Source organism: Nannobrachium achirus (assembly GCF_963921795.1).
Source record: "Nannobrachium achirus genome assembly, chromosome: 8".
NCBI lineage: Eukaryota > Metazoa > Chordata > Actinopteri > Myctophiformes > Myctophidae > Nannobrachium > Nannobrachium achirus.
In genome coordinates this window covers 53913849-53970816 of record NC_137817.1, presented here as the reverse complement: position 1 = coordinate 53970816, position 56968 = coordinate 53913849, and the positions used below count along the sequence as shown (strand labels likewise).

General features: G+C 42.2%; 3 protein-coding genes across 3 annotated transcripts; all 3 read left to right on the top strand.

Annotated features, from left to right (window-relative positions):
• Positions 1–8445: 8445 nt before the first annotated feature.
• c15h3orf52 (chromosome 15 C3orf52 homolog) lies at positions 8446–19034 on the top strand (the record flags this gene model as incomplete). The annotated part of the gene is made up of 7 exons (XM_080731988.1): positions 8446–8528; positions 9268–9342; positions 13082–13150; positions 14593–14725; positions 17365–17525; positions 17876–17946; positions 18857–19034. The coding sequence occupies exons 1-7, from the start codon at positions 8478–8480 to the stop codon at positions 19032–19034; spliced, it is 738 nt and encodes a 245-aa protein (XP_080588114.1). The 5' UTR covers positions 8446–8477.
• Positions 19035–29520: 10486 nt separating this feature from the next.
• On the top strand, positions 29521–30435 carry LOC308290212 (uncharacterized protein C3orf38 homolog; the record flags this gene model as incomplete). The annotated part of the gene is made up of 1 exon (XM_080731987.1): positions 29521–30435. One exon carries the CDS (start codon positions 29521–29523, stop codon positions 30433–30435), a length of 915 nt encoding a protein of 304 aa, XP_080588113.1.
• A 9618-nt stretch (positions 30436–40053) lies between these two features.
• Positions 40054–51448, top strand: guca1c (guanylate cyclase activator 1C; the record flags this gene model as incomplete). The annotated part of the gene is made up of 4 exons (XM_080731986.1): positions 40054–40248; positions 45206–45355; positions 49769–49856; positions 51303–51448. 4 exons carry the CDS (start codon positions 40054–40056, stop codon positions 51446–51448), a joined length of 579 nt encoding a protein of 192 aa, XP_080588112.1.
• Between the last annotated feature and the right edge of the window lie 5520 nt (positions 51449–56968).

Below are 56968 nucleotides of genomic sequence, written 5' to 3'. Positions count from 1 at the left end.
AATCAGCAGTTTCTACAAATTATTGATAATTTGCCAAATACCAGTGAATAGTTTTTTGAAATAAACAGCTTTTAAAGGCCATGTCTGATATACACACTACACAGTGAGGACGAATGCACCAGTAAGACTCCCTAATCAGGAGATTAGGAGATAAGCGACCGTCATGTCGCATACACAAACTTTAGAAGGCAGTCGTAGCCAATCAGGAGGGAATATGGGAAATGGGACAGAATTTTACAGGAGAGCAAAAAACAAAGTTTTGAGCTTGAGATTGAGCTGTAACTATTTTATTAAAAACAACACATGTAAGCAGTCTGTACTTTTATACAGATTAAGCTAAAAGGAATTGACATTTTAACAGTTATATACATAAGAAAGTACAAAACTATCAAAAAAAAAAGCTAATATAAGCTAAATAGCTAAAAATGTCACTTAGGCCCTTTGCGCTCCAACATTTTATAGTTTTTTGCTTATGTGACATTCAGAAAATAATAATACTGGACCAGAGACAGCAACTTGCTTCGATCTTGCTTCAAACTTGTTTCTATCCGCACCAAACTTGGCACAAACACTGGTCATGGGTCTTCCATCAGAGTAGCCACACAAACACTGTTCAGGGGTCAACGGTGACAATAGTCACACCAGGGGCCATCTCACAGGTGCCCCCTGGGGCCCCAAGGTGCCAAAGGTGCACCGTTGCTACAATCTGCTCCACACTTGGCATTAACACAGTTCAGGGGTCTGCCATGACAATAGTCACACCAAGGGCTACATCAGGGGCCCCCGGGGTGCCAAAGGCGCACCGTTGCTCTGATCTGCACCACATATGGAACAAACACTGTTCAGGGGTCTGCTATAACACTAGTCACACCAGGGGCCACATCACGGGCCCCATGGTGTCACTTGGGCCCTTTGCGCTCCAAGCCCTTGTATTGTCCTCTAATTTTTTACGTCTGTGGCAAAAACAAAATATATATATATTTTGACAAAATTGTCCACCACAAGCCAGCATGGCTTAGATCTCCATATTTCAACTTTTGCCAAATTAATGCACTAGGCCTACTTCATTATACAAGAGTGGCACGCAAAAGTAGTGAAAATAGCAGATCTACAAGCTCACACCGCCTCGCGATACGAGGAGCTGTGTGCTTGAAGATAGACTATTTTGACTATTTTAAATCGTTTTAAAATAATAATAAAAAAGGGAAGGTTCAAGGTTCAAGGTTTGAACTGCAGCTGCAAATTGGGTTGCAGCGGCATAGACATCCATACATCAATATAATACATATAAAACACAACAAGATACAGTATAAATGTAGCAGATACCGAAAAGCAGACCTACAATAAAGTGCGCATTGACCATAAAGTGCAAGCATTAAAGTGCTATGCAATAAAGTGCACATTGACCGTGAAAGTGCATGCGCAATTGCGCATGCACGAAAAGAGGGGTTTTAGACCACCCCCCCAGCGATGCAATTCAATGTGCTTTACACAAAACATCAAGCAAATGAAACACATTATAACATGACATCAGGATACAATATAAACCTCTTAAAAGAGTATTCCGGACAATAGCCTTTTTTATTAATCTGATGTTATCCCAGAACAATCGGTAGAGTTTTTTTTATTTTTTTATCTCAAGTTCTCGGCATGCAGCTCCGACCGCGAGCGGTGGGATTTTACGATAAATCGCTTATTTTCATCGCTCGACAATTCCTTTTTCTGGTTTACCTCTCTCCTTCATAATGGCGGAGATGTGTCACCAGTCTTGTCAACAATAGACCTTATTCACACCACTGGCCATCTTGGATGGAGTTTGGTTGCAACCTTACTGTGCACAAAGACTAGCTATCTGTGCAGTTCTTGCTCCACCATCATATTAACTATTTGTTGTTAGATTGTTCCTGATTAATATGCAAAAATCACGATACAGTAAGTATCGTGTAACATTGCAACCTAACTACCATGACTATTGTGGATGTACCCTTCTTTTTTATCCTTTTGGGGATGTTGATGTCATCTGCCCATTTGTCAATTTGGTCAAAAGAAAATGGTTGAACATCGCTCCATTGTTTACAACTAGAGGTTCGCGGCCCTTCAGGCCGCTCACATCTAGAGTCCACGCCCGCTTTTTTTTTTTTTTTTTTATTAAAAAAAAAAGTTAATTTTTTTTTTTTTTTTTTTTTTTTTAAATTTGAAAAAAACAAAGAAAATTGAAAAATAAAAGTTTTGGCCTAATTGTGTTATTATTGTTACTGTAATAGGCCTGCCAATGTTTTATTTTCATTATTTCAATGTTTTCATTTTAGCAACATTCAGACATGCTGCCATTCAGGCATTGACTTCTAATTGTCTGAGTGGCAACACTTCCATAGAGGTTAGGGTTAGGGTTATATAAAGCCTGTATCATAGTCGGGTCCGCGGTGGAAGGCTTTACACCGCGGTGTAGTCTTTTCGAGTCTTTTTGAGTCATGAAACTACAACGTTACATCATTCCTCACGGTGTAGAGCTTTCCACCGTGAGTTCCAACACATCTCTCTGTTTTTACTATCAGACAGACAGGCTCTACACCCCGTTCACTGATTGGTCGACCTGAACCGGTCTAGACGGGGTGAAGGACTTCACCGTGGGCCGTGACTATGATGTCCTGCACTTATTTTCTGACTTGAGGTGGAAAGCTTTCCACCTCAAATTTGCAGTGGATAGCTCTCCACCGTACACTCTGATACGGGCTTTAGTGTCTGAATGTAACCATCTGCACATTAGAACACTCTTTTTACAGTGAGATTTACTAATGTCTCATTTCATATCCAAATACTGTAGGCCTACTATGTGAGAAATAAGGCCAGTTGATTCATTTGAATTCATTAATAGTTGTTGTTGTTTTTCTGTGCTGAAAGAAACTATAAGAAGAATGTATCCCCACATTATTCTGGTCTTTCTAAAATTGCGTAATGGTTTTAAAGCTACAATCTGTAAGTCATAAGTCTATGTCCGAACCCCCACTGCCGCTATTATTATAATAATGGTGATAATAATAGCTATTATGTGAGTTACACGTGTCCACTCAGTCTCTCACACGCCGTGCTCACCTCACTGGCAGCATAATGTCTAATCTCTGCACCGCTAACCTGGCGAGAGCAGAGAGAGCGCAACTCTTTCTTAAACACTTTGTTGCGACAGATCACCGTGGCTGCGTTAGCCGATGGCGGGACCATCATCAGGATTAAAAACAGGAGTTGGCTTTGAGGGGCCAGCTCTGGGTGCGCTTTGTCCACTACATACATGATGACATAGTAGGGCAGCGGCAACATCTGCACCAGAAGCATGCCGAGGTAGCAGCCCACATTGCGCGCGGCTCTGTGGTTGCTCTGGCGCGGAGTCACAGCACACACCTTGCGCGCCTCCCGAAGGATCAGCAAATTGCAGGCGAAGATGCCAACGACGGACAGGAGAATGACGCAACCGGGCGGAACACGAAGAAGCCACATGTCCGCAGAGGTCAGCTCTGTGATTTTGGCCATCGTCAGCGGGTCACACACCAGCGTGTCCAGGGTCCTGTCAACAATGTCAAACTTGTAGTAGATGAGCGCTTGATGATAAGTGTTCAGGAACACAACCATGGTCCAGATCATGCCCAGAGCACAGCGAATGTAACGAGTCCTGGCAATCCTGAGGGAGTGGATTGCTTGGTAGATCAAAGTGTAACGCTCAGCTGCCAGCAAGGTCCAAGTCATGAGGGACGCTATCAAAAGGTTGCCGAATGTAGGTACAAAACCTAGGCACCATTTGCTTAATATTACAGTTTTTTCCTGCAGCACACGAGGCAGGAGATGTACGCACGGAGTAACAGCTATTAAAATATCACACACCGCTAGATTTGCCAGAATGATGTACTGAGGTTGCTTGGTATTCCTGTGTCTTAACGCCAAATACAGGAGGAGGCAATTTATTGCAATAGAGAACATGAACAAAGCCAAGAAGAGGACGATGAACCCTGTTAGGCGTCCAAAGCTTGGACGCCTAACATCGCCCGGCATGTTGGAGCACGAAAATCAAAAGGACTCAAAGTTCACGCTGTTGAACAGAGAATATTCCCACAGGAACGAGAGGCAAAGTCTTCTGTAAATCTGCTGGGTTGTGGCTTTTTGTTCATTCTTTTTTCAGAGGAGGAGTAATGTGGCTTACCCGCCAATGGTAAAGCAGCCTTCGCCCCCACCATTCTTGTCTCTACAATGATATCAGAATGTCAATTTGTCATTGCCGCAGCAACGACACTAAGAGCAGCTTCAGAAAGAAAGGGAGAGATGGAGACTGGATTTTCAAGGACAATATGTGTTCCGGAGTTGAATGAGCAAGACCAAGGACCACCAATTACTGTACATATTTTTATTTTTGATTTTATAATTTTTTGAAAATAATCATATCTGAACTGGGGAACCCCCCACCCTGACAAGCACTAAGAGTTGAGGCATTACATTTTGTATAACACGGTTCTAGATAGATAGATAGATAGCTTTATTGTCATTCAACATATACATGAAATGCATAAATGAACGAAATTTCGTTTCACTGGCTCCTAGTTAAAAGAAAGTTAAAAATACTAAAAACTAAAACACTAGAAAACACCACTTAATCAATAAAAACACAAGTCAAATTCATGGCGATATGGCCCACAGGATTCTTAACACATATGGTGCCAACCCTGAGTTTCCCGAGTTTGAAAAGGTACCTCCCCTGTGCCAACCCCGAGTTTCCCGAGTTTGGGCCGTTTTTGAAGAAAAACATTTTTTTTTTCAAATTTTATTTTTTGGACCTCCAGAAATGTATTAGGCAAGATCGCGATCGCGAAATTGCATGTTTAACCCCCATACCAACCCATTCTTTCAAACATGGCAGCCATGTTTGTTTACATCTGAAGAAAACATAATGGCTGGTTAATCATGAATGCCTGAACGGATTTCCAAGCGGATTTTTTTGTTTGAAAGCTGTGAACAGTGTGCACACACGTGGTGCATCATCTAGGCATGGGCGTGCACGATCCGTGCACTATAAATTACATGGAAGTCTATGGAGACCATGGCATCGCCGGACATTGAAGAGAAAAAATCATTGCAACTTAAGCATCATATGAAAGGTCAGGGGATATGCACTTTTTAACGTGACTACCAGAGGGCAGGAGGTTGAACAGTCCCTGATTTGGGTGGGTAGGGTCAGACATTATATGATGTTTTGCATAGTATTGTTATTGTATATCTGTCTGTCATTAAATGTTTTGATGAATTGAGTACAAAGGACCCCAATGGAAACATGCTATAGTCTTTCTTGGGTTTAAAATCCTCTTAGCAGACCTTGAATTGAACTGTATACTTTCCTGTGCTTTCTCATGGCAAAGTATCTCGACTACGCTGTACTGCATGTATTGACTTTGTTTTGAAGAATTGATTAGCATTTTGTCGATCAGATTCACACCTATGGCCAGAGACGTGTTTTCAAACGGAGACCTTCATGTATCCCGTGCTCAGGAGGCTTCCATCGGCTGGTCCGAAGGCATTGCGGTCACATTTCATTGCTAGTACAGTCAGTAACAGAACTCCTTGTTTCTGCTCTGCCCTCTCTCACTGCCGACCTCGACCAGCCTTTTGTTTATGTAAATAGCCTACATGACAGTGATGGACAGTAACGAAACTACTTAAAGCATATGAGTAGGCCTATACTTTACTTGAGTTTTTGTATACTTATGACGTTCACTCCACTATACATTTCAAAGACAACAAATATTGTACTTTTGACTTCACAGCATTCGTACGAATTAACGCTTTAAGCTCTATTTCAAATAGCAATCTGGGAACCCATGGGGAAGGAAAAAAAGTTTGAGCTGCTGAATCTGTCTTGAGACACTATGCATGAAAAAAGGGTCCTATAGGTGAAATTGTTCACACTCATTTAGAAACCTGCATGTGAACATTCCCAGCTCATCTCAGAAGATCCCATGACTCCTGAGGTTGCCTGGCTCCAGCCCATAGACCCGCCCACTCTCTGAGTGGACTGGCGCTGAGTCTGAAATCAGGCTACTCCTGAGGAGCTACTCCAGTTCACAATAAGCTGCAATTGTAATGGAGATTGCAGCTGCAAGAAGAAGCGATGCAGCTGCAAGAAGAATAGTGTCCTTTCAGAGTTCTGAGTTTGTAAAGGCATTACTGAACATGCAAGAATGGGACTCATCAGGCCCGGATCTAGGCATAGGTAAGGGGGGGCAATGACCCCTTAAATGCCCTGTTTGCCCCACCAAACATGATGGCATGCAACAATCTAAAATATTAAACTATTTGAAATGTTATGGTACGACTAGGTAGATGGATAGATAAACTGATAAGATATTAGAGAGAGAGAGAGAGAGAGAGAGAGAGAGAGAGAGAGAGAGAGAGAGAGAGAGAGAGAGAGAGAGAGAGAGAGAGAGAGAGAGATATGCATCTGGGCCATTGGGCCCCCAAAAAAGAGAAGAACAAGGATGGGGGTTGATGCTGTAGCCTGATGCAGGTGTAAGACCTGTTGTTTGTATTGTGTGTTATAGGTATAAGTGTGCCAAAATGCTTGCATTTCGGGTGTTTTAGGAGATTTGTCCCCCCATTTTTTTCCTGCCCCACCTAGTGCTGAAGGCTAGATTTGGCCCTGGGACTCATGATGGTGTTGAAGAGGACTCAGAGATTGACTCCTGAAGCATTTGACATGGTGGATCATTATTTGGATTCCCGTTTTTTTTCAGAGTCAAAAAAAAAAAAAATTCAAAACTTTTTTTTTTCAAAACTTTTTTTTTTTTTTTTTTTTTAAATGCAATGCAGAGTCAAAAAAAAATGTCAAAAAAGATTTTTTTTTCAAAAAAATTTTTTCAAAAAACTTTTTTTTCAAAAACTTTAAAACTTTTTTTTCAAAAAACTTTTTTTTTTAAAAACTTTTTTTTTTTCAAAAACTTTTTTTTTCAAAAACTTTTTCTTTTTCAAAAAACTTCTTTTTTTTCTGGAAAAACCCCACTAGATGCGCCCCTGAGCAAACAGAGGCCGTTTTGGTATTGCAGCTGGAGAGCCTCATTATAGTAGAGCTAGAACAAACAAAAAGAATGGTCAGAGTGTTTTTTGAGGGTTAAAACCTGTCTAAGACTCAATTTTGAGCATATATTTATACAAAAAATATAGTTTTAAAAGCATGGTGTAGGCCCTTTAAGGCCAAATTAAACATTTTAGATTTTTTTTTAAAATATCGGTTATCGGTACCCCGACTTGAGCAGTTCTTTATGAGGTTTCCCCCGGGAGTTGATTTCAAACTTTTAGTACATGTTATTACACACAATGGTGAAGAAATTCCTTGGTAACGATTTAGTTCACAGATTGGTCAAATATCTGATCAAATGCCCTTACTAAGAGGCAAACACTGTGAAAATAGCTGATGTGAGCTTGGAGATCTGTTATTTTCACAATATTTATCTGTGAAACCGAGTCCTACAAAATGTAATGCCTCAACTCCTACACTCCAAGTGCTTGTCAGAGTGTGTGTGTGTGTCTGTGTGTGTGTGTGTGTGTGTGTGTGTGTGTGTGTGTGTGTGTGGGGGGGTCCGTGGTCGCTCAAATGCAGAATAAATAATGGACCTTGATATGAAAAAGGTTGAAAATAACTTAATTTATAAAGCAATAACCTGTCATCTCCTTACACTCTCCATTTCCAGCCATAGGTCTCCTCTTTTTAGGAGTTGAAGTCCTACAGTTAACGCTTTTTGTTCATAATTTACTGCACTCTTTGTCTTGTTCTTTTAGCTTAAACTGTCTGTACCGTTTAATTGTAATTTTTTTTATCTTCTAACTTTCTCCTGTTTTTAACTTTCATTTAGACAAATTATTTTTGCTTAATTTTATGAAGTGCTTTGGGCAAGATTGTATTATCCATAGTTTTGTGTTTTTGGTTTCTGTCCTGTCCTTAAAAAAGTCATGGAGTTTCATTCCAATTCCAAACAGATGAAACTAAAGACATTAAAATGTCAGACATAAAACACACACACACACACACACACACACACACACACACACACACACACACACACACACACACACACACACACACACACACACACACACACACACACACACACACACACACACAAAGGTTAACGCCTTCTGACGTCACCGCCGAAACTCGCAGCAGTCGGATAATATTATGGAAGACAATCACCTGCAGCCAGCCAGGACAGGACCTTTGTCGCTTCACACACACGCGCAAAAAAGAAGAACCGATCTACAAGCTGACGGTCCGGTTTCTCTTCACACATTCACGGTCCAACCTGGGGCATGTCGGCTTGTAGATCTGTGCGTGCTGTCACTGTGCAAGTTCCGGGTTGAGATAACTTTCTACTATCATTCCCTATGAACTTTCCTCTCTAGGCAACATAGTAACCACTTGTAGCGAGTTGTAGCGAGCTGGTGGAATTATGATCAACGCGGACGACATGGACATAGTGCCGTTAAAAACCTTTGATCAGGTCAGTTCAATACATTGGTTACTCAATGATGAAATGATCCATGCGGGTTATATTATAGCGGTCTGTCTGTTGACTGTGTACATTTGCTGCTGCTGACATTGTAGACTAAATGTAATGCAAATAAACGTATTTCCTAGGCTGCGCCATATTACCTGCCCATGGCATGTATGTTATCAGCGACCGTCATGTTTCATGAAGGTTGGGCTGGGCATCGGGATTGATACTATTTGTGGCGTGAAAGCCCTTGCGCAACCAATAATAATAGGCTAATTAAACAGCAGGGCTTTAGCGCAAGATTAAGCGACATTTTACACATGTATTGATTGAATAGGCTACTGTATTTGCAGTTCTCATATAAAAAGCACAGTATACAGTTACAAACAGAGTAAAAAGAAATAGTAAACAAATCATAAACATAACAGTAAAAAACATTTTCAGTAAACACATTCATTAATTTTACTCAACTTTTTAGATCGAATTGACGCTTAATAGATGTTATAAATTACAGTATTCTAAAAGAAAAAGGAACTAAACATTGAATGGGTCAATATAGGCTATATTATCCATTTATGACTTGAACAACCTGTAGTATTTTCTTCCTTGTACTACAGTATGTGATGATGAGACCCAGGGAAATTATATAATATATGTTAATTAGACCAAAGGGGAATATAATGGATGTATGGATGAAACTGTCATTCTTATTGTTTATTGCTTATGATTTCATGTTTGATTTAAGGCTGGAGATAACGATCAGGAGCGTGGGAATGGGAATGGGAACTGCAGCAATGGTGATGAGACAGAAAGGGTGCCGGTGAGTTTTCCTCTCACTGCTCCTTTGGAATTTACATTGTTTAATTGAACGGAGTTGGACACAATAGTAGGCCTATATCTGATCATTATGAGGATGTCTAATAGCCTACTTTACGCCAGATTTAGCTTGAGGTTTGGTTCTTTATTTGAGCTCTGATGTGTTGTGATCAGGCACGTGCACACATAGACATCAAAGGGGGCTTGAGCCCCTTCACTTTTATGTCTGTAAAAAGTGCCCTCGCCAGACCATGAATGCAGTTTTTTGCTATGGTGCAAGAAATGCAAATGCCCCCTCTTTCCATGCCATACCTGAAGGTGGCATTCAAGAGAATTGCCTTGTCCAAACTCTCCTGAACTTGAATGCAGCATCTTTTGTTGAAAGAATTCTCTCTCTGTGTAGAAATCCATACTTTACGCCACATCTCCAGTATTGACTCAATTATGCTTAGTTCAGTGTGGTATCACGCACAGAAAATAGTTGACCTCCAAACTCACAACATGTCGCAGCGCGACGCGTTGTGAGCTTGGAGGTCTGCTATTTTCGATGTTTCCACCAAAAGTTTAGACATTTCAGCCCCTTCCTCTAACATTCTCTGCACATCCCTGGTTGTGATGATGAGCTGTGTGTACTTGCCACTGCTGCGTGTGTGGACCTGTTAATTTGTCTCCCCTCAGGGCTGCTCACTGTTCCCACAGATGGTGTTAGAAGGCTGGGTTCCTTGGCTGTGATTGTTACTCGCATACCATAGGATCAGAATAGATTATATCGTGATCCCTGTCATGCTTTACAGTAGTCAATACTTTATGCTTTTTGGAGGGAGAACACAGGTAGAGATGTTTCCTGTTGTTTTATTTCATTTGATAAATGAAGCAAAACTCTATTACTTTCTATTGAAACGGCATTGCTCTAGTAGTCCATCATTTCTGGAGCTGACGCTAGGGCTGTCACAATTATTACATAATCGTCTAATCGTGATTATTTGACATTATCGCAATTATTTTTGTCATAATCGTCATAATTGTGAATGTTGAAAAATGTCAGAAATAGTGGAAATAGCAGATCTACAAGCTCACAACGCGTCACATCGCGACGCGTTGTGAGCTTGTAGATCGGCTATTTCCACTATCAATGTTATTTTTTAAGTAGTAAGTTGTCAAATATGTCAGTAATTTCTTTGTATATTTAGGTTTTGTGTCATATCTGCCATGTGCAACTTCAAAGCCTAAAAGCCAAACAGAAATGTAATTGTCAATGACAAAAACAATTAAATCGTTAATCGCCAATTATTTGAGTGACAATTAATCGTCATGTAAAATGTCATATTGTGACAGCCCCTAGCTGACGCACAAGTAGGCAAGTTCTTACCGTTAGCCAAATAAACCAATATGTCAAAGTAGATTTAACATTTTACTTCAACAAATGGAATACAGTTAAACTTGGTGTTTAAAGGCTCCGCTTTCAGAGATGTTCCCTGAATTTTGTTCAAGCAGCTTGCTTGGCAAAATCAGCGAATGTTAAGCAAAACCTAAGCTAATAGTCAGGGAAAGTTAGCAAAAATCCTGTCAAATCTGGGAATAAATTCCTTACCAAACAATTTCTTCACCAATGTGTTCGTAAAAGGTGTCTAGTAACATATCTAACAAAGATTGAAATTCAACATCCCTAGCAAAATGTTTTACAGCTAGGGTAATTCTGGGTCTCATTCACTTACTATACACTGTACTATAAGGGGGGAAAGAAATCACTCCTAAAAATATGCTTTAAGTGGGATGTGAGGGGTCTAACTAGGTGTTTTTAATTATTCTGAATCCATTGCAAGCATTTGTTTTGCACGAAAAACATTCCTTGGGCCAAAAATGGACCCCATACACCTTGTGAAAAGTGATGACTCATCACTAAACCATCGTTTTTTTGCGTCTGATTTTGGCCCAATGAATGTTTTTCGTGCAAAACAAATGCTTGCAATGGATTCAGAATAATTAAAAACACCTAGTTAGACCCCTAACAACTTAAAGCATATTTTTGGGAGTGATTTTTTTCCCTTATAGTATAGTGTATAGTAAGTGAATGAGACCCAGAATTACCCTAACTGTCAAACATTTTGCTAGGGATGTTGAATTTCAATCTTTGTTAGATATGTTACTAGACACCTTTACGAACACATTGGTGAAGAAATTGTTTGGTATGGAATTTATTCCCAGGGTTTTATTAAAATTCCCTGACTATAAGCAGCAGCGGATGCGAAGCAGGTAGCAAGACAAGCAGAGCTATAGCGAATGCAAGCCGTATTTAAAGAAGCCTCCCTTACAGAGCGTGAGAGCTCTGATTGGAGTATGACAGTGTGCAGGGGCGTCACAAGGGGTAGGAAAGTGGGACTGAGTTACTAGGGCCCAAGTTGGAGGGGCCCTAGTAACTTTAGCTATTGAAAAATAGCAGATATACAAGCTCACAGCGCGGCACCGAGTGCCGCGCTGCGAGCTTGTAGATCTGCTATTTTTGAAAAGTCGTGAAAATGTGTGCAAATCTTTGAATATATGTATTTTTTTAAGCGAACATTTGTAACTCAAATTTTGCTTCAGGGGTAGTCCCTGGAACTAAATATTTTGAGATGGGGGTCCGTGGCCAAATTCATATCATTTTGGGGGTCCTTCACGTGAAAAAGTTTGAGCATCACTGACATGGAAACATTGGTTTCTTGCACACATTTTCACAATTTTTCAAAAATAGCAGATCTACAAGCTTGCAGCGCGGCACTCGGTGCCGCGCTGTGAGCTTGTATATCTGCTATTTTTCAATAGTTAACATTCATGGGGGGCCCGCAGTGAATCCTTGTACCCAGGGCCCAGAATTTGGTGTGACGCCCCTGACTGTGTGACGTAATGACCAGTTGAGTTGTGAATGAAAAATAGGAAAGGAGCTGACTGACAGCTGATCACAGCTGAGGTAGGCGAGACTCGCATGTCCTGGAAGAACTAATGCTTTGCTTCATTTATGTTAGGTTATGTTTTTGTTCATACTGAGAAAAACTGTGGCGTAATTAGAGATGCTCTGATTGCGTCAAATCCATAAATTCTTCTTTTTATTGTGTTACTGTAGCAACATTTATATATTTCATGATTCTTCTTACAAAACATTTACATTGTATATTAAACATTAGGAGATTGCAGGCTGAGGTCCTTTAGTATCCAATTCAACTTGTAGGAGTTGAAGCTGAGGTTACATTCAGTCCCACAGATAAGTATTGTAAAAATAGCTGATCTAGCTTGTAGATAGGCAAAACCGATACCGATCAAAACGATAGAGGCATTATCGGCCGATCGCGATCACTCACCGATCAATCGGCACATCTCTAGGCGTAATGCAACCCTATACCAACGGGGATACTTTTGATAATTCCACTGTGATACCTAACCGTCTCAAAACATGTTAAGTTACAAGTTTGTGGAATAATTGTCTGTACTCTCTCAAGACAGATTCTCTGGACAAAACAGAGAGGGCGCTGTTTTTCATTTGACGATGGGTTCCCAGATTGGTTTGGCTGTAATGTAATATACAGTATGTCAATATTGAGGAAGTATCTCTTGAATGACGACGTCACAGTTTAGTGTCATGCTGCTCTCTCTATTGGAATGAGGAATTCATGTGAAATGTGTCATAAGGATGGACTGTCCCTCTTAAAATGTGTAGGAGTAGATGTTGTAATCCTGTGGAAAGTGACGTGTGTCTGTGATTTGCTCAGCTCAATGGAGAGACGAGCGCCTCTGTGCACACAGCGGAGGAGGGTCAGATTCACGAGTCCCACAAGCAGGTTTGAAGCATTTAATACAGTATTTATGTTCACATGTTGTTATTATTCTATTAAACATCACACACAAGTATCTATCTATCTATCTATCTATCTATCTATCTATCTATCTATCTATCTACAGTATCTATCTATCTACATCAGGGGTTTTCAAAGTGGGTGACGGGGCACCCTGGGGTAGCCTAGTAAACTGACTCCTCCCATCTTCAGTTCGAATCTGCAGAATCGAATCGCATTCGAATGAAGGCAGGAAGGGAGACTGGTTTACGAGGCTAACCCTGGGGTGCCGTGACAGCAGTCCAGGGGTGCCGCGAGATAATTTGATAATATTTGGAATTTATTTGGACACTTGAAAAAATATTTAGTATCATTTTAAACTTGAAGTACAAAGTTATTTTCAGTCAATGTTTTCCTCGCAACATAATCACTAAAGTCAGTCGGGCAGAAACCTTGTATCTCCAAGTTTCAAATGTGTGCAAAGCCCTGCTTCATCATACAAGACCGTCGCACAAAACTAGTGAAAATAGCCGATCTACTAGCACACAACGCCTCGCATCGCGAGGCGTTGTGTGCTTGTAGATCTGCTGTTTTCACTAGTTTAGTACATTTTATAAATGATAAATACAAAACGAACGGTTTTGGGCATACAAGGTTTCCACCCGACAACGACGATATGCTGTGAGTGAAAATTATAATGTAGGGGTGCCTCGGATTAAAAAAAATATTTATGGGGTGCCCTGAGACAAAAAAGTTTGGGAACCCCTAATCTACATTATTTATCTATCTATCTGTCTGTCTGTCTGTCTGGGGTGTCGCGATTTATCATCCCACAATTATACTCATAACAAGAGGTGACCGTGCTTTCGCCATGGTTGCCCCTAGGCTTTGGAACGACCTTCCCCTCCACATCAGATTTGCCCAATCCATTGAGGTTTTTAAGTCCCTTCTTAAGACTCACTTTTTTTTTATTTGGCTTTTAATCACAGTTGAGCTTATGTTTTATTTTGCTTTAAAATGTCTTTTTGTCTGTTCACATTGTATTGGGTTGTATTGTTGTATTGTTTTCCTGAGGCATTGTTTATCTCTTGTTGTACAGCACTTTGGTCGACACTGACGTTTTTAAATGTGCTATATAAATAAAGTTTGATACGTGTCTTCCTCCGTAAGGGATTTTGGAAACCGTCTCCGGTCACGTTCAGTTAAGAGCACTGATGAGGGTACGCTCGTTGATGCTCGTTAATGTTACACGTGTCACGATTTTCACAACTTAAGTGACCCTCACTGGTATTATAGATATTTTTTGGTTCGAGCTGTTGTTCATAACTAGTCTACACTTGTTTGGTAAAGTCCAGATGACAACAACATGACTATGTTACTGGAATTTATATTCCTACAGTATTTATATTGTACAAATAATTTTGCTCCGGATGTTGTGTTGTTCCTAGAAGAGCGCAGTGTACAGGATGAAGAAAGAGATGAACAAGAAAGTGTGGAAAGTCCGGGTGTGGATGGTGTTCATCGTCCTGCTGGTTGTCCTCATCCCCATCGTTGTTGTCATCTCCATGGCAATTTGCGCAGGTGAGCTCACGCAAGGAGGGAGTTGGTCAAGCCTAGGTTTGGGATCCTTTAGGATTTTAACGATTCCTATTGGGGGTTCCAAATGGACCGCTACAGGTCTGTACCTCTGAGAGTGTACAAATGGAACTGAATGGACCCGTAAGGTACACTCTCAGAGTTATGGTGGTCCTTGAAATGAAAAGGTTTGAAAACTACAGGTATTGTAATTGCATAGCAGTCCATGTAACCAGCTCTGACAGTGTGATAAAACTGGTTCCAAATGTGATGGAACCCATTCCATTCCTGTTCCTTAATGTTGGATCCGGTTCCCCTGGTTCCTCCGGTTCTGGGTCCCAAACCCTAGTCAAGCCTTGGAGATTATAACTGAGGGCTAGAGCTAAAATAAGGATCTGGGCAGAGACTCCTTGATGGGGAAGGGTCTGATTGATCGGATGTTGTAATTGCCCTCTATAACAACAATTTAAAATGTAAAAACACCTTAAATCAGCGGTCTTCAATGTTTTCAGGCCAGGGAGCCCTTATAGTCCGGGAAAAATGGGGGTGAACGTGGATTTGCCTGTTAAAGTTTTTTTCTCAACTGATTCTTGTAGCTTGGGGTCACCTCTTAAGGATTCAAGAGGATGACCAGTGATATCCATTGAGCATTTTGTATTATTAACCCCTTAATGCCTGAAACATGGGCTCCCATTGACTTTCTATACAGGAGGAAAATACCCAGAAAAAGATTATTTTTCGGGGTATTTAAGGAGGATCTGAGGGGTCTAACTAGGGGTTTGTCTAGTGGGCTAGAAATAGCCTCAGAAAACAATACACGTATGGGTGAGTATTCATGTTAGTCGGAGGCCTTAGGGTTTTTTTCTCGTGCTAATCAGTTTAAAAGTGCAAAATTTTGCACAGATGTAGCTCAGGGCATGCTCTAATGATTTAGCTAGGTCGGCGACCTTCGGGGTCACCACAACACCCACAAAACTCTGAAAAGTGATGACTCATCACTTTTCATCACTAAAGTCGATGGGAGCCCAACTTGATTTGGCCGCTGTGGCGACCCCGAATGTCGCAGACTCGGGCACCCTAGCTAAATCATTAGAGCAAGCCCTGAGCTACATCTGTGCAAAATGTTGCACTTTTAGACTGATTAGCACGAGAAAAAAAAACCTAAGGCCTCCGACTAACATGAATACTCACCCATACGTGTATTGTTTTCTGAGGCTATTTCTAGCCCACGGAATGTTTTTTTGTGCAAAACAAATGCCTGCAATGGATTCAGCATCATGACAAACCCCTAGTTAGACCGCTCAGATCCTCCTTAAATACCCCGAAAAATTATCTTTTTCTGGGTATTTTCCTCCTGTATAGAAAGTCAATGGGAGCCCATGTTTCAGGCATTAAGGGGTTAATAATAAAAAATGCTCAATGGATATCACTGGTCATCCTCTTGAATCCTTAAGAGGTGACCCCAAGCTACAAGAATCAGTTGAGAAAAAAACTTTTACCGACGAAACCACGTTCAGCCAAAAATCACCGTTTTTTTCCCGGACTGAGAGATTAAGCAGGGACCCCCACTACATATTGGATAAATGTGTGATGCAGATTTTCATTGATTTCATAGATAGATTCATAGACTTATTTGACAGCATCAGTCTATGTTGGATTCGTGTTTTTAGTTAACTTGACCTTTCACTCTGTACTTGGTCTGCTCTTTTTTACCTCTACACCAAACCTATTTGCTGCGAAGCGTTGAGAGCCTGTAGATCTGCTATTTTTGGCTAAAGTTCTCCTCAGAATAGGGATGCAAGTTGTTAATTTAAAAGAATGATCCTATCACAAAGATTTGGTGGCCCCCCTATAGTAACTTTGAGGACCCCCTAGGGATCCCGGACCCCCTGTTGAATACCCCTGCCTTAAATATTTTAGAAAATAGTTCATCTTTCACTCAATAGGGGCCACTCCAGTCGCAAGTTGATGATGTCATTTGTCCATGGGTGGTCCAGCACTATGACATGTATGGAATGCATGTGCTAATAAATAGTATTTGAAATATTGCTTTGATGCTCATATTAACCGTAGGAAGTATTAAGCGCCTTCCCGACGGAGTGTGGTCGCCGCGTCCTAGTAATTAATTTTCAAATAGAGGCGGGCGGTTGTTTTGGCCGTGCAGAGAAGTTTAGGGGCGGCGAGGCGAGCGGGCGCGTGCTCGTTCGTGCATGCGCACGCGGGCGGTGAGAGCTGGATTGTGGTTATCTTTGTGAAATACCGCGTGGCGTTTACTCACTGAGCGAGTGTGTTTGTGTCTCACTGCGCCGCGTTCCCCGCTGATCCTAGCGGGAGCCCCCGCGGCAACCATGCTCCGTCTGGGCCCGTTAGTTTTTTTTATTTTATTAGAACATGAATTCCATACATTCCATAGGACTGGACCACGCATGGACACATTATAACATCATCAACTTGCGACAGGAGCAGTCCCATGGGTTGCATTTGTAGTCCTAAACGGCCATGTTGAGGACCAACATAGTGTAGGTGTTTCAATTTGTCAGTCTGATTGGCATAGAACTATGTTTTACGCCAAAAGATGAACTATTTCTAAAATAAGGAGGTGTTAATTAAGGCATAATTGACTGAACAGTGTTTTCCCTGGTCAGCGCTCCATGAGGACGTGGATGACAAGTATGATCCGACATCGTTTAACATCTCTCGCCACTTCAACGGAAGCTTCCAGGTGACAAATGAGATCTTCACAGAAGAGCTTCTCTCACCGTCATCCAACCGGAGCCAGACCCTGGCTGCTGCACTTCGACAAAAGGTTTGGTCCTCCAAGCCAATTATGTTGTTTATGCATATGAATGTATATGAATGGACACACACACACACACACACACACACACACACACACACACACACACACACACACACACACACACGATTACTTCTGGAAATGTTACCAGATACACTGGGACATACTGTATGCATTTAAATTATTTAGAACAATGGATTTCTTTTTCTTTCTTTCTTTTTCAGTCATAGCTAAAAAGTATTTCATAGAGATGTCTTTGATCTCCTCTCACTGGCCTGCATGTATTGACTGTCGTTGTTTGTTTAATTTCATAGAGATAGCTTTGATCTTCTCTCACATTGTTTCTTTGCTCCACCCAGCTGGCTGGTGTCTACAGTGCTTCACCCGCCCTGGGGCGATACTTCTCCAAGGCTAACATCTCTTCTTTCAGGTAAACACATCCTCCCTAGAGTGTCAATGCATACAGTATTGAATACATACAGCTTTGTCTAAAAAAAAGTTGAATATATTCTAGATATATTGTGTTTTAATTCAGATTTATATGGCATACAGCACATGAAAGTCAAAAATCCATATCTCAAAATATTACAATATTACACAAGACCACTCAAAACAATTAGAGAAATGTCAACCTTCTGAAGTCAGAGTTTCTTGAAGTAGTGTGAAATCTCTGCAGTGATGATTTGGGATGCTATGGCATCTGCTGTTTGCCCATGCTTTTTTGCACAATATTCTAATCTTTTGAGACAAAGCTATATTTATTGTGGTGGTTCTCAAAGTGAGGTCCAAGACTCCAGGGGACCTCTGGGGTTACTTGGGGGAGTTCCAAATGGACCCTTACAGGTCTGTAACTCTCAAGAGTGTACAAATGGAACCAAGGGACCATTTGTTATGGTGGTCCTTGAAATGAAATGTTTGAGAACCAATGGTATTGCAGTTGTATAGCAATTGAAGCCGAAGTTGGCATACTAGCTGCTCTAACAATGTGATAAAACCGGTCCCGGAAAAGGTATCAAATGTGATGGAACAGATTCCAGTTCCTCAATCTTGGATCCGGTTTCTCCGGTACCGGATCACAAACCAAATATTTGCTTCCATCATCAAGTGTGATACAACTTTCACGCTCTTCGTGTGTTTCATTTTGACTTAATTCACCAGACATCTACTGGTTGTTGTGCAGACTGTGTTTGTTTATGTCCAGCCAACGGAAGTGATCCTGTTTCGTGCCGTCATGCCCATCGTGCCATGAGCTATGATGCTGTTCTAAAATCAGCTTGGGTGGTTTTGACATTTAAAATAAACGAACCTTGCGCTTTGCTTTGCTTTCTCTCTCTCCATAGGAATGGTTCAGTCATTGCCGAGTATGGTCTGAAGTTTCTCTTGCCCAAAGACCACGGAGAGCTGCGGAATTTCACATTGAGTCGGGAGATGGTGTACAACGTATTCAGACAGTATCTCTACGACCAGGAGACTGAGGACCCGCTGTACATCGACCCGGCTTCCCTCGACATGTCATGAGAGGTGAGAAGTGACTGTGTTGTGGAAAACCTCTGGTCTTATAAAGCATTGTAGGTCGACGTTTCTCTGACTCAGAGTGGTGGTAGGCAACAAAGACGTCACAGACAGGGAGGCAGTCACTTATTTGGAGTGCATATTAGACAACAAATTATCAGGAGAGAATATGGCATTGAAAGTAGAGTCTCGACTCAGGTGGATCAAAGAGACCTGAAAATACTAGCATCAGCCCTAGTTCAATCAATGTCATTTCGACTAGGGCCAGGCCTGCACTTCCTGGTATTCCAGCACCCCTTATGTCCTCAAAACAAAGTTACGGACCTCCCAAAACAAAATGATTAGATCCTTAAAGGACAACTTTGTTTTTTTACAACAAGGGTTCATATTTTAGATTGTAATTAGAAAAATGAAAAAGTGAGTGTTAAAATGTTTTCATTTGCTTCGTTCTATTGTTTTATCGCGTTTACCGTGCTAAAATGTGGGGCATGCGTACGCATGGGGGCATGCATACAAGTGGCTAAATATGTCCTTTTAGACACAATAAGCCAGCAGTGTCTTTATTGCTATTTACTGTAACACTTCTAGCCCCCATAAGTCACATCCAACCATGAAAGGCTTCGTTGTATCTTGGGAATGGGCATATTCTGTGTAAAATGACATATTTAGCCACTTATACGCATGCCCCCAACCACTGAAATAAGAATCTCTAAAACAATAGAAAGAAGTAAATGAAATAATTTTAACACTCATCTTTTATATTCTTTAATTAGAATCTAAAATATGAACCCTTGTTGTAAAAAACTAAAGTTGTCCTTTAAACATCTTCTCTCTGCACATTTCAGTAGCCTAAAGTGGCTTCGAGTCGAGGAGAGAGTATCAGAGCGCTCATGGAAATGTGTATGGTTCACAGAATTGCGAACAGTGAGGTACCAGGTCAAGTACTTTGTAAATAACGGAAACACCCATCGGTATAACACCAGAGGTAGCACTAGTACTACAGACTTTGTACCATACAAATTTAACAGCTGTAAGGGTAAGAGTACGTTCCTATACTCAGCAGCTGTCATGTGGAATGGGCTTACTAAAAGTCTTAAATCCATAGTCTCTGAATGATCCATAGGCTGAATGAAAACAGTGTTTTTTCATAACTATGCCCTATTTGTAATATCACAGAGATAAATCACTTTTATGTATTATTGTTGTGTATCGAACAAAAAACATCTTTGAAAGGACCAAACTGGAAATAAGCCTACAAGCGTTCTTGTGTTCATCCTTTTGGCTATTTGTATGCAACAACAACAAGAAAATCCCCAGTAATTCAGGGCCCAGAATGTAGTTGCACATCCTTAATGATGTATTTTCAACTGATGTGTTGATCAACACTTAAAGGTCAATACATGTGCTTTGCGTGATGTGTCAAACGTGTCTAACAACATTGTAGGTTTTGAGCAGTCATGCTGTCTGCAGCATGCCAACAGCGCTGCCACAAACTGTAAACAAGGACGTTTATGTGGTCTTGTGCATCACTGTGATGTCTACCTTTACACTACCAGTGATGTACGTGACTACCTTTTCCCCCTTTATGCTCTTGGGAAGACATTTTATATTGAAAAAATACAGTTTGCTGAGGTTGAATGACTTGCATTGCGGACCACTGTTTTATCTAAACAGTGTGTCGTGGCTCGTGGACCAATTTTCATGGGTTGTGAGTAAACATCCCTTTATTTTTTGTGTCCTACATTTTTTTTAAATTATATATACTAGAAGCTCGGCCGCCCGAGCGTCTAGTCGGCGCCCTGGCCAACTCGGGAACAATGTAAATAGGGGATGAATGCCCCGCCCTTTAATGCAAACCCCATTATACCTGTTGTCATAGGATCTGTTTTGACCATCTGTTTGCCTGTGTCCATTTATGCCCATATATGGAGTTATCTGTCTGTCTGCGTCCATTTTATGCCCATATATGGAGATCTCTGTAGGACCTGTATTGACCATCTGTTTGCCTGTGTCCATTTATGCTCATATATGGAGCCCCACCCTTTAATGCAAACCCCATTATACCTGTTGTCATAAGAGCCGTTTTGACCATATGTTTGCCTGTGTCCTTTTATGCCCATATAGAAACATCAGAATACGTAACCATGGCATTTTTTGTTGACTCATGTGGCGTACGTGATCTCAGAGCCTTTTATGATGTGATGTCACAATGAGTCAGCGCTTGCGCCGATTTCCTCCGGAACAGCCTGATGTCAACAATCAGCCCCGCATAAGGAGATTCCGAACGTTTCGCGCCGGTTCGGGAAAACCGCGCGTCGGGTCGTGTCGAGGCCCGGCACTGCACTCCGCGCCGCGGCGGGGAACGCGCGTGCCGAATCTGAAGCCGGTGGGACGAACGGTTCTCGAGATACGCGGATTACAGACAGACACACACGCAGACACGCAGAGACTTCTCGCATATATATATATATATATACACGCAGAGACTTCTCGCATATATATATATATATATATATATTATATATATATAATTTTTTTTTTTTTTTTTTTTTCAAATATTCAAGATTCACAATTTTAAAATAAAATCCATTAATTAGAGTGGAAAAATAAACTTTTACTAAGCAGTGAAAGTTGGCTATCTACAAGCTCACAACACATCGCATCCTAATGTTTTGTAGATCATCTATTGTTACTAGTTTGGGTCCTGGGGAGACATCAAATTTCTCTCGAGCTAAAACGTTACAGCAGGCAGGAAGTTGACTTTTGAACATACCCACAACGTCTGTGTTGTCATGTGCTACATCTTTGCCACAGGATGTCACCGTGAAGACTATAAGATGAACATGTGATCCAAACACCACAAGACAAGATTGCACAGCTTCCTGGATGTTCCATCAAAGAAGACGGTGCGAAAAGTGCACTTCTTGTTCCAAGAATATGAAGGAAATGAGGTTTGTGATCGCTTAAGGTAGACATTGGAATGAAGCTTTCCTTTCTTTGAATCTGAATCACCCCAATTAACCCAGGACTACTGAACTGACAATGCACCTGGACATACTGTATTGACATACAGTATAAAACAACGAGACGTTTCAGAACACATACAGACAGTAGACCATTGATACTCAAACATCTTTAGCCTACTTACATTACTACATTACACAAATACCGTAATCATCCAGGAAGGGAAAACTGCATGCACTCATCCAGAGCAGCAGAAAGGATGAGCCTCGGGAAGCGCAGAAAAGTTGATGCAGAGAACCGGCAATTTCACCCAAAATGGACGGATGCTTCCGCTTTAATTTTACCATTCAATGCCACTTTGTTTAATTTGACAGAAAACAGTGTCAGTTGTTCAGATCGACAACATAAGGCACCAATGAAAGACAGAAGTTATCAAGTATCATTAATATTGTAATTTTATCAACTGGCCCCTGGCCTCATGACATTTTTGAACAATACTCCAACTGGTTCAATACCATGAAGGCACACTCTCTTGCAGGAGTCTTGTGGAGAGGTCTCATGCCATTTTTTTGTAATGTAACCCGCAGGTTCAGCTATTTGAGTATCCCTGCAGTAGACTATACTGTAGCTACAGTGTGCATTGGGCAGACCAACAGCAGACTGAGAAAGCCTAGACATTTCTTTTTACATATTACTGTTTCCATGTTTTGGCTTACATTGTCTGATGAGAACTGTTGAGGAGCTGACTCTCCAAGGTGTCTTGAACTGAACTGGAGTTCATTCTTATGTCTTTCTTTATTGTTTTTTCCAATCCTTTTAAGGAGAAACAGCACCACCTTTGAGACATAAACGGTCCTTCATTGTAGTCAGTTGTAAATGTAAGCCTACATAAATGCAACCATGTAACTCAGGTCTTTTTAAGCCTATGAATGTAATGTTTTAGACAACAATGGCAATGTTGTAATGTACGTGTCAAAAACTGGCCAAGTGAGCTTTGGCTCAAACTTTTCAGGTGAAAAGGGGTAAATACAGAGGTTTTATTACTGTATATTTTATTTTTGTCTTGTAAAGTGTATATAATTGATGTGAAGAAATCTTGTGAAATGAGCGGATCTTTTCCACTGCCAAGTGTAATCAATGTAATCTAACTTGAATCTGGCACATAACTGCATATACTGTATAGTACTCAGGATACACAGTATAAGCAGATACAATACCGTGTATGTATATATCAATAAGCTATATATATTAGTTTTGGGTACAGGGAATATTTATATCTCTTTCAATCGTGATGTTCTAAAGAATTACAACTTGCACTATTAAAATGGATGTATTATTTGTTTTATTTAAGTTATATTTTGGAAGTTTGGTCTGATAACCTCCTTGAACTGTCGGTCTTGAGCAGTACCCATGAGTGACCACTAGAGGGCAGGCGGGCTCCAAGTTCATGTATCTAAAATTATCATAAGGAAGTTGGCAACTGTTGCCATCTCACTCTCTCTCTCTCTCTCTCTCTCTCTCTCTCTCTCTCTCTCTCTATCCACTCGATATAATAAAACACCTCACATACTGTAGTGGCATACTGAGGAGTAGGGGGATTGTTATTGTTATTTTTTTATATTTTATCAAAGTGAGTCCTTATTTTCATGTATTTCCGTTAAGGCGTAACAGAAGTGGGATTATTTCTTTCCTTTTTTTCTTCAAAATGACACAAATTTGATTTTGTATTGTGACTTAAAGCGGCATTATGTAAACATCTTTATGGTAGAATAAGTTATTGTTAATGTGTTGGGTGTTGGGATATTGAGTGATTTAATAAAATAATACAACTGTGTAAAAGCTACAGATTGATGGTGAAGGATAATTATCTCTTCCATGTGATGACAAAGAAGTCCAGTCAAAACTCGCCTGCTATTTTGTGTTGACGACGACGTGCCACTGAAGCGTTATTGGAAATGACACCCGAGCTCCAGGCGGAGCCGCTCGATTGTCCACGACACTGCAAGCGGCGCGAAGGCCAGCGGACCTTGGTCCTGCTCTTGGCCGGCGGAGCGCCGCGCGAGTTACGAAGCCGTGGTGAATGCAATCGTTATATTTATCGGCCTGGGCAAGCCCACGATAAACGCCCTGTCCAAGCGACTACAATGGAGCGCTCCCTAGCTCCGCTTCAGCCAATCAAAAGCTTCGGTGGGCGGGGTTTCCCTGGAGCTCGGGTGTCATTTCCAATAACGCGCCACGCGTAATGTCATTATGTAAATAGTGTAACAACTTTGCATATTATAGGCCTATGTCATTTCTGAAAGTAGTGCAGCTGCTGCCCACAAGCTACTGGGAAATGTATTTAAGCTAGCAGCTTAGGTACTAATAAGCTACTGCCTAACATTTTGTGTACTGTATATAGAGCCGGCTACAGGATAGTACAGTATGTGTTGGAATCATTTATGCGTCTTTGTATAAAGGTATTTCCTTGTTAATGCAGTTTTTTTCCTTGCATGTCACATTTATAATTTTGCTGTGTTAAATGAATGACCAATGACAGCAATGAACCAAGTCAATTTTCTTGAATAGTAAACATTCCAGATGCTCTGGAACACTCGCCAGTCAGTACTGTACAATATACTTCCTGCAATGCCATGGAATCCTTGGCGAAAAATAAATATTGTGTCACTGTTTCTATAGTCAGGAAACTCTGAGGGAGGTTGATAGCCTTGGTTTTCAAGAGTTAAGTATGTTAGGTATTGATGCTTGTAACCCGTAATGCACCAGGATATTCCACTTAAAGCCTTATTGTTTCTGTCACATCCACTAAGCATACCTTTTCTTTCTAAGAAACACTGGGTTTTAAAAAAAGAAGAAAAAAAAAAAAAGCTTCGGCCTATTCCATAGTGAAATATACCTCTGGTCTTGTATGATGTCTGGAACATTTTCTGAGCACTAGCTATGGGTTTGACCTTTCACCTGTTAGAATGGATTGTAATAAATTATAGCCAAATAGATTATCTACAATTTGAAGCTTATTTATATGCTTTTCCGCTTGCATGTTGTTCAGAATGGGAGCAGCAAAGTACATTTTAAACATGGAAAATTATCTCATATCTTATACGTCGAGGCTCTGCAGTAATTCTGTTGAGCAATCTTTCACCTTGAGGCGGTTGCTTCAGCACAAACAAAACAGTTGGGCGTATTCAAAATGCTATTTCAATAGTTTCCTTTGAACTTTCATAAACAGAGTAAATTAATACTTGTGCTGGCCCCTGTATTGTATTTTCATACATTCATTGTTGAGCCACTAGGTAGTGCATTTATGTTGTCACTGGTGAAAATTGGGCCTAATTAAGGGAAAATTAGGAACACCTGTAGGGCCGGTAACCGGTCTTCTCGCCAAAAATCCAACTCGCCAAAATTGTCCACACTCATTGGGCAGGCTTGTCAATGCTCCTGGATTTGCCAGGATGATTGGCAATTACATCTACTATGTTAAATATTTTCTGGGGGAGGACCCCCAGATGAGAAGTCATTATTAAGGATGTCTTAATTGCTTCAGTCATCAAATCTGTACGCCTACATTTGGCATTTTAAGGCTGAAATTGTAGCCATGCTAGTAAAGCAAGCCTGATAAAAGTATCAAACATGCACAAAATTCAACAGAACACAGGAAAATATATCTGTTAAGAGGTTTTGGGGGAAGGACCACCAGACCCCTGTTGGGGAGTTCCGTGCACCCCCTAACAAATAAATCTCCTGGATTCTCCTGGACTGACAGTCCAATGTTGACAACCCTGCTCATTGGCGAGGTGTCCTAGCAAGTTGATTTGGCGAGTTGGAAATGTGGCGAGTGGACCTGTATTCGTAGGGCCTACTCAGAACTCCTTTTAGTCCAGAACTCAGAAGTTTACAAGTTGTAGCTAAAGATAGCAGAGGTTCGATCGCCACTCTTTTTGTGATCACCATAGGATCATTGCTTGTGAGTTTGTGCATTCCTTTCTTTGTGCAAATAATAATTTGTTGTATTTGTTGACTTAGGCTACAGTTGTGTGCCTTTTTCTAGACTTTGTAGCTTAGCTTTCTTACACCTGCATGCTTAATGTGTATAGCAGTGGTTTTCAACCAGTGGTCCTTGAGGGGGTTCCAGGTGGTCCCCAGGAAATTCAGTTCTGACAAGCAATAAAACACAGTTTAGAAAATAAGAAGGAGACCAAAATAACTTTGGTGTAAGTGCAAATATCAACAGATATACACATACAAACACAAGACACAGTTATGGCAAATGAGGTGATATAGGGGAAGGCTTTCTTGTAAAGTGTTTTAAAGATGACAGAGTATTTGCTTTTCTGATTGCCAAGTGTAGGGAAAAAAGGGAGAACTTCATAATGAGGGCTGAATAATACGTTAAATGTGTTTTTGACATTGTTTTGTAGCAGAAGAGGTGTTCAAAATCCCAGGATGATGATTTGTTAGACGGTTAATAAGGCAGCCATTGCTATTAAAGAAATTAAACACACCCTGAATTAAACTACACAACATTTCACCACACACACTTTACTGTTGTCTTTTGTAATAGTTGACCTTAAAGGACGACTTTGCCACTTTTCAACCTATCTTCATAAAATAGGTCCTCACTAATGTTCATAATAAAATGGCACAAAAGAATTCTACTCGGTCCAAGTCTCTTAGGAGAGCTGTATGTAGGAAGTTCAGAAACCCATCATCCCGTGACATCGTTTGACAGATTTTTTTTAAACAATATTTTTGAAAGAATATTTAGATATTTATCATCGCGAGAACAATGGCTTCCACTTTTCAGTAATAGAAATAGCTTGGATTCCCCATCGATGATGTCACAAGATGATGGGTTTCTGACCTGCCCACAGCCCTCCTCTGAGACACAAACCAAGTAGAAAAAAGAATATGCTATTTTATCATGAACATAAGTGAGGACCAATTATATGAAGATTGAAAGATTGAAAGTGGTGAAATCGTCCTTTAATGTCAAAGGTTGTGGAGGTTGGTTAGGTTTCACAGCAGAGAGTGACCCTAGGTCAGTGGGTTCACGGTGTGTAGTAGACTTAATAGATGCGGTAGACAGTCCTTCTCTTTGCAACCGGGCGGCCACCCTTACATCTTAATCCTATTTACAGTACAGTATATGTAAGCAGCTAGTGGTCTTTACTATAGCAAGAGCCCTGAGCGTTGATAGCCGGTTGATTTTAGCCACCTAAACCTTCATTGACCGGGGTCACCTATGGAGCAAATCTGGCGAGCCATCGCAAAGAAAGGGCGACGCCCACTTGGTCTGTCTCTCTTCCTTTGAATGGCGCAGCCATCATAGCCTAGCTCAGCTAGAACATCCCAGCCATGTTAAAACAAGGAGGGAATGTATATCTATACAATCTATACGCAGTTACTAGTAGCTGCATTGTATATAGGCTGGCCCCAGGCTACAGCCATCATTGACTCGAGAGATTGCCCATGGAGTGACCTCTTTATCTTTGTGGTGAATCCTCAAAACAGTAATAAAAAAAAAACTATAAAAAACATGGACAGCACTCTTATAAATCTATGCATTAATGCAGTAGTTCTCAACCTGTGACCATACATGAAGCTAGATAGCATTTTTAGTTTTTTTGTATTGATTAGGTGTGTGGTCTACCTATGTTATTGTTTTTCTAGATTGATATTCCTATGCATTTGTTATATTGTTGATGTATTGACGCATTATCTTGCTTATTATACTTCCTGCTTATTGTATTAAGTCACTTTGGATTAAAAGCGTCTACTAAATGCCTAAATTGTAAATTGTGGGTCAGGACCCCCAGGGGGGTCCCCACATAATTTTGGGGGGTCCCCAAATGACAATGAAGTGATAATTTGAGGACTTTTTAGACCTTTTTAATACCTAAAAGAAATAAAACAGAGAAATTACCATTAGCGCATCAAAAGTAAGCAACAAGCTAAACTATAAAAACATTGGCCAAATTGTCAAATAATATTGGAGGAAAAAATTGTGAAAAAAGCCGATCTACAAGCTCACAACACCTTGCTTGTGATATTGTAGATCAGCTATTTTCACCATATTTATCAGTGGAATCGACTGAAACTAAACACCACGCCTCAACGCCTACAATTCCAAGTGCTTGTCAGGGACTCAGTGTGGGGGGGGTGCATTTAAGTTAAGGCATAAGAGCTTAAGACAAAACTTAAGACAATCAAAATAGAGCCTTCAGAGTCGATAGTGCAATACCCATTCTCATAGTGATTGCCTCCAAGCGCGATAGAAACGCGAGGAAGCTATTCGCAAGCTTGTCTATGAAGGGAGCGCTCGTTTTATGGTTAGATGTCACAGTTATTGTCCACGACGCTCAGTTATTGTCCACGACATTGCAAGCGGCGCGAAGGCCAGCGGACCTTGGTCCTGCTCTTCGCCCCCGAGCGCCGCAGGCGCGAGTGGCCGCGAAGAGCGGGCCAGGGCCGCCGGCCGCGCGAGTTACGAAGCCGTGGTGAATGCAATCGTTATATTTATGCCCAGGCCATAAGGCCTGGGCAAGCGCACGATAAACGCAATGATAATTGGGTTTTGGTGCACCTCGCGCGGTCCAAGTGACTACAACCGAGCGCTCCCTACGTCCGGTTCAGCCAATCACAGGGGGCTTGGGGGAGACCGGAACCAGACCGGAACAGGGACAGCCTTGCGTATACGCCAGACGCGATAGAAACACATCATATTGATGACATCAGGGATCTCCATACTGGGCATAAAAGGGTCCTATTAATAACACTAGAAATTCGCGGCCGCTGTGCGGCCGCTCCATTCCTAGGACTTCGCGCCCTCCGGGCGCTCAGGCAGGACTGCTCTATATTTGATCAACATAAGGGTTAGTCTGCACTACACTGTCCCTGCCACCAGGGGACACAGTAGGCCTACTACACTCATAAGTACACTGCACCGTGGAACTATTTGTAAGTCTGTGTTTCGGCCGGAAGGTTTATAATGGACGTACTATGATGTAATTCGCGTCATAGCATTAAATTATTGTTTTGTTTAATTGTACATCGTGCAAGTACAATACGTTCAGGGAAAGCAGCTAGGAATGTAGGGGGGAAATGCGGCGATGTATGTGTGAAAGGAGGAATCTGTAGAAGCAGTGGTGTGAGAGTCTATCAATGACATGCTTAAACAACACCAGGAGCTGGCCTGTCAATTAGTAGTGAAGATTGGGGATGTTTATATATGGAAATTTGTAGATTTATACATATTCTTTTTTTGGGAATCTCTGACCAAGCTGACTTTACTCAGCGTGCATTTCAAGTTTAAAAGATTAAAACTGTTTAGACTGGAATGCAGCCTCAGAATTCACGTGACAAACTTAACGTGACAAAAGTTGGCATGCGCAAATGTGCATCGTCATGGCAACGGTTTGCGCTGTGGGTGACATTTTATAAAAGTTGCTAAGGTGACCGAGGGACATCATTTGAGAGGTGCATAGTCGCGTAGACAGAAACAGACATAGCTACTCTTGACAGAGCAGCTATGGAGGTGGAGATCTCGGGGCTTTCCCATACAGAGCGAAGTGGGTGTACAGAGCTTCTGAGAACATTGTCGCAAAGTGACTTGGAGTCACTCAGTAGCACAGTCACTAATAACATTATTACAGTGGAAAAGAATGCCCCAGAAAAGGCCATAGACGTGATTCTCTCTTACACCACGGATGCAGAGGAGCTCCTGAAACGCAAGAAGGTGCACCGCGACAGCATATTCAAGTACCTCGCCAAGGAAGGGGTCTTCATGTCGCCCAGCAGCGAGAAACACCAGCTCGTGAAAAGGACACTGATGTTTTGGTCATCGGGGAAAAGCCACAGCCAAAGACCAGCGTTACCCGCGCCACGGTCTGCCGCACAGAGCTCGGCCGTAGCCACGAGGGAGAGCACTGGAGCCGGGTTTGACCCATTTGCCCTCGGCAAGCAGTTCTGCCAGTGGTTCTTCCAGCTCCTGAACAGCCAGAACCCCTCGCTGCAGGCCAAGCAGCCTCAGGGCTGGGGGCCGCAGCTCTTCTGGCCAGACGCTAAGCTAAGTCTCCTGTCGAACACCGACAGACAGCAGCAGGTGGATGATTTTCAGGGAGCTGAGTTGGTGAGCATGCGCCTGTTGGCCCTGGCTAAGGAGGAGCAGCTAGTCTTCAGCCCCAACCTGCCGGATGGCCTGCAGGCGCAGGCCGACCCGCACGGCCTGGTGCGCGTGGCCGTGGCAGGGACCATCCACAGAGAGGGAGCCTGCCTGGGGGTCTACGAGCAGGTGTCTGGCCTCATCCGCGCTCCGCTGGACAACAGCTGGAAGATCAAGTTTGTCAAGCTGAAGATCGAAGGCCAAGGGAGCCAGAATGCTCTGCCCGAACCCCCCGGAGCAGCACCTGGCCTAGGATGGAACCAAGCAGCAGCTCTTCAATAACACCATGTTATTTATGAAGGCTTTGTTGTTTGTTGGGAAGGGGAAGGGGTCTTCCCAACAAACATAGATCTAGAACACAGATTTCATAGCTCTAGAACACTCGGAATGAAAATTCACCGCTTTTTTTGATTTTTCTTTTACAGTCTGTGTGGTACATAAAATAAAATATAATGGCCTACAAAAAAAGGTACCAGCTGAAATAATGCTACGACTCTCAATTGAGTTTATTGGAATAGATTTTTGTTGTAAACAAATCTGTTTTTTTTTTCTTCAGAAAAATAAACTGTAAATTTTTGATACTTAAAACTTTTAAAAATGGGTTCTGTTGACTCATAGTGCGACGATTCGTAGAATCATAGCTAGTTCGGTGGACGGTCACAAGGGGGGCGCGCGCGCGGAGGGGGACGGGACACAGGGTCCTGCCCCCCCCCCTTACCCAGGGTTCATAGGGAAGCTAGCTGGTGGGTCTCAGTCTTGTTGCATAGCACTGCTGCTGCTACCACGCACTTGTTGCTTGCAGGTAGCTGTGCTGTTGCCCACCGCTTGGAGAGGGTGCCTAACTTGGCTGAGTATTTCTGGCTGTTTCTGCTATTTTACTATCGCTCAATTCATGTTCTTAGCTGCCAAACTAAGAAGCTGTGTTCTTGGCCAGGTTGTATGGGAAGTTTGAGATTGTTATTCTGGTAATCGCTGAATTCTAAACTGCTGTTTCAAGGTTCAGATTTCTTGCTATCGTTGCTGGTGCCTAGCTGATTTCTGTACTTTCAGTTGTTTGTTGCTAAAGCTATTTCAAAGGTGCTACAGGCTTGCTAAAGTTGCTAAAGGTAAACTCAGTATCATAGAAGTTGGCTGTGGCTACGGGCTAAATGCTAACTTATTTCGTGCCCTGGTGGGCCTTTACTGGGCTACCATGAGTTAAAGTAATCTCAGTTGTTGGGTTTGTCGATAACAATGTCAGTACTTTGCAACGGCGCGGGCCGTATCGGCTAGCGCGGAACAACAGGTTTAATGTACAGTCAGCTTGGAGCTAGCTGGTGGCTATTGCTAGCCGGCTATTTCGGTAAGGATGCTGTTAGCTGGTAAATCAATGTGCTAGCCATGTCAAGGCATAGAGCGGTTTGTAGGTTGCAGGTGGCTGTAAACGGCAGCGTTCACCTAGCTCTGAGCTAGCCGAGTCACGTCAAGCGGTGATTTACGGCATGACGTTCGGCAGCGAATACTAAGCGCTGCGTGTGGGAAATGTAGTTCTCTATCATGCCAAGCCTCGGCGTCGTGCTAGTAGCAAGAGTCGTATGAATTACTAGTCACCTCAGGCCAGGAGGAAGCTTTCGATTCAAGCTTCGCTCGCAGCATGCTTAATCTAGTTAGTATGGGGCCTATATTGCTTCTGCCTCGCCTCGGGTTATGTGTATGTTTTCCTCTTTTTGCTCTGTCTGGCCGTCTTAACAGCTGCTGCTTATGAGGTGCTAGTTGCTATACCATAGCAGCTAAATGGTTTCTGTCGCTTCTTGGACCACAGTAGGGCTGCTGCCAGTTACCGTGGCGTAGAAGCCCTCGCGGGATGAATTATTAAATACAGTAATCGCCTCTCTTTGAGAAGCCTATAAAGGATGTCTGTCTGCGTGGGCTCCTGAGAGGAGGAAACCCGCAAGCTCATAGGTGCCACAGTTTACGTGCAAACAATGTTTTGCTTCCGCTAACGCAGTCGTGCCTGTCTGTCCTGACGTCACCAGTTGAACTCGCTAGTGCATGCAGGGAATCGTAGTCTTCTCTAAATGCTCGGTAGCTCCAGCTAAATATTCTCTTCTGCTACGGTAGGAGCCATCGTTCATTCCAGCCAGGCAGCCACGAGCTGTCTGTTGATGGTCGGCTAGCTTACAACTCAGAACTCATGTAGCTAAAGAGGTTTGCTAACGTTCCGTAATGACTCTTCAAGCTGCCTATTCCATGGGGGTTGCGTGTGTCCGTGGTCAGCAGCTACCTAGCATACAGGTTAGCAGAGGGTAACGTCACGAAGCGAAGGGTGGCGCACGGTCTGCGCATTCTGAGCACATGGGTAATGTGGCTCTCTAGCATTTAACCTCCATGTCACCTGGTCCGTTACGATTCTTTTTCGTTATTATATTATTTTATGTGCACGCGCAGTTCAATAGGGCAGGGATGCGCATGTATTATCAATGTCTATGCTTCGCTTGTGCCCACTGTACAAGCTTAGCATACAGGCTTCGTTTGCTGTTCATGAGGATTTTGCCTGGTCTCGGTTAATGCTAGCTTTGCCCAAGCTGCGGCTGCCTGCTGGCATAGCAGCTGATGATGGTTGCCGATGCTACTCTGGTGAAAACGCTAACATCTGTTTATGTTTGCAGCTCGGGCCAGAAACTGCCGCGTGTCTGTTGGCATCAGGGCGGCGTCGAGTGTGGCAGCGTTGAAGTTGAAGTCATTGGATACTATCCTCTATCGAGCTGCCGTATTTGTTTCAATCTAAGGTTATAGTTCTGGGTCACTGCGTATCGCACTGTATGTCCTTGTGGTGTTTCCGTAGCTGCGGCACTCAAGCTAATAATTACAGCTAAGGCTACTGCTAGTGAAAAATGACGAGTTGTTTATCTTTACAATCACATTAAAGCGGCCACAGGACTGTTGCATCATGTTCACTATTGCAGCTCCAGGATAAAGGCTGCTAACGCCATGCTTTCTTTTCAGCTCAGGCTAAAGTGCTACACGTCTGTTGCTGCAGCTCACGCCAAGGCTAATACTTGTTGGTTGCTAACATTCTGTTTATTATTTCAGCTCCAAGCCGGAGTGGCTGCAGGCCCACGGCTACGTCATCAGGTTATCATGGCAGCTTTATGCTAAAGCGGCTACATGTTCCACTAATCGTGTTTTACTTTTTAGCTTCTTGCTGCGGCTGCTACATGTCTAAATGCTAACATAATTTCTATCCTTTCAGCTCATGCTGGAGCTGCTGCATAGCTGCTACTACAGCAGGTCGCCATAGCAGCATGGCGCTGCAGCTGCTGAGGTTTTCTGCTAACAGATTTATCATTACAGCTCCAGGCCGGAGCTGCGGCATGCCCCCGCCACGGCATCAGGTTAGCATGGCAGCTTTATGCTAAAGCTGCTACATGTTCAACTAAATCGCGTTTTTCTTTATAGCTTCGGGCCACGGCTGCTACATGTTGCTGCTAACATCATGTCTGTCCTTTCAGCTTCTTGATGGAGCCGCTGCATAGCGGCTGCTACAGCATGCCATCATTGCAGCGTCGCGCTGCAGCGGCTGAGTGTTTTTCTGCTAACATGTTTTATTTTTATAGTTTCGTCCACTACTGTATAATTCCATGAGACCAGTCAGGAGTCGGTGAGCACTGGAGAGGGCATCGCTACTACAGCTTCCGCTACTTCTGCCGCTACCATGAGCTGCCAGCCTGCCAGCCTGCCCGCCCGCCCTCCCGCCCGCCTGCCTGCCCGCCTGCACGCGCCATATTCAGCAGACGGAAGTGGCCTACCGCCAGCCCGCCGCCTGCCTTCCCGCCCGCCTGCCTTCCCACCTGCCTGTCGGTCCTCCCGTCCGGCTGCCCGCCCGCCTGCTACAGCATCAGTTAATGCTATTACTGCTGCTACCATGAGCATGAACCAGCGCTGCGCCGTGCTGGAAGCCTGTGGTGCCGGCCCATCTTCCGGAGGCGCTGTCAGGCTGCGACCGTCGTCGCCACCGCCAGGTCGCAAGGGAACATGGGAAGCTGCAGTTCCAGCACCAGCGGTGGGAACTCCATTCCTCTTGCCAGCTGCAGCTTTCCCAGATGCCCTGAGGAGCCACACTCTAGCAGGTAAATAGCAACGCATTTGCTTGTTCGATTCTGTGAGCGTTCAGCCGCTCTCTAAGCTTGCTAATAATAGGCAACCTTAGTTACATAGCAGCGTCTTACTTGTACTGAATGTTGGGCTTTAGCCGCTCTCTAGGCTTGCATAGCTTGCCTTTAAAGGTCAAGACGGGTATCTCGTGGAGATTCTCATATGTGCAGCAGCAGACTCTGCAGCAGAGCGCTCAGTGGGCTGCGAAAATTTCTCTGTGATCCAAAAGTCAGCGACCTTAGGCGTGGTTTCATTGTTATGGTCAGCTAAAGCTAAGATTGTAATTTCTGCGGCAAGCACATGCGGTCACCAAGGCCAGGCTTAAGATGCGACTAGCACATGGCCTCTGAAGATTGCAGCTCGCAGTTTAAGCAGGGAAGGTACACCAGTGTCAGTCGCAGAACTAACTCTCCCTTCTGTCCTTTCATGTCCATGCTGAACACCGGGCTGTCTGCCCGACGTCCTCGTCACACGACCCCCGGAGAGAGCTGCCAGATTTGCGGCCCGCCCCTCTTCACTCTGCATTCTCTCCGGATCGGAGCAGCCACACCACCAGCACTTCTGGTGCCCTCAGCTAGCTCGGGATCCTGCACGCCAAGCTATCAAGCACACACAACACAGGACTGACCGAAGCGTAATGGTTCCAAGCTGGAGTTGGACGCGTTTCAGTTAACGCTTCTGCTGCTGATGCTAATAGTGCTGCAGGCACTATTAGCAGGGTTGTTCCATAGGGTTTCATTTTGCTGCTTCTGCTGCGTTACTCGGGGCACGCGCCCCTGATAGGTTGCGTGTTTATTTGCTGCTTCTGTTGCGTTACTCGGGGCACGCCCCCTGATAGGTTGCGGGCCACGATAAATATTACGCTTTAATATTTCAATCACGCAAAGCTAGGTGGTTGCTGGGGTGTCAGTTAGGTAGGATATATCAAGCTGTCTGGTGCTGAAGTTATATGAATTAAAGGTCTCATCGCTGCTTCTGGTTCTGCTGTCTGTATATATATTTCAGTGTTGCTGCTCCCGCTTGTCACTAGGCTGTTTAGTATGGCTTCCAGTTAGATTTCAGTTTCGCTATAGTCAGCAGAACCGCCTTCCTCACCGTTGGTTCGGTCTGCCAGCTGCTAATATTCTTACTTATTATTTTGCTTTAGCAGGATTAATAGCGTCTGGCAAGCCGTTAATTCTCTTACTTATTTTGCTTAGTAGTATTTATAGCAAGCCATGCAGGCGGCTACATTCTTACTTATTTTGCTTTAGCAGTATTAATAGCCATCTCAGAGTCACAGCAGAGCTGCCTTCCTCGCAGTTGGCTAGCGCTGGCATGGGATTCTGAGCTTTTGGCGTGTTTTGGGGGTTTTGTAGTTTTGGGGGGTCTCGGGCCAGAGCTCGCTGTAATAAGATTATGCCCTCGATACTCATGGCAACATGGGGATCGTGGGTCAGCGAGTAATGGCCCGAGGCAGAACCCATGCCAAACAATGCTTCACTTAGGATATAGATTCTATGCTGTCTTATAGTAGCGCTTAAGGTAGGCTGCCAATATGATGCGCTTATATAGGCCTTAGATATTATGCTGTCTCTATAGTAGGGTGCTCAATATGCCATGCTGTGCGATGCTTGCTTCTGCCTTCATTCTTGTCAATAAAGTATACCTAAACCCAAGTGATCGTCTCCTGAAATAGTGCGACGATTCGTAGAATCATAGCTAGTTCGGTGGACGGTCACAAGGGGGGCGCGCGCGCGGAGGGGGACGGGACACAGGGTCCTGCCCCCCCCCTTACCCAGGGTTCATAGGGAAGCTAGCTGGTGGGTCTCAGTCTTGTTGCATAGCACTGCCCCGCCACCACCCCAGCTCCACCGTCAGGTTCTGCTTCAGATCCCCCGTGGGGGGTCTCGGGCCAGAGCTCGCTGTAATAAGATTATGCCCTCGATACTCATGGCAACATGGGGATCGTGGGTCAGCGAGTAATGGCCCGAGGCAGAACCCATGCCAAACAATGCTTCACTTAGGATATAGATTCTATGCTGTCTTATAGTAGCGCTTAAGGTAGGCTGCCAATATGATGCGCTTATATAGGCCTTAGATATTATGCTGTCTCTATAGTAGGGTGCTCAATATGCCATGCTGTGCGATGCTTGCTTCTGCCTTCATTCTTGTCAATAAAGTATACCTAAACCCAAGTGATCGTCTCCTGAAATTAGTTTAACATCTGATGTCAATCACACACAAAAAATCAAACCTTGGTTCGAAGTGAAGCGGTGAATTCTTATTCTATGTGTTCTAGAGCTATGAAATCTGTGTTCTAGATCTATACATTCTGTGTTCTAGATCTATACTTTCTATGTGCTTTAGTTCTATATTTTTTATGAATTCTGAATGAATGAATGATTTTATCTGGAGGGCCAAATTGTCATGTGAGGCTTGACCAATCCTCAATCCTGGACACACGGGAGTCGGGACACACAAAGCCACTCCTTGGAAGCGGCTTTCACCGCTTCAAAAACAAAAGACATTTTTCTTCAAACTGTATTTAGACCTTCCCTAGAGAAATTGGCTAGCAAACACTCACTGTACCGAGTGTGTACAAATGAGGGTTATGTTGTCTTACTCTGAGTCTGTACAAATGAGGGATATGTTGTCTTACTCTGAGTGTGTACAAATGGAACCAAATGGACCTGCATGGGGTCCTTTATGGTTCCATTTGTACACACTCAGTTACACACTTTTAATATAATGGTCCATTTGGACCACTTTCAAGGAACCGCTAGTATACATTTGTGTGTGTTTCTGGTAAAATTATTCTCCGCTCATTTGTATGACCCCTGCTTCAAAGCTACTGTACCAGGAATGAAGAAAAATGGGCTCTGGTTTAACACAGTAATGGTCAAATAAAAATCGTACCTGTGCGGAGTAACACCAGTCGTTCTGTCCACGACACCATCAGCTGTAGTGATGTCAGTCTGTGTACTTTCTATGACGTTAGTCTCATGTGACGTTAATCTCATGTGACGTTAATAGTCTCGTACTGCATACGGACATATGGACATAGGGACCTACACACAAAGTCAGACGTAGGAGTGCTTAGCACCACTCAAAAATAAAGTGTATTCATTTCATTTTATTGACCAAAATTGTAGTTTGTACTGTAGCTTGAGTAGTTAAAGTGTGAGGAGGAAAAGGTGACTTGATTCTAGACAAAATATGAATGTATAATATTGAACTAAGCTACTGCTATATTAACTTTTTACACTTACTTTTTAAAATGTACAAAGTAAGTGATTTCGAACAACCAGATAGTGCTATGCATAGTGCTATAACATTTAAACTTTTAAAGGATCCTCATTTAAAGGACCCCCCAGATTATGCCACAGAGAGACCCCATTGTTATCTCTGGGACTCCTCTACTGTACTGTAACAGCTATTACTACAAGTTTGAAAGTGAATTATCCCTTTAAGCCCTGTCGGTGTCTCCCTTCACAGTATGCTTAGAGGCAGAGAGCCTCTAATTAATTAGTCAATTATGGGAGGTGATCCTAGACTCAACCACCTTTGCTAAGGGAGTCCCCTTCTCGCAGTCAAGTATAAAGGTTACATTTCTTTGGCAGTTGGCAATGATCGAAGAGGATTACATTTACACATTATTTAGGAGCCCCAGGGTGGTCCAGGGGAAAAATCCGCCTAAAATGTATGCCCAAATTGGAACAGTTGTGGACACAAAACTACCATGATTGTGGCTACCCTTGACTCACCAAATGTCAGCTAACCCCTGAAAATTCACAAATGCAGTGTAATACATCACATTTCTCTTACCAAATTGTCCTGCTGTGATCATTTACCAAGGAAAAGATGATTGAAAAAGACCTCCGCCTATGGAAATGTTGCCTTCTGAATAGTGAATGAGCCTCAAGACCTCATTGAAAACATATATAGTGAATAAAGAAATTGTGAATAAAGAAAGGTGTCATCAATTGATAGGCAAAATTGTATGAATATATTCCAAACTATGTAAACTCTACAGATGTTTTAGTGAGAGTAGTGCTGTAATACTAGTAATGTTAAAGTATAGGGTGAAAAAATATAAAAACGACTAACAATAAGTAGTAATAATACTGTAATATGAGTAATGTATGGATGAAAAGTACAATGGCAGCTGATTACTTTGCTGTAGGACCACTGTAACAATAATCAACAAAGAAATTGTAGTTTAATTTGGTCTCTATTGATTTATTGCTGTTCAGAGGTCAACACCTTTTGCCCCCACCGGCGGGTGCAATGGGGTTCAAGAGGTTAGATACAGAACATGGGTAGAATTTGGGTTTGTGGAAATCAGCTAAACATAGTAGTAGACTGAAGATAGTAAGCCAGGATTAGAGCCAGCGCTATTCATCTTCACCTCAACCAGAGTTCACATGCACTCACACATGCACACCTCTCTTTTCTTATCTTGTTTTCTTGCTGGTTGATATCGTAGTAGATAGACTGAACATCTAATCTACTGTGAATATAAAAAGTGTGGTTCACTTGATATATTCATAAAATCTCGCCAAATATTGTCTTTTGACAACCATTGTTCTCAACCACTGAAACCCTACAATATATACCATACATCACTGACCGGGGTCCCCCAGGGGTCCCCTCTCCCCCCCCCCCCCCCCCAGAATATGCGGTTAAAGGAACAGTTGGGCGTTTTCTCGCTTGTCTGTGCCCATTATCGAAACTATTATTAAATTATTACAATCATATCGTCGTTGTCGGGTGGAAACCTTGTATGTCCAAAACCGTGTGGGGCGGCATAGCTGTGGGGCGGCATTGCTCAGGGGTAGAGAAACCGTTATTAGAGCACGAAGGGTTCCCGAAGGGTTCCCAGTTCGAATCCGGGCTCCCCCTGAGTTAATGTCGAAGGGTCCTTGGGCAAGACTCTGAACCCCACATTGCTCCCGGTGAGCAGGTTGGTGCCTTGCATGGTTTCCTCCGCCACTGGTGTATGAATGTGTGTGTGAATGGGTGAATGTAATGCACAATCTCTGTAAAGCGCTTTGGATAAAAGCGCTATATAAATGCACCATTTACCATTTACCATTTACCGTTCGTTTTGTATTTATCATTTAGAAAAATGAACTAAACTAGTGAAAACAGCCGATCTACAAGCACACAACGCATTTACCATTTACCGTTCGTTTTGTATTTATCATTTAGAAAAATGAACTAAACTAGTGAAAACAGCCGATCTACAAGCACACAACGCCTCGCACCGCGAGGCGTTGTGTGCTTGTAGATCGGCTGTTTTCACTACTTTTGTGCGACGGCCTTGTACGATGAAGCAGGGCTTTGCTTCGCGAAAGAATTTACAAATGTGAAACTTGGAGATATGAGGTTTCCACCCGACAACGACGATATGCAGATCAACATGACAGAGCTGCTGCGTATGAGGAGACCGTCCTCCCCAGTAAGCTCGCATTCAGTCCCTTCCCAGTATTCCAGAGATGTCCTGCCTGAAGGTGGTGTTCTTAGAAGCCCCTGCCCACTTATCCCATTAAAGGGGTTTATCTCTGCTTTTGGCCGCCCGCGGGAGAAGTCCTGGGAGATTAGTCGTCGTGTCAGTGTGGGAGACCCAGTCAGTCCCGACCCAGACTGCCACCGGTGTCAGAGCTGCCGGCACCTTGACCTCCGCCTGTCTGCCGCTCTGCACACTCCTGGACCTCCTTGTTAGTGAAGCCTTTATAGTGGGATAGTGGGAAGAAGCTAGCTCCGTCTGTGCGAGGAATAACAATGGGTGCCCATGGCTCTAGCCTGGACGACATCCTGGAGCAGGACATGCACCACTGGTACAACAAGTTCATGAAGGAGTCTCCCTCGGGCCTCATCACCCTGTTTGAGCTGAAGATCATGCTGCAGATGAACGGCATGACGGCAGAGGCCAGCAGCTACGTGGACCAGATCTTCCTCACCTTTGACATGGACGGGGTGAGCTACGACACAAACACCTCGCATTTCACTCCTCCTTGCCCGTGAATTCGACGGCCCCGGCCCTCGCGTCGGGCTGGGGTGTGTGCGGTTCTTCTTCCCGAATGGTCAGGATTAGGGCCGATTCATACTTCACTTTTAGAGCCGAATTTGGTACGGTTCGGGAAGTCACAAAATTAATTGCGATTAATTCATTAATTCAAAAAAATTACGCATTTTAATCGCACTTAGTTTTTGCACCACAGAACCTTCAGTTTCGGGCATACCCATCATAGCGATGCACCAACCAAGAAGAGACAACAAACGCAGAGGGAGAAGTAGCCGATCAGAGCGCTTTGCTTGGCCTAGTGGATGCGAAATTTAGATTTAAAAAAACTCACTTGTTGATTCACTCATACAACAAAATGTGTTTTACTTGAAAAAGAAATTCTCAGGTCAAATATCGATGTGCAATTAAAATGCGATTAATTAATCACAGAGCCTGTAATTAATTAGATACAAAATTGTACTCGCATCCCAGCCCTAGACTGTACCCATCACCCCGATTCTCTTAATGAAGTCATATTGTAGTTTGGACAGAGCCGAACAAATTGGGCGCTAAAAGTGGAGTATGAATCGGCCCTTATAGGTGGCAGAGGTCTCTCCACCATCCATAATTAGGCTTTAGGCAGTGGTGGAAAAAGGAGTATCGATTTCCTGTTACAAGTAAAGGTGTGGAATTGAAGCCTAGAGTAGAAACTACTATATATGCAGCATTTGATATACATTTGAAAGCTTGAAATGGGACATGCTGCATATACCTGTATAGTAGTTTCTACTCTAGGTTTCAATTCCACACCTTTACTTGTAACAGGAAATTGATACTCCTTTTTTCACCACTGCTTAAAGCCTAATTATTAAGGGTGCCGGAAAAAACACTGTCTATAAAGATTTTTCTTTTGAAAATGGCAGATCTTCATAAGACGACGCATTCTGAGCTTGTAGATTGGCTATTTTCAAATGGCCGAAATCTAGGGCTGAAGTGGTAAATGTATGTAGTGGAGAAGAAGTAAAAGTACTGAAAAGTGGAAATACACCAGTAAAAAATAAATGACCTCAAAATTGAAAAGTACAGCACTTGAGTAAATGTGCTTAGTTAATTTACACAGCTGTATTAGGTGTTAGATATATTACAGTAGTTACTGTAAACAGCTGTTATGTGAACATGAATTAGATCATTTAAGCCCTTGTGGGGCAATAGGGAGCAACGTGGGTAGAGAGAGCCTGGTTCCTCCCTTGGAGGATCAGCAGCCCGGTGGTAGAGGAATGTGGCAGGGCTACAGTTATAGGGTGCACCACCATAAAGCAGGTAAAGAGCATGGTTCCTTGTCTGGAGGCTCAGTACCAAGGTGGTGGAGCATTGTAGCGGCTCTAGGGTGCACCATGGGTGGGTAGCAGTGGCGTAGCCAGCATGGAGGCGGAGTCGACCCCCAAAATATGATTATTTTGGGGTCGCAGCCTGAAAAGGTTGAGAACCACTCCTTTAGAAAAACACTGACTAAAACCAAAAACCAAAACAAGAAACCTCCAACTCCCGACAACAATAGTTGCTCGTCCATACTGTAGGTTCCTTGTCTGTCCATTCACGGGCAGGCAGCCAATCACCACCGTATCCATTCAATAGAGCGACCCTCGCCCATATACTGTAGGTATGCACATTTCTGCTTTTGTCTTCATGGGGTGGCAGGGGTGGGGGTGTTTGGGCCATATCCTGTACTTGCCTGACACACAAAAAGTCACATATTGGAGTGGCTAACACCCAAAAATAAAATAGAAAATGTTTATGTCAATGACAATTATTGACAAAACAAAGTATATAGGATATTAGCTTCTGCTCTCTATATCCACCTGGTTCACCCTAGCCCTGCTACACTCCTCAACAACTACAGGAGGTCCTGACCCTCCGGCGCAATATATTACATGTTATTCATTTAGCAGATGCTTTTATCCAGAACAGCTGACAGTAAGTGAGCAAGTGGACTCTGAGACTGTTTATGCCTTTATTGATAGGACAGTAGACTGACAGGACTGACAGGGGAGCGACACGCAGCAATGGTAGTTGGGATCGGGACTCGAACAAGCGACACACTGTCAGGCTACACTGAGACTGTAAGTGGTACGCGCCTCGGCGCCTGGACCGGTAGGTCAGCGGCGCCCCTAGACAGTGTTGATTTAGTTACAGTGTTGATTTAGTTGACTATGTCTAAAAAATATATATATTTAGACAAATAAACTATTTCAGAAGACTAAGACTATATGTGTTATTCAAAAGACTAAGACTAAATTAGAATTTGCTGTCAAAATGAACACTGCTCTGAGACACTATGAAAAGACATGTATTCACACATTAATTGCAGTAGTTAAAGGGCCACTTCACCTCTGGGACAACCGATCTAATTTTTTTGTTGTTTGGGACACGATCAACACAATCCTGAGTTATTTTTTGTGTTCAATCTGTTTTTTGAGATATTTTAGTATTTCAGAATGTACTAGTGATGCGTTTTGCATCATATGATGCAAAACGCATCACTGATGATGCAAAATGCATCACTAGTCATGCTGTTACAAGTAAAAGTACGGAATTCAAAATTGACTTGAGTAAAAGTACAAAAGTATAGGCATCAACATGTACTTGAAGTACAAAAGTAGAAAGTAGGCCTATCATTGTGCAGAATGTCCCATTTCAAGTTTTCAAATGTACACACATCTTTTGAAAATAGCAGATCTATAAGCTCACAATGTGTCGCATCGTGGCCAAAATGTATATATGGTTGAAGTGGTTACTGTGTGTTTTGCAATAATAATACTCTACAAAGAAAGTTTTCAATTAAATGTAATGGAGTAGAAGTACAATATTTGGATCCGAGATGTAGTAGAGTAGAAGTAAAAGTATTGGAAATTGGAAAAAGTAAAGTACAAACACTTGTACTCGAAATTGTACTCATATTACTTAAGTAAATGTACTTAGTTACTTTACACCCCTGCTGGAAGCCTCCACAGCCTACATTTCAAATCCAAGTCTGTTATGATCATCTGTGACCCTTTGAACCCTTCAGCTAATCTGTCGCAAAGCTCAAAATAGCACATTTCAAGCTTACAGTATACAGTACTGTACCTAGCATGTAACTTTTCTAATCTCATAAGTCATAATGATGTTATGCATGAAAGGCCATGCAGGGTCAGATTGAATTAATTATGATATTTTAAAAAGTAGGGTAAGGGATATTCTTTGGTGAAAGCACTATATTCTGATAATCATTGCTATAGAGTGTTTGTTCAGTAACAGAGGTCTCCCTGTCTCTCCAGCTCTTTAATACAGAGTGGTTCTCAACCTGTGGGTCGGGACCCCCAAGGGGCCCCCCCAAATTATTTTGGGGGGTTCCCAGATGATTAACTTAATGTGCTGATTAACTTAACTCAACAGTAAACAAACCAACACAAGGTAATTTAAAGACTTTTTTAATACCTCTAAAACAACAAATTAAACATTGGCCAAATTGTCAAATATTCGAGGCAGAAATTGTGAAAATAGCCGATCTACATGCTCACAACGCCTCGCAACACGGGTCGTTATGAGCATGTAGATCGCCTATTTTCACAATAGAACCGTGATATACAAAATGTAATTGCCTCAATTCTTAGTGCTCGTCAGGGTGGGTGGGTGGGGGGGGGGGGTCCACAGTTAAAGGGGTACTGTCACCAAAAGGGGTACTGTCACTTTGAAAAGTCATCTTAAAATATGAGTTAATATTTTGTCATTGTGGGAATGTCATTGTGGGAATGCACAATTATAAGCCAATCAAATTAATTGACTGTACTTAGACTACTTTCTGTACTGGTCAGCTGTTGTTGGGGAGCGAGGGGCAGATTACACTGGGACATGAGTTTCAGACTATTTCAGACCGTTTTCAGAGAGACCACGTGACCTACTGTATCATACTATTATAATTTCAGCGCGTGTCAGCGGGCCTTTAAAATATGATTATTTTAGGGGTCGCTGCATGACAAGGTTGAGAACCACTGGTTTAATCTACCCTGACAGTTCTCTATCGGTATCCCTAACTGAAAATGTATCTTCTGTTTAATAAAGAGCGGGAAAGACGTGGAGAGACTCCTGTTACTGAACAAACACTCTATAGCAATAAGTACTATCAAGATAGAGATATTTAACACTTATTTAAACCAAAGGAAATCGTTTACCCTACCTTTTTTTAATGCAGAAACATTTATCTACAACAATATACAACGTGTGCACCTAAAGAACAATAAGTATATCATTACAGCCAAACCTATGGTAAAGTAAAATAGTGTTCAGATTATGATCCTGTGATTTTATATGATCTCTGATGGAATTTTGGATCATATTCCATATGGATAAACAGTTTTCCCCAATCATAATAAAATACTCCACACACAAGAAATGATGAATGTCCACACCAGGGAATATGCGTTTTTGTGTTGAAGTTTAGTCAGAGTTCAAATTGTAGGTACTGTATAAGTACAGTAGAGAGCATTGCCACCCATAGTATCTCTGAGTACAAAGCATAATGATTCACAGATATATGGAGTTTACAGAATACATTAGTCACATTCTGATTGGACAATTAAACATAACATGGATGGGATGTTGTTGTGACTGAGTCCCGTGGACTCAGAAGCCAAGGATGTAGAATGTTTTGGCTTTCCATTATCCCGTGTCCTGGACACTTTGACATTTCGCTGGTCAATCTTTCTGTCCCTGGAGTGGGGCAGATTCTCGTCTCGTGCATTAGTTATCAGATCAAAACATCATGGCATTGACTTTTAACACTGAGAATGATATCTATACCATGTTAAACAACAATAACATATTTTACTATCAATCTCTCTCTCTCTCTTTGTCTCTCTCTGTCTCTGTCTCTCTCTCCCTCTCTAAAAGGATGGCTACATTGACTTTGTGGAATACATAGCGGCAGTGAGTCTGTTGCTCAAGGGCGAAATCAACCAGAAACTCAAGTGGTACTTCAAGTTGTTTGATCAAGATGGGAACGGAAAGATCGACAAGGATGAGATGGAGACCATATTTAAGGTAAGGGTTTCCCAGTGATGGAAGGCATTGTACTGACATGTTTTACTTTATACCAGAACCATCTATTGGAGAGTTACGCCACCTCTGTTCACTTCCTCAGGTCAGGTCTTCTACATAGACCTCTATTGGCGAACAGTAATAAAGCACTGAACCGGAAGTTCACAGAATGCATGGGAGTCTGTGGGCATTTATCACTATTTAGGGTGCGTTCAGACAGTTAAAGGTATATTCAGTGATTGTATTTCATTCAAATAAAAAATATAATTGGTACATTTTCCATTCATTCTCCTCACTAGAATGTGTGCGGACCATATAAGGACTTCCACCATGGCCCGTGTTACGAGCATAGCTAGATTTGGTTTTCAGAGGTGGCCAGCCAGTCCTCAACCAATCAGGGTAGAGTATGGCCGTAGTTATGTTATGATGTTTAGTTATGATGGTCAAAATAAAAATTTTGAGAACCACAGTCGCTCTGAATTAAGAACGTCTGCTAAATGCCTAGATTGTGAACTACTGAACTCATAAAATGCCACAGTCTCGTAGTAAATCAGTATAATACATATCCTGAAGCTGGAGATGTAGGTCTACCGATATTCAGTGATTGGGTCTAGTGATCAAAACGAGAACATTATAATGGTGTAAAAAATCTATAAAAAACTAAACATTTCCACGCTGTAAGGCCAGTAAGGGACAAGATGACCCCCGGACACTTTCATTATCACTGAATACACCTTTAAGTGATATAACTCATCAAAACCTTATCAGAACCTTACCTTATCAGAAACGTATCAAAACCTTATCCAAATAAGAATACACTTCCCACAATGCTTTGCGTGAAGTGTGCAGTGTCACTGCAGACCAGAGGCTCTGATGTAGACTACAAGTGAGACCCCAAGTGGGATCTCAGCACAGCCCATTCTGTCCTATTGGTTGGCGATTGAACCCTGCCCCTTTGTCTCATCAAGGCTATTCCCAGCAGCTTGGCTCTTGGCTGCTCCTAGCTGCTGGCCTACAATTTAACTTATGAAAACCTTATGGAAACCTTATGAAAACCTTAAGCTTATTAAGAAAACGTATGGGAAGCTTCCCTTATCAAAACATGTGACTTCCATAGAGAATGAATTGGACGGAACCTTACCTCCCGCCTCCCTCCAGGTTTTTGAGAAGGAATAAAACCTACATGTGTGTCGGGAGCCTTAGACTTTTCGAGTTGCATGAACCACGTGACCGGCGGCGATGTTGGAAATACTCCAATAAAAGTAAAAATACCTAAGAAATGTACAGTGCATGGAGTAAATGTACTCGGTTACTTTTTTTTTTTTTTTTAAACACTGGGGTTTTTATGTAACAGTAAATATTGCATTATATTATGGTCATCCTCCAAATCTGATGGAGACCCATTTTATGAGTCTCCCCTCAGTATTGAATTGCGAAGCTTTAGCCCTGGAATGTTCCAAGACAGGGTTTATTGCCATGCACTAAGCATGACATGTAATTGCGGGGCTGCTTATCTAATCCCAAACACAAACACAGCTTTCGCCTCATGACCTCATTTACTCTGGTACTGTACAATCAGAAGGTCTCCCTGGCCCGCCCAGATCCAGATATACTGTATGTGTCATGGTGTCCCTGAGGCCTTACAGCTCAAATAACCAGGAACAGGTGGACAAAAAGAGAACTCCTGCACATTAAAAAAGAACATACAGATCCATCTAAAAGAATATATATATTATATTTTTACAATTTCTTGAAACTTTCATATATGTTTTTAAAACTTTCATATGTTCTAGATACATTGCACATGCAGTGAATTATTCCAGACCTTTTTTGGTTAAGATCTTTATGGCATACAGCTTATGATTATAAAAAGTCCATATTTCAAAATATTACAATATTACACGAGACCACTCAAAACAAGTATTCATAATAGAGAAATGTCAACCTTCTGAAGTCAGAGTTGCTTGAAGTCCAGTGGGAAGTTTCCGCAGTCTCTTATGATTTGGGGTGCTAGGGCATCTGCAATGCCTTTTTACACAAATCAATTTATTTTAGATGGATCTGTAGGAGGTGCAAGTCTAGTCAGCAGGCATACAAACTATATAAAGGGATGGACCTTCCATAAGAAGGGACTGCACTCCAGGAGGGAATAGAGATGGACAAGTTACTGCACCAAGTTTATTTATTAGTACAAGTTTGTTTAAGATCATGAATCTTAAACAAAGACAGAATTATTATACAATTTGTTATCATATGCACGTGTCCGAATGACCAGCTTTATCAGCCTGGAACAATCTTACGAGGCGCCTTGAGACAGATTCTGGTATTTCAGTACCTTTCAGTATGACAGGTGACATGTCACAGTGACTTAAGCCTGACAATTCCAAAAATAGGCCTTGGTGTGAGCACAAATAAGGCCATAGGGACATGATTTGATGGCGACACAAAATGATACAGTACATTTATGGAATTCATTCAATATTCATTTAAACGTCACCCCTGAATGAACACTCTATCAATGAATACTATGAGAATGTAGAGCTATCTATTTATGACACTTGCTTTGGCAATGTGAACGTATGTTTTCTCATGCCAATAAAGTGCCTTTGAATTGAAAATTGCTCTCTAACACATTCAATCACTTTTCTGTGCTAAAAAAATGTAATTCAATTGGCCTTATGGGTGTGTTACTGTACTTCTGGGTCAGCGCTGTAGTAGTAAGTCTGTCTGTCTTATTCACTGTTATGTATGCAAACACCATGTAAGTCAATTACACAGGGTCAACGTGTACTGCTAGTTTCCTACGACCCGGGGTCAGAGGTCTAAATTAGTCCCAGATTACAACAGTGACCACAGAGGACCTGCGGTTAAAAGTCATTTACTATAAGGGCACGGTCACGCACACTTGTATTCTACTTATGAGGGTGGATTTTGCCAATGCATTTCAATGTTGAGTGTGTTGAGTGTTTTTTTTTTTTTCTTTTTTTTTTTTTTCAGAAATTCGCAAATGGTAGCAAACCGCTCCATTCCCATTGAAATGCAATGGCAGAATTCGCCATCGTGGGTAGAATAAAGTGCGATGTGGCCTAAAGGACTTTCGGCTGCACTAGGGTTATATGCAGTGGTGGAAAAAGTACTGACATTGTAAATATGGTTTTCAAATAAGTTTAGTGGAGGAAAAGTACAATATTTGCCTCTGAAATGTAGTGGAGTAGAAGTAAAAGTAGCCTACTGAATATTGGAAATACTCCAGTCAAGTAAAAAGTTACAGTATCTTACACCACTGAAAGTCATTTATAAAGGATTTTCAGCTGCACTGAATAATCCAGTGTTAAAGTCATGTACCTTTGCCCTGTTGTTTACATAACAAAGGAATTCTGTGCCCATAATCTCCCCTCTATACCAGCAGCCGTTGGTGCGCGGTGGTGTGTGGTGGTCTTTAGCTGCAGGCAGAACACACTGCCCTCTCGCTGTGTTCAGCTGTTTTTACTATGTTTGTTTTGGTAGACGGGGACGCTCTTTTGGGGGGGCTACCAAACAAAAACATCCCTGTCTACCAAAACAGTGAAAATGCCACAATACAGCGAGGGGGCAGGTCAACACCACCACACTATTACAGTGTGTTTCTGAAGGTCAACACCATCACACTACTACAGTGTGTTTCTACAGGTCAACACCACCACACTACTACAGTGGCTGACTGACTACAGAGGGAAATGATTCTTCATTACTTCTTCGTTTGCATTTATTTCATTCTAATGGAATTATGAATTAAATAATGTAATTGTATTTATTTATTTAGCTATTTTAGTTGTGTATATGTACCGTTATTGCGACTGTAGGTCGCAGTTTAGTATGTGAACGGTCACAACTTGTCCGTATCTCTGTCTATAACGCCTGACACTGTGGTTCCCCTGACACATCACTGTGACATCACAGGGGACATCACAGTAAGCCCATATCTTACAGGACTTCATATGGGAATGCCCATATATGGAGGAAGACAGCCCATATCTGTGTGGCTGGTTCAGACAGGGATCTCCATGTATGGGCATAAATGGTATTGTATGTACTGTACGTCATAGGATTTTCACATAACAAATAACTGAGTAAGCATGTTTGGGGTCTCACAGCATATCTCCATATACAGTACATGGATCTCCATAAATGGGTAACTGGTCCGATATACATCACTGGCCAGACGGTCAAGACATGGCGCTACCTCGCCCTAGTCGCCCTGAGGCGTCTTACTAGTTACTATCATTGCTGCAACAATCTCTGAGGAACTATAATAACATAATTGTACTAATACTGTACACAAGATGAAACAATAAGCCTTAAAATGAACCCTTATAACACTCAGGATTTTACCGTGTGTAACCATTTAACTCAAAATGATCTGCTGTCTCCATGCAGGCTATTCAAGACATCACCAGGTGTTATGAGCCCCCTCCCGAGGACATAGTGACTCTGATCTATGACAAGGTTGATATCAATGATGAAGGTAAGGAAACCCCTAAGATATCCACTTGGACCAGAGTGGCCTGGAACCCGTCAAATCCTCAGTCCCTGAAAACACTTAAAATAAGCCCTGAGGATATTACAGACAGATGGGGGCTACAGTGTAGTATATTGCTGGGGGTTCTGCCCTCTTATTTACATGTTTGGACTTTTTGTGTTTGTTTTTCCTCGTATGTATCAAACCAGGGACATGCTGGGCCCCTGATTCAGCCCGGGAAAAAGAGTTGGGGAGGCCCTCATTGCGCGCTATAGCGCTGCTGCTACTCAAAGATTTGCCATTTCAGATAATGACAAGTGACAAGCCAGTGGGCCAATTATTGTACATGAGTTATATTTCGTCGTTGTCGGGTGTATTTTTATCATTTTAAAAATGATTTAAACTAGTGAAAACAGAGGCGTTGTGTGCTTGTAGATCTGCTGTTTTCACTACTTTTGTGCGACAGCCTTGTATGATGAAGAGGGCTTTACTTTGCACATACAAATTTGGAGATACAAGGTTTCCACCTGACAACGATATACTAGTGTTGTTGCTGCTCTTATAGCACCATTATTACTGGGGTTGGTGGGGGCCAGACAGTAGTCCCCCATGGGCCGCAAATGGCCCGCGGGCCGCCTATTGGGGAACCCTGGTGTAGTATATTGCTGGGGGTTCTGCCCTCTTATTTCCATTTTTGGACTTTTTGTGTTAGTTTTTCCTCGTATGTATCAAACTGGAGGTGCTTGAAATAAAATACAAGTTTGAGAGCTTAAAGGACAGCAAGGGTTCATATTTGAGTCATTAGAGAAAAGAAATATGAGTGTTAAAACATTTTCATTTACTTCTTTCTATCGTTTAGTAATTTTAACGATTTTGATTTGCATGCATGCCCCCAGGTTCATGCAATTGGCTAATTATGTATTTTTAGACACAATAAGCCCATTCCTAAGATGCACCGCAATCTTTAATGGGCAGATGTGACTTATGGGGGCTGGTTAAATAGTAACAAAGAAATTGCTGGCTTATTGTGTCTAAAAAGACATATTCAGCCACTTGTACACATGCTCCCACCCACTGAAATCAAAATACTAAAATCGCTAAAACAATAAAAAGCAATACAACACTCTCTATCTTTTTTTCCCCCTCTAATTACAATCTACAATATGAACCCATGTTGTAAAAAAACAAAGTTGTCCTTTAAAGTAAACCAAACTTGGAATCACAGAGTAATCATCTTCATTCTGACACTGCTTTTGCATACATAGTTTTAAAAGTGTGGCTCTGTAGGCTAGGTTCCTGTAAACTAATCCCACAAAACCTTTTTTTTTTTTTTCATTGAAAATTAAAATGCCAAATGCTGCTCATCTATATGCACTGCAGCACTGTTATGCACAAGTCATGGTTGCCTTGTTGGTCTATGTAGATCTTTGTCTTCTTGTTTGTTTCACTCAGGTGAGCTGACGCTGGAAGAGTTTATTGAAGGCTCAAAGGACCATCCTGACATCATGGAGATGTTGACCCAAATGATGGACCTCACCAAAGTCCTTGAGATCATCGTCCTGGGTCAAAAGCCAAAGCCCGTAGCCATCGAGTCTTAGCATCACGTGCTGTGACGTGAAGGTCCTGCATCTTGTCTGGGCGTGCCAAATTAATTTATTGGGGGAAGGGAATGTTGCATTTGAAAGAAACACATCCATGGTGAGTCATCCCCAAACCTATATCGCTTGTGCAAGGACGCACTGTGATTGGTCAGTACGCTTGTGCAAGGACGCGCTACTTTGAGTGGCAGTTGGGGGAAACGCTCTCGCCAAAACACTATTTACGATTCTGTGCCTATGCAACTCGAACGGTGCTGATTCGGCTCAAGCGAACTTCACAACGCTCGGTGCGGAAACTTGCTCTCTTTAGCTTGCTCGCTGGTGCCTCTCATGGCTCAAGTTCGCTTGAGACGGCGCGCCTCCGCTGCGGTCAAAAACTATAGTCTATCTGTTGTTGTAGGCGAGAGGCATTCCGCGTTGGCCACAGAAGCGGGCGTGGGTATAAGCACAAGCGGTTTAGGTTTTAGGTCTCTGGTGAGTCAACATTGTCACCGCCACTTTGGCGCGTCACCATTGTCACTGCCTCTCTGCATGTCACCATGGTCACCTCCTCTTTGACGCATCACATGGTCACTGGAGGGAAATGGAAAACTTGCAGGTCCCCTGTACTCTGGCTTTTCACTTCTTTTGTTGAAGTGTACATGAAAGTCGTCCGCTCAGTCCGCTTTCAAGTTCCCATTAAGATACAGATGACACGCAAATGACACAAAGTACCATCAAAGTGGGAAAATTTCACCTGTTGGGTCACAAAAATTACTTTGAGTAATTTGATTGAGTACTTGTTTGGCACTAAGTGCAATAAGGGGTTCTTGTATTGCTGAACTTCAGTGGTGAGAAGAGTGCAATCCTTCGTTAAAGGAGAATTCCGTGCTAAATCGCTTTCTCACCTATTTTATTGTTATTTTGTACTATCCTATTGGTACCAATAGGATTCGGAAGTCTCACGAGATGAGATTTTGTGGTGAGGGAACCGTTTTACGGCAGAATCTCAACAATGACGTAACCCTGGAGTCACACATGCATGTTAGCTCAACAGTGTGTTTATAAACAGCAGATAATTACAGATAAAACATTTTGGAGCGATGGAATAAGCAGATTTGAATAAGCCCCACCGCTCCCGTTTTAAGACAAAAAAAAACAGCTGGACCTATTTTTTGGCTACAAAAAAAAAAAAAAAAAAGGTGAAAACGCGATTTAGCACAGAATTCTCCTTTAAATTTAATAACTGGAACATACAGTATTTATGATTAGTTTTGGATATCTAAAATATCGAAATTTCGTATAAATCTCAACTCAAGCTCATTCAACTTCAACTTTATTGTCACATCATAGGTTTACAGGAGTGAATGGGTGAACTTTCGTACAATCCCCTGTCATTTTAGTTTTCAGAAGAGGGAAGAAGAAAAGAGATAGAAAGAAACGCTGGTCAGATGTAAAAATATTCCAGTTATGTGTACGTAGATTATAATATCTACATAATATAAACATCATGTAGGCTGTGCATCATACTATGATAAATGTAACTCATATGTAATCATCACCCATATCCAATTTAGATGGCACACGATAAAGTCATTTGTCATTGTTTTGTTTTGTTTTGTCATGTATTGTCTTGTGAAATGTGTTGATGTGTAGGCTACCCAAAATATATCTGGTAACTGAAATGTAATAACTATTGTGTTTTAACATGTAAAATGTTTGAATTGAAAGGGTTGATTTTTGTTCAAATCGAATCGGAGTTAGCAGGAGCAGTATTGTGTTCGCTGCACACCGAAAAGAGTGCAAAGCTCTCGATACCTGGCAATCTTACTTCCTATACCCTCATCTATAGGCTAGTCATGAAGTCATGACCAAAAAAACAAGTTCGCAGATACAAGCAAGCGGCTGAGATGAGTTTTCTCAGTCGGGTGGCTGGCATCTCCCTTATATAGGGATAAGTGAGAAGTTCAGTTACCTGGGAGAGACTTGGAGTAGAGGCGCTGCAAACCTTACGTGGAAAGGAGACAGTTTAAGGTGGTTTGGGCATCTAGTACAGATGCTTCCTGGGTGTCTCCGAAGTCTGATGTGAGGAGGCCTCGGGGCAGACCAAGAACCAGATGAGGGGATTATATCTCCAGGCTGGCCCTGGAATCCCCAGGGTGAAGTAGCTAACGTGGCTCGGCCGGAAAAGGGAACTATGGAACTCTACTCCTGAAACTGTTACCCCTGGCGACCCCGACTCCAGATAAACGGATGAAGATGGATATGGATGCATGGACTTTTGTTAAAACACATTGACAATGTTGCCTTAACAATCATTACAATCGACTTCATAAAACAAAACAAAAAGAACATGCTTCCTTGTCTTATTTACCCAAGTAGAATAGGTCACATTAATGTCTAATGGTAGTCGTTACCCAATCTGAGTTCCCAGTTCTTTTTCTCGCCACTAGTCGTTACCTTACTTGTAAATGGTACCCTGCAGGAAGCTGTTTGCAAGCACAAACTGTAATGCACCTTGAATATTTGTTTGGTTTTTTTTTCTCCATCATTTAACCAGCACACATCTGTTTTGGGTAGATCTGCATGGACATTTATCTAGTAAAAGTGATGTCCAACCATCAAATGTAATGTCTCAGCTAAATGGACAAAAAATAGATGGTCTATTTATTCACATTTTATTTATTATTTAGTTATTCATGTATTCACCTATTCATTCATTCATTCATTTATAATTGATTATTTAAATTCTTAAACCAATCGATGTAATGGCAGGAAACTGCAGACAATACCATCAATGTTATAAAAAAGAGATGAGGGTACTCAAAGAATGTGGAAGTAAAGTTTAAAAAGAAAATGTATTCTATAAAACAGCCAACCGGTTAAGGTCTTCATCAGGGCAAGAAGTCGATACCATCATGTTGTTTTGGGATGCAAAAGGCAGTAAACCTATATCATTAAAACACTGATCATTAACTAATCTAATGCAGTGGAAGGGTGGGTTCAGATCATAGGCTGTAGGTTCAGATACATGGTAGTCCATGGTGACTGACTCAAGGGCGCCCTCTTGTGAGTATTGGACACTTGAGTTGAGAGTCATTTTCAGATGAACAGTATTCAAGGGTTTAGGTTTAGTTAAGCCTAGTTTTATTGATGCCCATATGGCAGAAGTACACTGAATGGGCATTCAATTATTAAAACTCAATTAATCCATCAATCTAAATACTGTTTAAGACTAAACAAATAACTGAATTAATAAGCAATAAACAAATTCCTAATTTTAAGACACTATAAATGGTTAGAAATAGCATTATCATGTTTAAGGCAGGAGCCCACTGTGCATTGGGGACAGTCATGGGGGACTTATGGTGCGCTTCAAATTGTCTAGCAGCCACAAGTAGACATTCAGTATAGGTGTAGGCCTATACAGAAAGGTTTCATCTGTAAAACCACATTTGAAAGTATAGTCAGGGAATTTTAATAAAACCCTGGGAATAAATTCCTTACCAAACAATTTCTTCACCAATGTGTTCGTAAAGGTGTCTAGTAACATATCTAACAAAGATTGAAATTCAACATCCCTAGCAAAATATTTAAAGGCTAGGGTAATTCTGGGTCTCATTCACTAACTATACACTGCACTTTAAGGGGAAAAAAACACTCCCAAAAATATGCTTTAAGTAGCATGTTAGGGGTCTAACTAGGTGTTTAACTAGGTGTTATAATTATTCTGAATCCATTGCAAGCATTTTTTTTGCACGAAAAACATTCATTGGGCCAAAATCAGATGCAAAAAAACGATGGTTTAGTGATGAGTCATCACTTTTCACAAGGTGTATGGGGTCCATTTTTGGCCCAAGGAATGTTTTTCGTGCAAAACAAATGCTTGCAATGGATTCAGAATAATTAAAAACACCTAGTTAGACCCCTCACATCCCACTTAAAGCATATTCTTTGGGAGTAATTTTTACCCCTATAGTAAGTGAATGAGACCCAGAATTACCCTAGCTGTCAAAGATTCTCCTAGGGATGTTGAATTTCAATCTTTGTTAGATATGTTACTAGACACCTTTACGAACACATTGGTGAATAAATTGTTTGGTAAGGAATTTATTCCCAGATTTGACAGATATTCTGCCAATTTTCCCTGACTAGTATGGTGTCAGCTTAGAGAGATTGACACATTATGCAGAAGCAGATAAAGCAGTAAAAAGCCTAGAGCTTGCCAAAGTATTATTTTACAATGGATCACTCACTCCTTTTAGATGATTAGCTTTCCCTATCACCCCCTCCCTCCTCTGTCTGTCTGTCTGTCTGTCTGTCTGTCTGTCTGTCTGTCTGTCTCTCAATTCAATTTCAACAATTTCAATTCAAAGGGCTTTATTATTGGCATGAGAAAACGTAAGTTTACATTGCTAAAGTAGAAGTGTACACAGCAGTGGTGTCAGTTCAGAAAAAGTTAAGGTATGGCAACATGACTGGTGTCTTGCACGCGCGCAAAAGCGTGCGTGCAAGACACCAGTCATGTTGCCTGGGAATATACCATTATGTCAAGATGGGGAGAATACAAGTGTGAATAATATAATTATAATACCTTGTTAAAGTGACCATTTTGTAAAATTTTGCATTTGTAGTCATTTTACTGTAATTTAACAACATAATAACCAGTACAGATATTTAAAAGTAACTCCCCCTGGACCCAGGGTATGGCAGCTGCATACCCCTGCCATACCCAATTGACGCCCCTGGTACACAGTAGGCTACAATACAATCAATCAATATAATCAGTACAATAAAGGGAGTGAAACCGTTCATGTATCGAGATTACTCGATGCAGCCAGACAGCGCAGGGATACACAATGATCAGTAGTCTTTAAGGTGGGTGTGTTACCTATGTTCCCTCAATGTTAACCACTATATACCTAACCCTAACCCAAACCCTAACCTCAGTGAGGGAACATAGGGCTGAGGGAGCTTGAGCATGACCCCTATCCTTCTATCTATCTATCACAGCAGCTCACAAATCTTGCTGCTGTGTTTGCACATTGTTGTACTTCACCCAGCAGATATGATTTTTTTTTTCTTTTTTAATCATTGGTCATGTTTTCAAACTGTCCTTGGGTGGTTATGATCTGTGGGAAGTAGGCCTATGTGTCTCTGATGTCTTGGTACAGCGGACATGTGGTTAGAAAGTGTAGCTCAGTTTCCACTTCATTTTGTTCAAAGTGGCTGCAAAGTCTGTTTTCTCTAGTATTCCTATGGTGGCCTTTCTTGATCGCAAGACTGTGCTCACTGAGTCTGTACCTAGTCAAGATTCTTCTTTGTTTTGGGTCACCTTGCTCAGGTATTCTGCCACTGTTTAGGGCAAAATAGCATTCTAGTTTGCTCTCTCTCTCTCTCTCTCTCTCTCTCTCTCTCTCTCTGACACTTACATCTCTCTGCACATGCTCCCGTCCTCTCACTCACTCACTCACTCACTCACACACACACACAGGCACGCACGCACGCACACACGCACGCACAAACACGCACAAACACACA